The 71,479-nt window shown below is 36.7% G+C and overlaps 5 protein-coding genes and 3 long non-coding RNA genes across 8 annotated transcripts; 7 read left to right on the top strand and 1 right to left on the bottom strand.

The window, feature by feature from the left end:
- Positions 1 to 14,539: 14,539 nt before the first annotated feature.
- Positions 14,540 to 16,902, top strand: LOC110710588. Its single transcript, XR_002509176.1, has 2 exons — positions 14,540 to 14,905; positions 16,184 to 16,902. It is a non-coding gene; the product is annotated as an uncharacterized LOC110710588 (long non-coding RNA).
- Positions 16,903 to 18,016: 1,114 nt separating this feature from the next.
- LOC110710550 lies at positions 18,017 to 21,225 on the top strand. The gene is made up of 2 exons (XR_002509174.1): positions 18,017 to 19,930; positions 20,034 to 21,225. It is a non-coding gene; the product is annotated as an uncharacterized LOC110710550 (long non-coding RNA).
- Positions 21,226 to 22,428: 1,203 nt separating this feature from the next.
- LOC110710545 (uncharacterized protein At5g39865-like) lies at positions 22,429 to 24,488 on the top strand. Its single transcript, XM_021888867.1, has one exon. It carries the CDS (start codon positions 22,830 to 22,832, stop codon positions 24,132 to 24,134), a length of 1,305 nt encoding a protein of 434 aa, XP_021744559.1. The 5' UTR covers positions 22,429 to 22,829; the 3' UTR covers positions 24,135 to 24,488.
- Positions 24,489 to 31,225: 6,737 nt separating this feature from the next.
- On the top strand, positions 31,226 to 34,856 carry LOC110710562 (DNA-directed RNA polymerase V subunit 5A-like). Its single transcript, XM_021888890.1, has 4 exons — positions 31,226 to 31,612; positions 33,219 to 33,395; positions 33,538 to 33,651; positions 34,417 to 34,856. Exons 1-4 carry the CDS (start codon positions 31,355 to 31,357, stop codon positions 34,540 to 34,542), a joined length of 675 nt encoding a protein of 224 aa, XP_021744582.1. The 5' UTR covers positions 31,226 to 31,354; the 3' UTR covers positions 34,543 to 34,856.
- Positions 34,857 to 35,377: 521 nt separating this feature from the next.
- On the bottom strand, positions 35,378 to 39,578 carry LOC110710595 (proteasome assembly chaperone 3-like). The gene is made up of 7 exons (XM_021888922.1): positions 39,417 to 39,578; positions 38,312 to 38,392; positions 37,312 to 37,359; positions 37,088 to 37,201; positions 36,950 to 36,993; positions 35,905 to 35,962; positions 35,378 to 35,823 (listed from the first exon to the last, which is right to left on the bottom strand). Exons 2-7 carry the CDS (start codon positions 38,369 to 38,371, stop codon positions 35,773 to 35,775), a joined length of 375 nt encoding a protein of 124 aa, XP_021744614.1. The 5' UTR covers positions 38,372 to 38,392; positions 39,417 to 39,578; the 3' UTR covers positions 35,378 to 35,772.
- A 1,168-nt stretch (positions 39,579 to 40,746) lies between these two features.
- LOC110710567 (AUGMIN subunit 1-like) lies at positions 40,747 to 44,073 on the top strand. Its single transcript, XM_021888893.1, has 6 exons — positions 40,747 to 41,467; positions 41,816 to 41,948; positions 42,046 to 42,180; positions 42,363 to 42,486; positions 43,277 to 43,414; positions 43,515 to 44,073. The coding sequence occupies exons 1-6, from the start codon at positions 41,203 to 41,205 to the stop codon at positions 43,620 to 43,622; spliced, it is 903 nt and encodes a 300-aa protein (XP_021744585.1). The 5' UTR covers positions 40,747 to 41,202; the 3' UTR covers positions 43,623 to 44,073.
- A 1,087-nt stretch (positions 44,074 to 45,160) lies between these two features.
- Positions 45,161 to 49,101, top strand: LOC110710631 (26S proteasome regulatory subunit 7-like). The gene is made up of 10 exons (XM_021888957.1): positions 45,161 to 45,244; positions 45,381 to 45,462; positions 45,900 to 45,923; positions 46,051 to 46,142; positions 46,235 to 46,312; positions 47,155 to 47,370; positions 47,480 to 47,698; positions 47,796 to 47,977; positions 48,066 to 48,241; positions 48,572 to 49,101. The coding sequence occupies exons 1-10, from the start codon at positions 45,161 to 45,163 to the stop codon at positions 48,727 to 48,729; spliced, it is 1,311 nt and encodes a 436-aa protein (XP_021744649.1). The 3' UTR covers positions 48,730 to 49,101.
- A 743-nt stretch (positions 49,102 to 49,844) lies between these two features.
- On the top strand, positions 49,845 to 54,334 carry LOC110710604. The gene is made up of 4 exons (XR_002509184.1): positions 49,845 to 50,058; positions 53,172 to 53,280; positions 53,776 to 53,910; positions 54,022 to 54,334. It is a non-coding gene; the product is annotated as an uncharacterized LOC110710604 (long non-coding RNA).
- Positions 54,335 to 71,479: the final 17,145 nt, after the last annotated feature.

Raw genomic sequence — 71,479 nt, 5'->3', positions numbered from 1 at the left:
TAATTTAACAATTGTGCAAAATACAATAGATCTATATATAGGCAAACAGTTCCAAATCTTCAGAAGCTCATCGGACTAAATCAACAATTGTCGCCAACAACATTTACGCACTATTTGTTGGATGCCTAGTCAATGTACTTCATCTCCATCTAGCTCGTCATGCACCTACACGTTAAAAGAAATAAAATTAAAAAAAAATAGAAATTTTGATTAGTATAGGTTATAACCACCTCCTCGCACTTAATATATGGTTATATTATAATTACACTAAGAATTTAGTAATCATTAAATCAAAAAAAAAAAATAACACATGTAAATTTTTTGACATGTACATGGCCATCATTCAAGTTTGGCTAATTCTTTAAGGTAGGCAGTGAAGGTGACATGGCCAAAATTCCTTTAGAGTTCGTGGCCAAAATTCTATCAAATTTCATATTTTTGATCCATAATAATGCCATATACTCAGCCATGGTCAGTGGGCAAAACTTGCTTTAGATACTCTCCCTAGAGAAAAAACTGACCAGATTTGTGTTCACTAATCAGTTATGCTCACTACCACAAGTGTCTTAAATCAACAACACAAGGAACATAAGCAGCATACACAAGCATGAGAAAGTAAAAGTTGTTACCTGATTAACTGTTGCACCAGATTTGGATTGTCCATTCTGGTTAGTCTGGTTAGTGAGCTGATGTGGTGCACCAGATGCATCATTTCGAACTAATGGCATCACAAAATCAGGAACTACAAGATTTTAATCTCCGGGTTAGCTTCCTAAAGTTGAGTCAAAACTGCAACTGTAATGCTTGGTGCAAGTTGTTGTACTAATTGTGCTTGCATACTTGCTAAGAATTCCTCTGGGAATATAAAATCTGACTTTTTAGCTTTTTCCTTCAAATCTGCCTTTTTCACACCTTTTCCATGAAGGCGCACACGGCTTTTGCGCTTAGGATCTGGAATCACTTCGGAGTAAGGGTCCTTAGAGTTGTTACCATCTTCATGTTGGGAAGACTCTAAAGCTTCCATTTTGGCCTATATGGGAAAATAAAGTAATATGTACCATTTATGAAAAGTAAAGAAAATATAAATTATATCTAAGATGTTAACTCACGATATTCTCTTTTGCTTTTTCATAGTTGGTAAGGTATGTCCTTCCGGCAACTCTCTTTCTTGATTCCTTATAAACCTTTGCTTGGGAAGGTTCTTGCTTATCCGGATCTTGTTGTTGCTATAAAACATGATATATTGAAATGATTATATATTATTAAAATAAAGAAAAGGGTAAAAGCCTCATGTACAACAAGTAATGATTATAAAATTGATCATGGAATAGCTTAAAATTAGATAAAGTATTTACCAACTCATGGCGTAAAATGACAAATGACTTACGACCCAAATTGTGCATATCATCTAACATTAGACGATTGTCTTTGTTGGTTTTACTAATTTCCTATGGAATAAAACAATCCAATAAGAATTCAGAATTTAAGGGCATATTTGATAAAATAAACAAGAATAATAAACTCGAATCATGTGTGTTATTGTTAAAACAGTTAGCGAAAGAAATTCTGAATTAAGGTTTTGAAATTTTTTCACAAGTAAGACGATCAAATTCGTATGTATAATACCTCAGCCTCTTTGGTATGCCAATATTGCAAAAGATCTCTAAATTGAGGTTCTGAAATTGTGTCTGGTTTATGTTCCCATCTTAAATCATCAGTTGGATATGCATAGAAGTACAACTTCTTAGTTTTGCATTTATGAGCTTTCCAACATGCATTGATAGCACCCATCACCCAATTAAATCCATCTTGAGGAACCATATACTTGTCCTGCACAATTATGAAAATAATACAACAGTAACATATGTAGGTTTAAGTATGAGTAAAATTGAATAGATTAATGCAAAAGAGTAATATCACTACATACTAGGACATATTCCCATATCTTATCAAGTGTGGGTAGACTTGGAAATTTGATATAATTAAGAGGTGCAAGTTGCCACAGTTCCCAAAAAAAACTTAAACTCCGTGACGATCTCCTTTGTAGGTCCAACTGGCTGACCAAATTTGTTTAAAACAATGGCTGGACGCTCCTCTCTTGTACGTGCATGAACCTTTGGTAGCATTGTCGGACCTCGAAGCTTTTTCGTTTTTGAAGCTAATTCAGTTTCTGTTTTCAATAATAAAATCAGTTTTATGACAAACCAGATTAGTATGTATCAGAAACAATGCCCACATATTACAATTATATTTTTCATGTTCAAATTAATACCATACCTTCCCAGGCAAATTGTGCTATAACCTCGTCTTCCAATTCTTGATCGCTCTCAAAATCAGTCCCAACAGCATTAGCATTCTCATTTAGTCCATTATCATCATCACTCGCATTTAGTACATCATTACTGTTATTCTCATTCAATGCATCATCGTCATTTTGTATTAGTGCTGTAGTAGAATTGTACAAAGAGTGATTACTTTCTACAAGCACTTCATTGTTTTCTTTTTGCCTTTTTCGAAACTCGAGGAATGCTGACATGGAACCAGGAGTACAGAATGATCTTTTTTTCCCCTTCTTTTGTACCATAACTTGCTGGTCTTGTTGCTTCCCTTGGATGCACGAATGCTTTTTCTGGTTATTCATCTCCACAACACCCATATTTTGTGGGCAAACTGATGAATAATATAGTTTCTTTGAGACCTATAAACATAAGGCTTTTGCTAATTAATTACAAGCCAAAAACACCGTGTTCAGCCAGTCTCTAGTATAGCTACTTTTGATGTTCAATCAGTCTCCAAATATAAGCTACTATTGTTCTAGTAGTACAACTCAATGAAAATCACAAATTTATGCCATCATTGGTGATAATAACATGAATGATAAATTAAAGAAATAAAGGGTAAAAGATACTAGCCTAACAATTATAGAGAGTGAAACAGCAACATAATTACAGTAGATATGTTTCGGTTGAAAACAATGGGACCTTGCCGAAGGTCCACTAAAATGGAGAAGACTGGATTCGATCCAAGCTGTGTTGGGCCGAAGGTTTCCTGCACAGTTAACACACGTAAACTAGCCTCGGGGGTGTTTCCGAGGAAGGCCCCTCCGATGCTAAAGTCAGTACAATGTGTAAAAAGGAAGACACTATGCAAGAGAGTTTGTAGCTTGAGGCTTTTGTGGAGTATTTCTCAATGCAAGAATGAGCATATGAATTGCAATAATCGGTGTATGAGATAATGCAAGTGACAATGTGTCTGATCTCGTATGCGATGTTATGAGATGTCTTATGTAAGAATATGACTCTCTCCTTGAATGTGTTAATATGAGGGCTTTTATACCTCATCATATTTGGAGAGGTTGGGCTTTAGCCCAATTGGCTTACTTTGTGGGCTGACTTTTGACTTTTGAGCAATTGGAGAGTTGAACCTTGACCTTGGGCTTTTAATTGGATCATTTAGTGCTCAGGCCCAATTTTGACTAAATTGGACCCAAACAACTTGCCCCCCAGACCCGATTCGGAAGAATGACGGGTCGGGTTTGATTTAACTCAGAAAAGGAGGGAAGTAAATGATTTAATTGATCCAAAAATTTGAATTTAAACCGTAATTAATGAGATAACAACGGTTAATGATTTGCGGAAGTTGGACGGATAATGGGCGGTTTAATCACAAGACATGTGTTTAATGGTTACTTAGTGGGTACTTAAGAGAAATTAAAGCACAGACTCTTCGTATCCCGTACCTGGAGATATAAACAGAGGCGCGTCATTCTCCTCACTGATTCACCAACACAAACCCAGAATTCTTCGAGAGAGAATCCAAGAATCCGTATCAAAACTTCGCAAATTCCCCCGAGCATTGAGCTTAGAAGCTGAGACTTGCCACTACGAACTCGTAAATCGGCAACTTTCGCTTCAGATTAGGTAAATTCCTTTGATTTCAGTTTATTTTTCTTCGAATTCGAACTCCTTCCCCTCTTCTTTCGACTTTTCTCTTCGAAATAGTCCATGGCAAGAGGAGTTAGAGGTAGAGCCCGTGCTCCAAGAAGAGCAAGGCCGATTCCCGATCCTAGGAATAGGATTGGGACCTGGAATGGTCGAAGGCCGGAGTCTGACCCTGCTGATGGGATTAGGGCGACTCCCCTTTCCTCGGCTCCTCCTCAAAGAACGGATGAGCCGAGTGCTTCTGGACGGGACGATGAAATTCCCGCTGTCCTTTGGGATATCCTCCCTGGGTTTTCAGAGTGGGAGAATGCCGAAGTCGCTTCGGCCATGATAAAGAACCGCCCCTACTCATGGTGGGTAGAGAACGCCGATCAATATCGATTTGCCGAGCAAATTGAGTTGCACTACGGCATTTTTGAAGCTGATGGATATTGGTGCCGAATGCCCTCAGCATCCGATAGAATCCATCGTCCACCCCCGGGGTATGTGGGGGTGTACACGAGACAGCTTCAGTATGGGCTGAGGTTCCCTTTGGACGTTTTCGTCCGAGACTTGCTGATCCATTACAACATTTCCCTATGTCAGCTAACCCCCACCAGCATCCGAAGGGTGATGACATACTTATGGGTCTGCAAGTTCTTCAGATACGTGCCGAACCTGCACTGCTTCAGAAAGCTCCATCGGCTAGTGCCAAATATTCAGAGTGGGCACGGAAGCCATGGTTCTGGGTGGTATCGGATTGAGTCCCGGCCCCAATACTTGACCATGTGGCCAAATGACTCTTCAGACAAGGACTGGAGAGGTCAATGGATTTGGGTTAGGGCACCCATAGATCCGGGCCACCCTTGCGTCTTCAGCGCTCCCCGGTACTTAGCTGAGCCTGATCCCGAAATGGGAAGTTTAGGTCCCCCCGCAGATAACGGGGCGGATCCGAACCTGGATCAGCAACATATCTTCGGCAAGCTGCCGAACCCGGGGGGGAGTGGTCGAATGCAGCATATCCCGGAGACTTGGCTCCCCGATACGCATTACGTTTTCCAAGAGAATATGCTAGCAGCTGTTGGCCTCAGCCGAAAGTTTAAGGATGGTAAGCTTCTTCGGCTGGGGCCGAGGCTTTTTAACTACCTCTTTTTCTTCTCTCGCTTTGCTTTTTTATGCTGTGCCAACATATCTGAGCTAAACTTTTTCCCTTTCCTTTTTTCAGAGCGAGACGAGACCAACGTTGGTATTAACTACGCTCGTCTTGGTGTTAACCGAGAGCGAGTTGTAACTGAACGGGCCCCGTCTATCACTGAGCCGAGGCATAGGGAAGTTCATCTGGACTCTTCCCACTTCCAAATTGAGGCTGTCGCTCTGTATCAGAGGCAGAAGCCTTGGTGGAAGAAGAGAGACCCTTGGTTTCAGCTGCTGAACGAAGAAGCTGAAGCTGCCCGCACAGCCGAAGAGGTTGCACGGGTACTTGAGGCTTGTGAAGGAGGAGAAGGGTCCTCCAGAGCTGCTGAAGCCGAAGCTGCAGCTAGAGCAGCTGAAGAAGACGAGGCTTTGCTGAAGACCTCGGTGAGCTTTCAGACAACTTTTTTCTTTTCTTCTTCTTTTTTTTTTTTTTTTTTTACTCACACTCTTCTTCCCCCCTGTCTGTTACAGTCTGAAGAGAGTAACAGACACAGAGAAGGCAAAGCTCCTGTTCGTCCCGAAGATCAAATACAAGAGTCTTCAGACTCAGATATGGACGAGCAGCCCCTTCTGAAAAGGCGCCGAAGGATGGCCATCATCGGCCCTCATGACTTTCAGCAGAGGCCGATGACCATCGGCGTCGCAATAAGGGAACCTGAGGAAGGCAATGGATCGCCGAGGGTTCCCCAGCCAACACCCCAATCTCCTCAAAAGACCCCTCCGCCACCTCCTGAGATGGAGGTGGATCAGAGGACTCCCGAACCTAAGGGAGGGGTCCAAGAAGAAATCAAGGAGAGTGCTGCTGAGCACGGAAATAAAGATGCCGTGATGTCAAGTGCTGAAGGCTTCACGGCAGATATCGCAAGAGAGGTTGAGGCTTTCGTCCTCACCCCTGAAGAAGAGGAGGTCATAGTACTTGACTCCTCTGAGAAGGACGATGCTGAGACAACCAAAGCTAATCAAGCTCCATCGTCGTCCTTCCCTTCTTTCCAGACTCTGCATTCTGGAGAAATGGGTTTCTCGGCCCCCCGAATTCCAATCCCAGATCACATCTGGGACCTCATATGGGGTCAAAACCGAGAAGGAGCTGAAGCCTACTTCGGCAGTTTTGCTGGCATGTCCGAAGTAGACAGGGCAAGGATCTGGTCGCTGAAGGCCACTGCTGGGATGGGCGAATCCAGTAGATCAGTTCCTGACCCAGCCAGGTCTAACCAACTGCTGATGATGCAGGTAATTTTCCTTCATTCCCTCCGAAATTCAGCTCTATTTTTTTTTATTACTTATTTTTATATTTTTTTTTTTTTTTTTTTTTTTTGTCTTCCTGTTTTCAGTTCGTGCACAATCAGACTCTCACTGTAGAGCTGATTGATACCCTACAAGATAGGGTAGACGCTGCTGTGCACGAAAGGAAGGTGGCTGAAGAGGAAGTTAAGCTTGCTAAGCTGAAGCAAGCAGCAGCTGAAGAGAAGCAGCAGGAGGTTGAGGAGTACGGTAAAAAAGCTGCCGAAGCTCTGAAAACCTTCTGCGATGCTATGGAGATGGAGGTTTTTCCCCCACTGATGGAAGGGGAAAAATTCCTCCAGGAGCATATGGGAGTGGACGTCTCCAAATTCAAGGCTGCTATTGAGAGCCGAATTCAAGAAGGAACTGCTGCACAAGCTGAAGTGCAGCAGCGTCTAGAGGCTCTTGAAGCCAGCCGAATGGCTGCTGAAGAGTTGCTCTTGGCCAAAGACGTCCAACTCTCAGAGGCTGCTGCTGCTGCTGAAGCTCAAAGAGCTAAATTCCAAGAGGCTGAGGATCAACTGCTGATCCAGAAAGTTGAAGTGGCCCAAGCTCAGACAAAGGCTTTCCAAATTCAGCAAGAGCTGAATGAGCTGAAGGGTTCCTCCTCCAAAGTCGCTGAACAGCTGAAGAAATCCAAGGAAGACTTGGAGGAGACCCAGAAGAAGCTGGCTGATGCTGAGGCTTCACTCAAGGTCCGTGTTTATACCCAAGAGGAATATGAGATGGGTTTCAGAAACGGATTCCGAGTATGCCGAAGACTCTGCCTTCATGCTGAGCCGAAGCTGGACTGGTCTAAATGTGCTGAGTGGGTCCAGAATCCCGAAGACCCTCACATGAAGTATGCAACTCCAGCTGAAGCTGAAATTCTTAAGGCTGAGGAAGCCGAAGAGGAAGCTGAAAGACTGGAGTTGGAAGCTGAGCAGAGGGAAAGGGAGGCTCGGCAAAATGCAAAGCCCGCCTCTTCGGCTGCTGGGGCTGAGGCCACCATGGGACTCAACGCTGATCAGTCTGATCCCCCGGCTGAAGCATAGGAACTCGGGCAGTCGTCTTCAGAATCTTGCGGTTCATCATGTGCTTAACTTTAGACTTGCCGCTTTCTGAGTTTTTTGCCTTGTTTTTTGCTTCAGCTTGCCTTGTCGTACAGCAGTTTTATTTTTTTGCTTATGTACGTATTTCGGCAGCTGTTATTTTCCGCTTGTGGGCGGCTGCCGATACTGAATTATTGAACTTGTAGCTCAAAAATTTTTTTTTTCTTCAGCTGCTTTATTTTTGAATGCTTTACTGTTTCTTTTCTTCAACTCTGCCGAACATAGCTGCACTGCGTGCTTCTTGCCCCCACAGAAATTGAAGTATGACTTTAGTTGAATAAGCAATTTCTGAACTTCTTCAAAATAGATATCCGAAACACAGGGCCAACTTAAGGCAATGCTTCTGGGATACAAGTCTTACTGAAGATTGACTGTCTGAAAGTTGGATATCCGAAACACAGGGCCAACTGAAGGCAATGCTTCTGGGATACAAGTCTTACTGAAGATTGTCTGAAAGTTGGATATCCGAAACACAGGGCCAACTGAAGGCAATGCTTGGGATATTAGCTTTCTGGGACTAACCTCTTTAGAACAAGTCTTACTGAAATTTGACTTCAGCTGAAAGACCAGCGTTCTTAAAGAAGACGTATATCCGAAACACAGGGCCAACTTAAGGCAATGTTTCGGATAATGGCTCTCTGGGATACAAGGCTCAGTTAAGGCAATATCCCAGGATTGTCCATGGACTCATGTCTTTGGAGAACAGGTCTTACTGATGTTTGATTTCAGCTGAAAGACCAGTGTTCTTTAAAAAGACTGAGTTTTGTAAGCCATCTGAAACCCAGTTACCCGAAGGCGAAGGTTTCAGACGAGGCTGATTTAAAAAGGCTGTTATCCTTGATTTTCTGTCTATCTTTGAAAAATGGATACCCGAAACACAGGGCCAACTTAAGGCAATGTTTCGGATAATGGCTCTCTGGGATACAAGGCTCAGTTAAGGCAATATCCCAGAATTGTCCATGGACTCATGTCTTTGGAGAACAAGTCTTACTGAAGTTTGACTTCAGCTGAAAGACCAGTGTTCTTTAAAAAGACTGAGTTTTGTAAGCCATCTGAAACCCAGTTACCCGAAGGCGAAGGTTTCAGACGAGGCTGATTTAAAAATTTTCAACTGTTGCTGTTATCCTTGATTTTCTGGCTATCTTTGAAAAATGGATACCCGAAACACAGGGCCAACTTAAGGCAATGTTTCGGATAATGGCTCTCTGGGATACAAGGCTCAGTTAAGGCAATATCCCAGAATTGTCCATGGACTCATGTCTTTGGAGAACAAGTCTTACTGAAGTTTGACTTCAGCTGAAAGACCGGTGTTCTTTAAAAAGACAGGTTTTGTCAGCAATCTGAAACCCAGTTACCCGAAGGCGAAGGCTTCAGACGAGGCTGAATAAAAAACCCTCAAAGAGTAGATAGAACAAAGAAAATTTTGAAAGGATAAACAGTTGTAAATTTTATATAAATGGCGGCTCCAAGGCCTGTCATTAGTTCAAAATGTACTTACAAAGATTGTTCTGCCCCGAAGGGTTTACACATGGTATTTTTTCAGTACATCAGCATTCCAGTGATTCTTCAACTCAGTTCCATCCAACTGCCGAAGTCGGTATGTCCCTGGCTGAAGCTCATCATAAATTTCATAAGGTCCCTCCCATGTAGCTGAGAGCTTCCCATGGATTCGGCCTTTCTGAACTGCAGCAGCATTCCGAAGGACAAGATCCCCAATTTTGAGAGGCCTTGCATGGACCCTTCAGTTATGGGAGATGAGGTCTGAACTTATCCCGGGCATATCAGCTGCCGAGAAAGCAAACACATCTCTGTTATCCCGCAGGAGCTGAATAAGTTCACAACGGGTGTTAGGATCAAGGTCCATCCCGATTGTTACACATTTCTCAGCATCTCCTTCGGCCAACTCTGCTGTTTCAGTCTGTTGGTCCATGTCCATTGCTGATGGACTGGACTCTTCAGAATCTGGTCTGCTGCCAATGTCAGCAGGTGTCCCAGTCTTTGTGTTCTTCGGCTGGCTCTCTGAGTCTTTCGGCTCAGATGAAGAGTCAACCTTTTCCCTTTCGGGACCTTTTTCTCTGGGCACTGATCCTTGGGCCGAAGCACTTAGGCCTTTCGGCTTTTTTGTGCTTGGCTCTCTTTCTTTTTCTTTCTCCTCCTCATCCTTGTCGTTATCTGGGCGACTACTGGATGGCTTGAGGTAGTTGCACCTTCGGGCGTCCTTCTGGTTGCCCTGTATCCTTTCGGGGAAGCCGGCGTCTGAGACATAAATCATCAGCTGATGATAAGTTGAGACGACCCCTTGGATCTCGTGAATTATGGGTCTCCCCAAAATCACGTTGTACACTGAAGGAGCGTCGATGACCAAAAACTCAATCATGACGTTCCGGGCTGCCTCATCGCAACCGATGGTGACAGGAAGTGTCACCTTCCCATCTGGATAAGTTGAAGCCCCATTGAACCCGGATACCGGATAGGGTACCGGCGTAAGGTGCTTGGGCTTCAGCTTAATTTGGTTGTAGGCCTTTCGGAACAGAATGTTTGCTCCGCTGCCACCGTCAACAAGGACCTTACTGACGTCGTGGTTGGCCACCGTGGCGATGATCACCAACGGATCCTCGTGAGGGAACGTAATCCCCCGGCAGTCGGCGGCTGTGAACGTCATGTTCGGCACCGGCGACTGGGGAGATTGAATGTCAGCGTTGTTCACCTGGTGAGTCAAAGCTCTAAGGTGACGCTTGTGCTCCCTCCGAGAGTATATTCCTCCCGAGATAACATTGATCGGAGGGAATTTCCCCTCCGGTTTTTTACTGTTTTTCCGGGGGAAATCAAGGTCCTGCCGAGGGTCCTTTGCTAACCTTTCGGATTCTTTTTTCTCGCGGTGATCCGCGATGTATTTTTTCAAGTATCCCTTCCGGACCATGTCTTCTATCTGGTCCTTCAGCTGGATACACTCTTCAGTGTTGTGGCCCGAAGACTCGTGGAACTCACACCACTGATTTTTATTTTTTCGCTGATACCACTCTGGGAGTGGTCTCGGCTTTCGGTAACTCTGCTCCTCCTTCGTCACACTGTAAATTTTGGCGCGTGGAAGAGAGAGCGGAGTGTAGGACTCGTATCTGCCTGTGTATGAGGCAAACCTGTCCTTCTTTAGGTCGCTGGCCGAAGATGGCTCCGAGGCCTTTGATTTTCCCTTTGCCTTATGGCCTTGGCCTTCAGACAAGGGTATTTGCCTCTGTTTCCCTCCCCCGGATTGAGGTTGGGTTTTTGCTTTATTCCATTCTTCGGCTCGGATGAACTTATCCGAAGCACTAAGAGCTTCCTCCAAGGTCTGCGGGGTATGCATGACCATGAAGTCTAGGAATTTTCCTGGCTGAAGGCCATTCTGCATTGCAAAAACAGCTAGCCCCTGGTCCAGCTGAGAGACGCTTGATGACTCGTTACTGAAACGGGTCAGGTAGTCTCGGAGGCTTTCGGTTTCCCCCTGTTGCAGACCCATGAGCTCTGCGGTAGTCTTTTCTCGGCGGTTTGCCGTGGAAAACTTGCTCCTGAACTTGGAGGACAGATCATCCCAACCTGTTATGGAGCCTTGCCTTACTCCCTTGGAGATCCACGCTTGCGCGACCCCCTTGAGAGTGGTTGGGAAATATTTGCACCAAGTTGCCTCGGATCTGGGGCAAAGATGCATATGAGCCTCATACGAGGCCACGTGGTCCTTCGGATCCGTGGTCCCGTCATATGTGATATGCGACGGTATTTTAACCGTGGGTACGCGCTCTTCTAGTATCCATTGCTCGAATGGTGAACTAGCGGGAAGCATAATGGCCTTGCCCTTGTTCCTGGCCGAAGGGACCGCGCTCCGCCCTCTCAGAGAGGTAGGAGTGGTTTTCGTCCCTGGCTGGGAAGTCTGGGCCTCGGCTGCAGGGAACGTGAGGCGACTACGCACGCTCGGTTCCTGGCCGCCGAGTCGGTCAAGGACGCTTCTGCGAGCAGTCTCAGGTTCCCGGCGAGCAGATTCTGGCCGAGAAGCTGAGCTGCTGCTCTTATGCGCTGCTGGTCTTGAGGATGAGGATCCTTTAAATAATTGAGAGTTCTTCTTCCTCTGTTTTTCATTTTTCCAAGAATCCTCCTCCCACTCTTCCAGTTCCCGGAAGGAAGGAAGCTTCCCACCGTCATGGTCTAACTTCCTCCGCTGATGCCGGGTATGCGGAGGAGTTCGATCACGAGGCGGTGGCATATTCTGTGCCCTCATTGCCTCCATGAGTACTGCCAGCGCTCTTGCCACCTCTTCCGAACTGGGCCCCGTCAAAGGGGTCTCCGGCCGAGTGTGGGCATGAGGCCGTGCAGCCGATGGTTGGCTTCGGGAAACTGAATATGTCCTATGATCAGACTGACCCCTGCTAGACCGAGAGTGGTCCGGCCTATATTGAGAGTCATGCATTATAGGAGATAGGGAATCCTCCTTGTGTGATCCTCCCCCCGAGCCGGCACCCTTGGGAGAGTTCCGGTCCGGCGAGGGCGATGGTGTAGGGGTTTTAGGCTTTTCGCCCGCTCCTTGACGGAGGCTTTTGCTCTTGCGGTTCTTAGCCATGGCTGCTAAGACAATTGCAAGATGATCTTGGTTAGGAATTTGGCTTAAAGATTTTTGAAAGTCTTCCCCACAGACGGCGCCAAATTGTTTCGGTTGAAAACAATGGGACCTTGCCGAAGGTCCACTAAAATGGAGAAGACTGGATTCGATCCAAGCTGTGTTGGGCCGAAGGTTTCCTGCACAGTTAACACACGTAAACTAGCCTCGGGGGTGTTTCCGAGGAAGGCCCCTCCGATGCTAAAGTCAGTACAATGTGTAAAAAGGAAGACACTATGCAAGAGAGTTTGTAGCTTGAGGCTTTTGTGGAGTATTTCTCAATGCAAGAATGAGCATATGAATTGCAATAATCGGTGTATGAGATAATGCAAGTGACAATGTGTCTGATCTCGTATGCGATGTTATGAGATGTCTTATGTAAGAATATGACTCTCTCCTTGAATGTGTTAATATGAGGGCTTTTATACCTCATCATATTTGGAGAGGTTGGGCTTTAGCCCAATTGGCTTACTTTGTGGGCTGACTTTTGACTTTTGAGCAATTGGAGAGTTGAACCTTGACCTTGGGCTTTTAATTGGATCATTTAGTGCTCAGGCCCAATTTTGACTAAATTGGACCCAAACAAGATATATAACTAGATTTATCAAAGGAAAAAAAGTGACAAAAGAACAAACCTGTTTACAAACTTTTCTTTTTCCAGAAACGAGATTGCCAACTTCCATAGTTTCGACTTCATTTTCACCATCATAATCTGATGTGGATTCATCATCTCTATCTTCTGACATATTATTATGCCTTGCACTTGGAGTAAATAAGGCTTTCGTTTTTTCTTCAAGTATCTTATTTGCTATCGATCTGGATCCTTGGGCTTTCATCCTTTCTGCATTCGACTTTAATTTTTGAATCCTTTGTAGTTCATAATCTGTAAGCTGACTTTGGGAAGCAGAAACTTTGGGTTTATTCCCTTTCATCTGTAGAAACAATAAATGAAAACGCGTTTAGTTGCCAGAAAAAAAAAAAGATTAATAATATGAAACAAATTGCAATGAAATATAAGCTAGTTATAAAATGTAGTGAATATTTAAAAATGTGGATCAATACCATCCGAAAGCTCTCTAGGAGGGAGTTCCATAGCATAATGCCAACCCTCTCTATTCAAATCTTCTACATAAAACACTTGATGTGCTTGAGATGCCAAGATAAATGGCTCTTCTTTAAAAATGGTCTTATTCATGTTAATCGTAATCAGCCCATCATCATCATCCTTTTCCGAATGAAACCAGACACACTTAAATAAGACAACATTGAAATTACCATGATAAGATATGTCAATGATTTCTGTTATTGCACCATAATAATAAACAATTCCCTCCATAGGATTTTGATCTTTGGAACTCGCAAAGCTATGTGTCATGGCTTTTAGAGTTACTCCGCTGTTTTGAGTGACGCAATTTGCATCACCCAACTAGAGTTTGTTTATCTTTCGAGTTGTAATTTGGGGAATGGCCGGGAAAGTTTGAGTGAATTTTTGTGTATGAGAAAGAGAAGTGAGAAAGAGAAGAGAGAACAGAGAAGTGAGAAGAGAGAAAGAGAAGAGAAGAGTAACATGTTGGGTGACTTGTTCCTCGGGGTTTCAGGTTCGTAGAGGAACTTGAGTTTGAGTCTTTAGTTTGTAATAGGACCATTTGCCCTATTATAGTGAAGATTCTTTTCCTAAAATCCCAAGTGGTCGTGGTTTTTCTCCTTGTTAGGGCCAAGGAGTTTTCCACGTAAAAATCTCTCTTGCATTCTTTAGTTCCTTTAGTTAATCTTTCTGTTCCTTTAGCTTACTTAATCTTAATTCCGCAAAAAGTTTGGCTAAAGTCTCATACTACAATTCAACCCCCTCTTCTTGTAGTATTCATTGAAACAACAATCACAAATATCAATTCCACAATATTTTTCTCTAGATCATTTGATAGTTTAAAAAGTCAATAATTAAGTCATTAAATATTTAATAGTTATAATATGAGGCAATTCAACATGACAGATTGACACTCTTTACCTTCGAGTTTTAATAATAATATCTATATCTATATACTATATATCTATATACTATATATTAAAAGGCAATTGAACTCGGGTCATTAGAGAATAAATAAGAAGGCATACCATCGTTGCTATTTAACACTTTTGTTTATTTATTCTTCTTCAATATACTTAATGTATGGCACGAGTTTTTTTTGTTGCTCAAATTATTTTCTTCAATTAAATAGTAAACCTATAATAAAAGTATTTAAGATTATTTTTTCAAAAAAAAGTATTTAATATTAGTATAATACATAAAAATTATAATATTATGTACAAAGCAGAGAATATTTAACGTATAGACCCGGGGCATCACCCGAGCTATACACTACACTACTATAGTTGATAATTGATATTGATGGAATACAAGATATAGTCAAGAATAGCACGGAGTACCAAAGTTTGCCATTATCCTGAATTCCGATTAGTAAGAATAAAAGTGACGTTATTGGTTAGAGTATCCTTAAATCAACTACTCCAAAGTCAACTACCCCGACAATCCAACTCAGAAGCTAACTATTCTGTCTTTCAAATCAACCACCCTTCATTCTTAAACTACTCCTTCAAATTCCATCAAAATCAAATACTCAAATATGGCGATGCCTTGGAGTATGACGTTCTGGATATCAAAGATGATATGGTTGGCACTTGCTGGTTGGATTTCTTCTTGTTTAATCGTTGCCGATGAAATTGCCAGCTCTATTCGTACTGGTGATATTGGTGCCTTTCATGTCGGTTGATTTCTTCCCTTTTTATAATAATTTTTGGTGAGTTTTTCAATCATACTAAATATTTTCTTCATCAATTTTATGTGTTTTGACTTTTTAAATTTTGGATTTTGATAGTTATGTATTAGCAAAAATTGATTTTTTCTATTTGGGTTTATTTCAATTTGTTTGATTCAATTTGTATTGTTCAATTTGATTGGAGTATTTTGTTCTATGCCGGTTAGAGTAGAGGGCACTTAGGGTTTAAATTTGAAAGTTTGGTAAAAAAAAGAACTTGGAGATGCTATGGAAAGAATTTGTAACTTAGAGGGTGATGTCCATCATGCTCCCGAGTGTAGGATCTAAGCGTTACTTTTCGAATCGGTTATTTGTTTCTTGTTTCGTAGGAGTAACACATAGACAAGGGAATTTTTTTTTTGGTCAAACTATGGTGAGATTGGAGACATGTGATGAGAAGCTAGTTGTATAAGATATAATTAGTGATTTATGCATGAGATTATGGGATTTGTATGAGGATTGTACCTATACTCATAATTGGGAGATCATTTACATTGCTTAAATTATAGGTGTGGATATGTTAGGCTAGAAGAGGCATGTTGTTGCGTTGGTTGGAGTTGGCGTGGTTGGACTAAAGATGAAGTTTCATTGTTTGGTGTAAGAGCTAGCTACAAGTTAGGTCACACTTTGCAAAACCCTGGCCTATGTAGTGAAGGAATTGCCAAGTTGGCAAGTTATGTACCATTAGGCCTTGATCGTATTGGTATGTTGGGATTTCTTCTTTCTCGACTTTTCTGTGTTTTCTATCTATCGGGTTTGAGATTTCAATGGGATTAGCCCGTCAACTGTCAATGAATGGAGCTGTAGAAATTACAGTATAAACTGTGGCTTTTGTAGAGAACTTGTCTAGCCTGGTAAAGGGGAACTTGGGATGTAAACCTCTATTTAGGAGTATTGGAGTACTTTATTTATGATGACAGGGTTTTCATTTTTTAATCAATTATGCAGGTAATATGCTCTATTCTCAGGTAAATAGGGTGTTGGAGTTTGTTTTTTTCTTTAGTATCATGTTCTATTTAGATGAATACATTTTTTTTCATTGTAGAGTCGATGGTCTTTGTTTGAGTTGGATAATATATCGTACCTTCTGTCAAACCTTGTGAGAAACTGAGAGGTCGATACTTGATTATGATAATAATTTCTGTAGGGGGTATATTCATGCTTATTATTCTGGCTATATGGTTGATACTCTGAACCTTGGACTTGCTATACAAGTATGTAAGTATTACATCTCAGCTGATGAGCTATCTTATTTGACAGAATGAAAGAGCATCGTAAGCTGCCAGAATCTGTCTTGGATTCTTGGGTGCTTGGAGGTGATCTCGTGTTATTCTGTATATTCTGTTCCTAGAACTTTGGTCCATAGCAGCAAGAATTGTTTTGAGTACTTCTTGAGCATTAGGATTATCTGGTACTGAGGCCATGTATCGGTGATTCCAGTGGCAGTGACATGCTTCTGCTATCCTTATGTCAGATTGCTAGGATAAAGTAGCATTCCCAACTCCCAAGCCCCCAATGCCCAGGCCAAGTCAAAGGCGAGCCCTGAGGTTGCTGTGGTTTAGGCCAAGCAGCTCATTCTCACTGCTTCCATTTTCAGAGATGCACGTGAGCATATAGGCCTATGAAGCAATTTAGGTTAATTTTTTTTTTTAACTGATACACGAGGTTTCTTATGAGAAGTTCAATGGGCTGCTCAGTCAACTCCGACGTTCTCAAGGCATGGTGCTGCCCTTACTTTGGATGAGATCGTTTCTCTGATATTGTTGTATGGATCATTGTGCAAATATTAGGAAAATATGGAATTAGATGTGGCTATGTTTCATGAAATTTTTGAATGAACATGTAATTTCTGTGTGATCAATGTGTCTAACTTTGTATCTGATTGAGGCATCCTGTAATGTTTTCAGAACATTTTTGCAGGAAGCATTAGTCTTCCACCACATTTGTAATCCCTACAAAGAAAATGAGGATTTTGTATATATATCCGTATTAGAAACGGAGAGGATGCATTTTAAACCACATAAAATCACAATACACCACAAATTCAAAATGCATCGAGGGAGGGAATTTTATTTGAAGTGGTAAGCCTCAAATCGTTGCTCACTTGTAGAAGCTGGTAATACAGGTTTCTGTCAAATACATGATACATTGCATACATACAGTTTACTTGTGTAAATGTAACATCATCTCAATCTTGCTTCTAAATGCTGTCAAGTAAAGATCAAATTACAACACCATGTGTAGTTTAAAGACAAAGTCAACTAAATTTTTATAAGATCAAGCTTCCTTTTCTGATGTGTTTAGCATTCTTAAAGGAGTTAAGCAGGCAACAGAACATGGCATTTGCGCTTATAATTCGGATGGTCCTGCTACATGTTTAGAGCCAAAGTCAGCTAAGTTTTTGTAAGATCAAGCTTCTTTTTGTGCCCTATAATTTTCATAAAACTTTGTGCCCTCCCTACTGTAGCAATTATTACAAAATGGAGGGAGTATCAAACAAGACTGTAGTAAGGTCCCGTTCACTTCACCTTTTTTTTATGAAGTGAAATTATTTTTATTGAAACAAAATTATATTTGCTGAATTTAAATTATTTTTATTGAACTTAAATTAATTTTACTGAACTGAAATTATTTTTGCTGAACTGGAATTATTTTTACTGATTTTCTATTATAATTCTTCTTCAAGATAACTAAATTTTACCGAACTGAACTTATTTTTATCGAACAGAAATTAATTATATTAAACCGAACTTATTTTTACTGAACTGATATTATTTTTACTTAATACTCCCTTCGTTTTTAAATACTTGCTCCATTTCTCCTTGCGCGGAGTTTTAGGAGAAATTGGAGAAAGTAATAAAATATGAAGGTAATGGGGTAGGTGAAAGAATAAAAAAAATGTAAAAAACAGTAGTGGAGAGAATTAGAAGAGAGAGAATATGAAATTAATAAAATATGGTTTATGGTAGGTCCACTAGATAAGAGAAACTAATTAAATATTATTAAAGCTTTTCAAATAAGAAAATGAAACAAGTATTTAAAAACGGCCGAAAAAAAAAGTGGAGCAAGTTTTTTTTTTTTTTTTTTTTTTCTTTTTTTTAAGACAAGTGGAGCAAGTATTTAAAAACAAAGAGAGTATTATTTTTTTAAAGTGAAGTAAACATGGCCTAAAACAGATTTTTGTAGGGGAGTGATATTGGACCCAAAATTTAACCAACCAAGGTGGCTGACAGTCTGCATCAACAAGCATGATGCAATGAAAAGGAGGAGAGCACAATGTTGAATTTGCAAGGGTATGATAGTATGAGTGTATGACAAATGTAGCAATTTAGTCCATATCGTCCACCCCATTTTGTCAAAGTGTTCAGACTAGTCTTTTTTATATGGTTGATTACTTGATTTAATGTCAAAAATACTCCCAATTTATCAGAATTATGTAACTAATCAATCAAATACTCGGGATAGTAATGTCGTAATCTGAGGGGTTCGTTTCATAAAATGTGTCCATATGGAGAACAAAGTTCTTTTGATAACACAAATTGCATAAAGGGCATATTTGTCCATTCAGATCAAAGTAGGAGCGTTAGTATGTAAAATGGGAGCGACAAATAGCAGTTCCTTTATGATAAATAAAGATGGTTTTATACTCCACATAACTAAACTTGTTAAGATTTGAACCACAAAATTTTTGGGGTACGGAAATGTGAGGATTGTTACCATTTAAAAAAAACTAAACTTCAAGCACAACCACCGCCCATCTTCTTCTTCCCCACAACCAACCCAAAACTCAAAACCCCAATGATTGTAATACCAAAGAAACCCAAACCTTCATAATTTTTCTCGATCTCCTCATTTAGAAATGATGATGTTATTGATTTGATTTTGGTCATGGAAAAAAAAAAAACTTGCAAGACTTGGGTGTTTAGTTATATGTGTTTTACATTTATTTGTTCAGTTCCATCTCAAGTACTAGAACTTGACGATCAATTTGTAAGTTAAGTAGAACAAATAAGAAGAATTTCAACCATCCTTAAGCCTTTGTTGTAATGGCAGAAGCAATTCTCATGGCAGTCACAAAGTCTGTTATTGAAAAGCTTGCTTCCTTCACAGCTGATCTTGCATTGACCTCAGCTACAGAAGAGATCAGAAGATCTCAAGACGATGGCGAGTAAACTTTCTGCCATTTGAAGATGCAGAACGGAGGCAGTACACGCTAATGAGTCCATTAAAATTTGGCTAAGGGATCTAAAGGATGTTGTTTATGACATTAATCATCTTATCGATGAAGTTTCGACTTATGCTTTGCAGCGTACTGCCAATGAAGGTAATTTGCTAATTCAGCTGAGGTACTATTTTTCCACTAATCCTGTTATTTTTCGTTTTGAGTTGAGCAACAAAGTAAAAGGACTCCGTAAAAAATTGGATGATATAGTGGCTAAGAAAAATGATTTCGGATTGACTGAGCATCCAGTTGAAATCACACCTGTAGAGCGGAACCCTTTAGAATGTGAATATGTCAGACATTATTGGAAGAGATGAGGCTGGACAGGATGTTGTAAATATATTGTCAGCTATTGGTGGTGCTCGTAATCATCCGTCCGTGCTTCCTATAGTAGGGGAGGGCCTGAATGGTCTTAAAAACCTTCAAATATTAGAGATAGTAGGGGTTCCAAAATTGGTTTCTTTGCCGGATGGTCTCCAATCTGCTGCGACCTCTCTTCTAAGTCTCTCAATCGGATGCTGCATAAGTAGTACTCAGCTTCCTAATTGGCTGCAGGATTTCATACATCTTCGAAGACTTCACATTTACGATTGCCCAAATTTGCTGGCTTTGCCCAAGGGATTTCGACATCTCCATTCTTTAGAGACTTTGAGGATCCGAAATTGCTCCCATCTGACAACTAGATGCGCTAAACCTTATGGAGAAGACTTCTCTAACATACAGCATATCCGCGAATTTTTTCTTGACCATCAACTAGTCACATGACTCCAAACTCTATCTAGCAGGTTTAAATTTCTAACCTTATTTGACTTTAAATACATGCTAAGTGAATTTTTTTTTATTTTCATTGTTTGGGGCTTTCAACTGATTAATTTAGTCTTTTTGCAGATCAGCCTTGGCAGAACTTGAGCTGGAGCTGGATACTGAAATAAGAGTTGAGCTAGTCATAGCTAGTTGCTTGGCCGTGGTATGGTAAATTGCTGAGTCTCATACCATAAGTAGTTGCTTGGTTGTAATTTCTTTTTGCAAGCTCTGTTGTATTTAACGCGAAGTATAGCCAAAAGGCCCTAAACTAACAGAGATAAAATTATGTGGGGTGGTTTGAGATTGTCCAATATGCAGTACCTACTCTTTGCTGAACTAAAATCAGACAATTTTGTACTAACTCAGCTCCTTGGCTTGCTATTGTGAAGTGAAATCTAGTCTTTCTTGCTTGTGCCATTGATGCATCTTTTGGATGCATTTAAAGATTCATTTGTTTCTGTCCGATAACTTTTTGTACATAGGCCTGATAACTTTTTGTAAGTATTACATCTCAGCTGTTGAGATATCATATTTGACAGAATGAAAGAGCATAGTTAGCTGCCAGAATTTGTCTTGGACTCTTGGGTGCTTGGAGGTGATTGTGTGTTACTCTATATTTTGTTCCTAGCACTTCGGTCCGTAGCACAAGAATTGTTTTGAGTACTTCTTGAGCAGTAGGAACTTTGGTACTGGGGCCATGGATCGGTGATTCCAGTGGCAGTGACATGCATCTGCTATCCCTATGTCAGATTGCTAGGTAAAGTAGCATTCCCAACTCCCAAGCCCCCAATGCCCAGGCCAGATCAAAGGCGAGCCCTGAGGTCGCTGTAGCTTAGGTCAAGCAGCTTATTCACAGTGCTTCCAATTTCAGAGATGCACGTGATCATATAGGCCTATGTTATGCACTTTGGGTTAGTTTTGAACTGATACATGAGGTTTCTTATGAGAAATTCAGTATAGTGGGCTACTAAGTTTACTCTGATGTTCTCAAGGCACGGTGCTGCTCTTACTTTCGACGAGAATGTTTCTCTAATATAGTTTTATGGATCATTCTGCATGTATTAGGAAAACATGGAACATAATGTGGCTTGTGTTTCATGAATTTTTTTTAATGAACATGTATTTCTGTGTGATCAATGTGTCTAACTTTGTATCTGATTGAGGCAACCTGCAATATTTTCAGAACATTTTTGCAGGAAGCATCAGTCTTTCCACCTCATTTGTATTTCATACAAAGAAAATGAGGTTTATTTTGTATATATATTCATATTAGAAATGGAGAGGATGCATATTAAACCACATAAATTCACCATACACCACAATGCATCAAGGGAGAGAATTTTCATTTGAAGTTCCTCGAATCATTGCTCACTCGTAGGAGCTGGTAATACAGATTCTGTCACATACATTATACATTGCCATGATTGCATATACATACAGTTTACTTGTAAATTTAACATCAACTCTCCCTTTGCTGCAAAATGCTGTCAAGTAAAGATCAAATTACAATACGATTTGTAGTTTAGAGACAGTCAACTAAGTTTTTGTAAGATCAAGCTTCTTTTTCTGATGTATTCTGTATTAAAGGAGTTCAACAGGCAACAGAACATGGCATTTGCCTTATCATTCGGATGGTCCAGCTACATGTCAGGAAACTTCGGTATCTTGGTTCTCGTCACCCAAGAGGCTGTGTAGAAATGTAAACCACCTTAAGTCCTTAATTATTCTTCAATGACTATTAAATGAACTTATAAATAGTGTATTGTATATGTAAGATCTAGTTTGATTTATCTCAACAAGTATTTCAATAAAATTAAATTTTAAATGACTGGTAATAACTACTCATTGATTGATTGATTGATCGGTAATTACCATTCATTAATGGTTGAATTACTTAGATCTGTGAATTGAAGAGTGCGAAAAAGTAAGTACTATGTATAAATCTATGACCATTTTAGTGAAACGAAAAACTAGTTAAAGTGAAATACTCCATATATGAATAGTGTAAAAATCAAACTGTTGTAACTTGTAAGTATATAAGAGCAAAGCGCTTAAACTTTTCTGAATAATGTAAAAGTCAAACTATGTTGCAAGTATAGTTACAATACTTGTTATCTACTTGAAAAAATTCAATATTTTGAATTGCATAAAACGTCATATGCTAATCCAAAAAAAACCAATTGATAATAATTAATCAATAGAGTACATTACATGTGTTTTTCAAACTTGAAACAGTCAATTTCAAAATGAGGAAAAACTGTAGTATTCAAATCCATATCTCACTTATCTAAATCACCATAAAAAGTCAATAATGTCGTTAATCATGTAAAAGAAGCACGGCAGTTAGTGCAATTTGTACTTTAATTAATTAACTTGTCTTGTTAGAAAACACAACCAAACTTCGAAAACAAGGAATAATTACTTAATTAGATACCTTCAATTATTACTCAATTTAATTTGACACAAGTTTCCGTTTATTTGAAGCAAAATTCCAAATTTCTATATTCATTAATTACTCCAAACTTCCATAATAATCTCATTCATTGTATATTTCCTTTTCAAACTCTCTTTATCTTTCTCTGATACTCCCTTCTCACCTTCCTGACTAATACAAGCAATCCACCTGCCAAAATCCTCTGTCGGCCCTGACTCAAGGTTAAATTAGTCGGAGTCTAATAAAGTCTAAAATCCCGACTCATATAAGAACCTGTTGAAATTCCTTCTCGGGTCCTATCTTGACTCAAATTCAGATTAGTAATACAGAGTAATCCTTGAAACGAAATCCACCCAAAATACTCATAATAATCTATCAAAAGTAACAACTTTTTTTATAAGATACCCAGAAATCTGAAAAACTGAGAGTCAATTCAATCAATTTCAATGGGGTGTTCAGCTTCAAGACTTGATACCCTTCTAGCAAAAGCCATTGAAGATCCTTCATTTTCTCTCTCCTCTCATCACTCGTCGTTTTCTTCTTCTTCAGCAACTGCTGCTACTTCTTCTTCAGCAACTGCTGCTACTTCTTCTTCATCATCATCTTCTTCTTCTACTTCTTCTGTAATTCCAAAACCTCGTTCTCTTTCAACCCCTTTAGTTCATCATCCTGCGATTCGAAAAGGCGATACTCATCACCTTGTTTCTCTCACCTCTACTACTTATGGGTCTCTTATTGTCGTCGACAACAACGCTTCCGCCGTTGACGGCGGCGATTTCTCCGGCCAATCATCGCCGGATTCTGTGATCAACACATGGGAGCTTATGGAAGGGCTTGAGGAAGAGGCGGAAGAAGAGTCTAATCATGAATTTGGTAACGACTTTAAGCTTAAATCTTTGAATTCATGTGATTTTGATGATACCCAGAAAAAACCCACCTTGAGATTAAGCTTAAATTTTACTGATTCTGTGAAAAAATTGAGTGACTCCTATGTGTTTGTTGAAATGCCTCAACCAAAAGTTGAGGAAGGGAAGTTGGATTCTAACCTAAATTCGAAACCCTTGTGGCAACTTTTGTCTGAGGAGTCATTGTTATCTAAAATGGACCCTAATGTTGCTTCTAGCTATCAAAAGGCGCTATCAGCTAAAAATTTGGGGTGTAATACATCTATGAGGATGAATAATCCAGTGGGTTCGAGTCCATTTGCCCCTAAATTTACCAAGAGTGTGGATTCCGGTGCTGTGGTCTCGAATTTATGTGGTGATGATAATGATGTTGGTAAGGTTAAGGTGGGTGGTTTTAAGGACAAGATTGTGCTATATTTTACTAGTGTGAGAGGGATTAGGAAGACTTATGAGGATTGTAGCGCGGTTCGATTGATACTCAGAGGGTGTAGGGTGATGGTGGATGAGAAAGATATTTCTATGGATTTAACTTATAAGAAGGAATTGCAAAGTGCACTTGGTGGAAAAGCATTCAGTTTGCCCCAACTGTTTATTGGAGGGAAGCATATAGGAGGTGCTGATGAGATCAAACAGTTGCATGAAAATGGAGAGTTGGAGAGGCTGTTGGATGGATTTCCTATTCAGGATTGCGGGTTTGCATGTGAGAATTGTGGTGATGCGAGGTTTGTTCCTTGCTCGAATTGTTACGGAAGCCGGAAGGTTTTCCTAGAAGAGGAAGGACGAACAAGTAGGTGCCCTGAATGCAATGAGAACGGGTTAGTTCGTTGTCCAGGCTGTTGCTCATGAATGTACTTTTGTTTCATTCATTCATTTTACTACGAAACTTCATCGGTTTCTTGGTAATAATTAATTCTTCCTGTATGTTTATGCCTAGGTCTGGATCAGTTTAATGTGTCCTTTATTCTTATATATCAATATCTTTTGCCATTGGATGCATCGCCAAATTGTTCATTTTTCTCTTAGGATCTTGGACAAATAAATACTGAACTTGATTGCGTGTATCCAAAATTGGTATAATGTAAAGTTGTAGTGAAGGTTGATGAATTCTCTAAGATGCTCTAATCTTTTATCTGGATCTGTCTGTTTCAATAAGTTTAAAGGCCAAATTTCCATATATTTAAGTGCTTGCTGTTGACTATATGATACCCTGAACCTCCTTGTTCTTAATTTCTTAAATACTTGTTTAAGATTTGCACACAAATAAGGAGTATGCTAGCTGCTGCGCCAACATTATGAAACATCACATTAAGTATGTGAAATAGTAAGTATTTGGTAATGGAGACTGAGGGATTAAGTTAGTTTACCTGGTAAAAGGTTACTTAATTTTTTCTCCGTAATAGGCAGGGAGAGAATAGTTTCTTCTCGTATTAATTTTGTGGTCCTAATCCTGCCTAGAGAGTAGAGATTAATGCTTGATGGGTCACTTCATGCCTGCCTGTTACTCATGATTTCTTACTGTGGACTTTGGTGGTGCATACTAGCATGGCCCGTGGCCCTTGCATTAGTTTTGGTGGTACAGCATATTTGTCAAGCTGAGCATGTAAATTGGGTCATTAATTTTATTTACTACTATTCCTTAACTATACTTGTGCATACTTGGCTGGCTCACTGCTATTCCCCTTTTATTTGGTTTCTACTTTCTATTCTGGTTATTTGAAATGACAAGCGCCAGGCTTGATTTTTAACTGGAAGTCTTATCACAACTGCCTGAAGGCCCTGAACTGCATAATGTGCACATTGCAACAGCAAACTCCATAGATTTGAAAGGCTGGCAACTCATCCCTGATAACACGGGTTGAATTAGCCTTTATACTTTGTATTTTCTAGCATGAAGTGCACTACTATTAGTGCTTGTTAGAAATGATTCCATCTCAGAGATGGCTTAGGAAGATCTGAATCCTGGAAATCTCTTTTATTTTTCTGGTATATACAAAATATTTGGGGGTGTGTGACTAAATAGAGGTAGTTTTAGAAGAAAATACTCTCGGATTGGATGATTTTGCCTGTATATGATATGGGGTCATTGTGACAACAGTGCTTATCATTATTAGCATTTTTTCTCTTTGGTATCAAGTTGTTGAAGCTAATTAAGTTATATCTATTGCATTTGTAAGTTGTAACTATATTTGAAAACCCGCACTTGAAGATCTAGATATCACAATGATGTTGTGATTAAGTTTGAAAGGGTCTGAGATTTTGCCATGAGGGTAGCTGGTAATTATTATGTCTTGCATAGTCATAAGCAAAGGTAGGGTATTTTTCTTGGAAAAAAGGGGCTTATTGTCTAGTTGTCTACTCTTTATTTGATGGGAAGTCAGCCTTATAGTGTGCTTAGAGGCATAACCTTCTCCATTTTGAATTGTGTGGTCCTATTTTTGCCTAAAGATAGATCGCTTTTGCTGATGCATTATCTCATCCGCCTCGTTGAATAGTCGGACAATTAACACGAGATGAAATGTCGGTAGTTCTCATAATGGCATAATCAAAGTCTAACTGCACTTTCTCATTAAGAGAATTTATGACATTTCGCTCCTTGTTAGTTCCATAGCTTTCAAGGAAAATAGAGATTTGCTCTATGCTACAGTTGCGTAGGCCATTATGTTATAGCAACCGTGATACCTGCCTGAGAGCCTGCCTGCCTGGGATGGATTATATTACCATAGCCCTTGGATAAGTCTTGGAGAAGTTTACACTGTGCAATAAGGAATTTTTTCTGTTGATGCAAATAAGAATGTAAATTTTGTATTTACTATTCCTCAACTAGATTTGCTGCATATTTAAGTGCTTTTGTCCTACATTCATCATTTTCGGTGGTTTAAATGAACTTGCTAAAGCTGTAATGCTAGGTATATACTACTATAATATGGAGTAAGAGTTAAAGCGCAAAGTTAGTTTGTAACAACTCTGAACAGCACGCTTGCAGAGCAGGCTGCAAAGGCTTGTGAGGCTAGCAGTTAAAATCCTAATTTGCTGCAAGATTCAAATGGGTTGGGTCTATTTTATCCTGAATATTGTCAGATTGGCATATAATAATTACTTTCTCAGGGCCATATTGGACTGGTGTCACTGGACCAAATGAATGGATGAACCCTACTAGGGAGGGCACTCAAAAGTAAAATATTTGGTGTGACGCGACTACAAAGCTCGTACAGTTCTATTGTACACCCGAGTGTAATTTTTACCCTGATGCGCTCAGCTGCTCATGGGCAAAGAATATAAGAGGGTGTAATATTACATCTCGGTATAGGATAGACATCATGCAACACCCACGCTTCTCGGAATAGCTGTAAGTTGTTTGTAGAAGCAGGTTATTGGTTAGCTTGAAAAGGTTAATAACTTTGCTCACGGGAAGAATAAAAATGGTCCCTAGTTTTTTCATGCGCATGGACACTTGAGTAGTTCTTGGTGATTGTATAGATAGATGGGTGGTGGGGGCAGTAAAATTTTACACTACGACAATACCATCATCCAATTTACAGTGATTTAGATACCTCATACGTGCAAATTTAAGGACAAGGTCAAAACTCAAAAAAGCCGCATAATCAACCTATTCACCACTAAAAAGAAGGGGGAATTTCAAACCATGAAAAGATTATGAAAAGCACAAAACAATCATTATATGACTTCAAACTTTCATAGCTATTCAAACTCATCAATACTTCATAGATTGCAAATTGGGATAATTTACAAACCTCTTTTAAAAAGTAGCATTTACCTGCTCACTTTTTTTTGTGCTTAAGAGGGGAAAGTCTTGAAAATAAAACTAAAATAATCGAGCAGCTAAACATGGTGATATTTATGATGTCCTCTTGGTATAAACTAGAAATTTTCTGTATGAAAAAGTGGAGAAATACGAGCCTTTCCTCTTAAAAAACACCTAAATAAACGGGATAATTTGTGTAAAAAGAGGAGAAGAAAAGTAGAGAATTGGTGTGAATAAGTGGGAAGAATTAAGGGTCTATTTAGAGTGTTGAGGGTGTACAAAGGATAGAGTTTAAGGTGTGATATGATTACTAGAAAATGTGATAAGTTTTTGGGGTTGTTAAGGTACTTGAATCAAATTAAGTCTAGATTAATAGTTGGGTTAAAAGATAAGAAAATTTAAATAGATATACATATGGTTGGGAGAAGAAAAATAGGAACAAAATGAGATAATGAAGAAGGAAATTAGAGGTTAATTTAAAATATAATAATTAACAAACTAAAGTGATAACAATCAATAATAATAAAATAATTGAATAAATTAAATAAATATTTTAGATAATATCAAAATTAATTAAATACATAATGTATATTAAATATTTCTCTTGAAATAGTTAGTAAAGTAAAATATGGACAGACCTTAAAAAGATAATTAAACCTATATTATTAATTTAGAAATTCGAAAATAATTAATTATTCAAATGATTAAATACTTATATTTGGCACCAAAATTCAAATATTATTTTGGACCTAAATAATTAATTTACTAAAATACCCTTTTTATAAAATAATTCTTAATTAATTAATTATAAAATACGTATGAAAATATGGGGTATTACAGGGCCATAGTACTAGTTTAAAAATAAAATCGACATCAAGCTAAGTGGAACATAAATTAAGTTTGCCATTGGAAAAAGGCATGTGTGTATCTCAGTATCTCACTACTCTGATTCTGCAATTGACATTGCCTAGTCCTTACTTATTTTTTGTCAACCAATATTTTCACATTTGATCTAAACATAAATTACACACAAATAAAAAGAATACACAACCACTTTTTTCTTCCTTTTCTCCCTTAAACCTTTTATCTACAACAAAACATGCCAAATACTACGTTAAATTTTCTTACAACTCTCTCTCATTCAATTTAGTCTGCCCGAAAAATTAGAATTGCTAACATTGATTCACTTACCCTCTTTATACTTCAACTTTAAAGATACGACTAGTAGATACAAACAAAACAGTGAAGTACACGCGTGTCTTCTTACGATCTCAAGCCTAATTTATGGACCACTTGATGCCGGTTATAGTAGTACAGTATAGAGTATTTTTTATTACCAACAAGTTGTCTTCGAGCATCATTTTTTTTAGTAACATTAAGGTCAATTGTGCCATGAAGTTTAGATGATTACACAAAGCATAAAATTAATTAAAACCTAAATCAAAGTATACCATTCGATTTTCGTCACTTGACTTTCGCTTCAAACCTTGACTTCCATCCATAGCTACAGTAACTAAACAGTCTAATATCCTACAGTACAGTTCAACACATCAAATTCTCAATGCACCTACTTTCTCAAATACCAAACCAAATTTATCACAAACAGATAAAAACCAACTATAATTTTAACAACATAATTGGAATTATAACAAAAAATAGTTCTAAACAATTGAAATAGTAATAGACATTTAATAAGTACATAAATTATAAACTAGAGCATGAATGAAATGCAATAGGGTAGGCATTCAACATAAATTATGATTCAAAATAATTGAAATAAGTATGAATTCAGGTTAAATTAGGGCAATTATCATCTCAAATTTTTTTTTCAACTTAAGTTGCTTCCTCGCTTTGCATCAACGGTCAAAACGCTAATTTGAGTGATTTCCTTGTTTGATGTGGATTTGGGGCGAGGGGGGGGGGGGGGTACTTCCAAGTCTCTCCCTCACCTTAACAAGCTTTGAGTTAGCCAAACAAGCTCCTAGGGTTAGAGTGTTGGACAAACAAGCTTTGTGTGAGCCAGAAAATGGAAATAAGCTCTTATCGTGGAAATGACAATAATGTCGCCCATATAAGAAACTGAAAAAGACCATCATGCCCTATTGCCCTTTATATATGTGCAAACTTATAAACCAATACTCCGTATTAAAGTAATCACTGGATAAGAGATTTGACATAATTTTGTGAAATATATTTCCTTCAAAATGCTACTTGTAAGTTCTAAGTGCCTATTGATTCGTGTAAGCGCCTCGTTCTGCGTACCATAAAATGTATTGATATGTGCAACTATTTCTTTTGATTTGCCGTGAAAACGAGACACTTACAATAATTTTTTATTAATTCCGTGCTCAATTTGGATTCTTAAGGAATAAATGACCCGTAAAACATTTATGTAACATTTATTGGCACGTAAATCAAAGAAAAAAATTAGACTGGATGACAATCAACAATTTATTAGTACTTTTAAGCTGCAATTTGCAATTTTTTTTAAAGGACTGCAATTGACAAAACTATTATGTAGAGTTGGTTTTCTAACTTCATTCACAACGCTCTAAATCCCTTGCAATTCTAAACTTTTTTTTTAGGATAACCAATAACCACTCCTTTTTACTCATAAGTCATAACTACCCATATTACTCAATTAAAATATATCCCTCTTATTTTTCACCCTTTTTAATGATCATAACTACTCATATCACTCAATTAAAAAAAGTACTCCATCCGTTCCACAATGATATTCCCATTTGAAATCTTTGACTTTTAAAATATCGAGAGAGAATATTCAAAATTTCTCTCAATCTATAAAAACAAATATGGTCACGTGAGATTTAGTTTGATTCGTGTAGGTGAGTACATTATTAATACATGCAGTATCTAAATTTTATAATTTTTGAAATTAAAGATATTTGTGGTTTAAGATAGGTAAAACTTGCATGGAAAACTAAGGGAGTAGCCAAAAAGGCAATAACCTCTCATTAATAACTTTTTTTTTTTTTTACATACATATTACATATATCCCATGCTTGAGCGCGGGCCACGGGCACACGGTAGTTATCCTAATTTAAGGGTAAAGATGCAACTTGATGTACTAATAGTGGTTTTACGGCTTTTACCAGTGTTATCGTTTGTAACCTTTTGATTAACAACATACGAAGTAGGGGTGATCATGGAACGGGTATCTGTTGTTTTGGGTACTTTTTACCCAAGCCACGTGGGCCAACCAGGTAGTAACATGTTTCAGACCTTGATTAGTCCAAATTGGACCAATCTCCATTTGACACGTGTCATCTCCAGAATTTGGGAAAAAGGTGGCCTTCAGGGCCCAAATCTCGAGAAAGTCGTAATTCGACGCAGTCCATCAGAATTAGGTCAGAGTGACCTAATCGGAGGTACATTTACCGATGACCCTATAAATAAGGAGATTCCCCCCATTTCGAGGATATCTACAATTTATTGCATCATACCCTATATTCTCTCACATTAGAGAAAACACCTGATCTCGGAATCCGAGAAGATCTTACCTTTACCTTTCCGCACTTTTTACTTTCTCCAACGCGTTCTAACTTGTTCATCGGAGGCGGAACCCCAATCAACCGGAGTCTTCGTGTTTTGTAGGTAGAGACTGCGCCAGACAGTCTTCAAGCTGTAACTCTCCCGAGGGACAAAAACACCCAAAACACTCATACCGTTAGTACTAATGGTTCTGATGCCTAATAACCAAAGTCCCTTAAAGTGATATCCATAACTTGAACCAATAAATTCGGGTACCCGAATTTCAGGTATTCGGATTTTCGGATCGGTTATCGGGTACCCAATAAGATATTCAATAATGATAATTAACCTGAATTATGTAGTTATTATGATATAGTTTACCACTAAATAACAACAATATCATATGATTTTGACCAAATTATTCATAATATTACAAATCATTTATAGTATAAAGTAATTATGGAGCAAAGTAAGAGTTTAGATTTTAAAAAAATATAGATTTAAGTAGGGGAAAAAAAGGCAAAAAAATGCTTATCAGATCGAATGACTGTTAATTTTAAAACGGTGCTCAATAACCATACCCGATAACAAATTATCGGAACGGATACTCGAACGGTTACGGATCGGTTTTCCGACTAGTTTTGCACAGCCGTTATTACGAAGTACGTAGTACTTTGTTTCTCAAACTGGGGCAGCCTTTCCCTCTTAATCTCAGAGAGTTTTTAATTGCTCATTACTTTCCAGAGTGCTCTCTCTCTCTCTTTCTCTCTCCTAAAACCCCAACTCTCCCACAAAAATTCCCTGTCGACAAATGGAGATCGACGGCGAAATCAACGGCGAGGCAGTAGGACGATGCCTAAGTAGCTTCGTAGACGACGGCACCACCGAAAGCCACCGCTACTACCTTGCTCGAAGAACCACTCTCGAGATGCTCAAAGACAGGGGTTATGCAATCCCCAGTTCCGAAATTGATCAATCTCTTCATGAATTTCGCACTATTTTTGGCCCTATTCCCGACCCTGATCGTCTCCGTATCACCTCCTTTCTCGCCTCCGACCCCTCTAAAACGGTATAACAATATATTCCCTTTTATTCAAAAACCCTTTGGTTTTATTGATTTAAATTTGTCTTTTTTTATGTGTATTTTTGAGTAATTGGGTTTTCAGGTTTCTGGGTTTTGTTTGATCTCTCTTAAAGTTTGTAACTTTGTGTTTGATTATGGATGATATAATAGTATGCGTTCTTTTTCTTGTGATTTTTTGAGTAATTGGGTTTAATGGGGTCTGGGTTTTGTTTGTTTTATCTTAAATTTTGTAACTTTATGAAATGATAGTATGTGTTCTTTTTCTTGTGATTTTTTTTGAGTAATTGGGTTTAATGGGGTCTGGGTTTTGTTCAATTTCTCTTGAATTTGCTAACTTTTTGTTTAATTATGTATGATATTTGTGGCATGACAATTGATTCATGTTGCATTGCTTGCATGTGCCATTTACTGTACTTGGTTAAGCTTGGTGAACAACTTCCTGCTTTATGCCACAATGGATTCCCTCTTTCCCCAAAAACCTTATGATTTTTTGGTGTTATTTTTGAGTAATTGGGTTTAATGGGGTCTGGGTTTTATTGAATTGCAGTTAAATTTGATAAATTTGTGTTTGATTATGTATGAAACTACCTATTTGTGTTTGATTGTTTACTATCTAGTACTTGCTTGACTATTGATTCATGTTGCATTGCTTGCATAGTTGCATGTGTCAAGTATCGTTCTTGGTTGAGGTTGGTGAACCTTCTACTTCGTTTATCTATTTATTTTTAGGAACTTGTGAGGAGATCATAAAGACGTAAAGGGCAGTGATTTAGATGCGAAGGTTCCAAGATTTTTCTTCTTTTTATTGTGTACTTAGGTAATCTGTGAAGTCTGAACTGGGTAGCTTTGTGATTTATTAGCTAAGATTGGTGGTTAATGAATTCAGCTTACTATCTGGTGAAGTTTATTAAAGGTTGTTACCATATCTTTACCTTTTACATTAATTGCCCATGTTAATTAGCACACGTGTATGGATACCGGTGCATATGTGTAGAATGTATGGATGATCGTATGTTGCCTTATACAAAATTTATGTACCAATCTTGTTTAGAAATCGTCTTTGGCTATATGGCTTGAATTATATGGAAAAACTCAACTAATGATCACTAATTCACCATGGATCATTCTTTTTATTGTGTTATTGAAATTGGACGACATAAAATTTGACTTTTGGAACTGTTGAGTCATATCTGGTATTGTAACCTCTGTTGTGAAATCATTTATGACAAATGTTACCTCATCTGTCATTGTATCGCTAATTATGTGCTGTAACAAATAGCTCTACTTTTCCAACCATAATATTTAAGCTCCGATCTTTGAAGATGCTTTGCCAAAATGTCTTGCTGTCTCTGTGCTGATGTGCTCTGAAATGAATTGGCCATTATTAGGTGGAAACACATATACTTCGTATTATGTAGTTATATACCCTTTAGTATCATCAATTATTGATGCGTTTGTTACTGTTGTAATGAATCAAATTGGCGAAGCCCTCACTCTCTGCTATCAGCATTTGTCTGCCTCTGTTAAATAATAACCTGCTTTAATTCCATACAATCTATTTCTAATTTGGTTTTCTTGACTTTGAATGCAGATCATGGTGATTTTCTGTGGGCCTCAGCTGGTCAAAGTGAACTCAATACGTGGCATTGGAGCTCAGATTGTTAACAAAGAAGGTTTGAATGGCTTGATACTGATATTACAAAGTAAAATAACAAGCCAAGCTCAGAAAGCCGTGGATGAATACCCGTTTAAAGTTGAGATATTTCAAGTAAGTTTATTGAGAATCAAAATACTAACTGCTAGATTTCACCTTTTGAGTTTCTTAATGATTCTGGGAGCTCTACATCCTGTTTCGTTGTATATATGTCATAAATGGAAATAGTAATCTAAATCTTTACAATTGTTTTCAGATAACTGATTTGCTCGTGAATATCACAAAGCATGTTTTGAAGCCAAAGCATCAAGTGCTGACTCCTAGAGAGAAAGAGAAGCTCTTGAAGAAATACAATTTGGAAGAAAAGCAGGTAGGTAGCTTATCTATAGTGGATATACTGTGGATCATTACAGTTTGTCATATGCAAGTGCAACAGAACATTTAAGAATATGGATCTTCATGCCATGCCACTATTTGTTTTTTGGACCAAGGATCGTTATAGCCTTTATTACTCTTATCTGTATGTCTGTGCCTAGGATGTTTGGGGCAACTTTGTATGGAATACCAGTGGTATCATAAGGCATGAGAGTTTGGAAAGTTGGAATAGGATAACGGCCCGGCAATATGTTAGTCAACATCTGTATTGAACTCCTTAAAAGTACCTAGAAGCTTCTTTTTGGAAAATTGTTTTTCTTTTGTGTGAAATGATAGGTAGAGGAGGATGGGAAGGGGGTACAAAAGAAAAGAATGGAACTAGAGGAGGTTAAGAGGGAGAGAGAACATGGTATAGAGTAATAGGAATGTTATGTTAATGTACCTAATTTAATGGAGAATTCAGAATAATTCTATAGTATACTTTGGTACGAGTACTTCTAAGGCCACGTAAGGATGTTCGAGGAAGCTGTTGTTTCTAGAAGATTTTGGCTTGACCTCTTAGTTTATCTGTGTTTTTCTTCACCTTTTGATGAAAGTCTTGTCCTGCATCACTTGAGTGATTGATTGCCTGTAATCTTAGTCTCGTGTGTTTTTTGTAATTTAATTTTTTTGTGATCACAAAGCAACTCATTGCATGTTCTTCTACTTGATCCTATGTTTTTTTTTTAATAACATGGAATTTGTCTCCCTTATGTTCCAGCTTCCTCGAATCTCGGCTAAGGATGCAATTGTAAGACATTATGGATATGAGAAGGGGCAGGTACTCAAAGTGACGTACAGTGGAGAGATCACACAATCTCATGTCACTTACCGCTGTGTATCATAAATTCATTTGGTGCAGAGCCAAATCTACTTTCTCTAGTGCTTCTGTTTTTAGGCCTAGTTAGTTTAGCCTTGTAATTTTATGGAACAAATAATGTTCAATGTCGTGGAATATTGTAGACATGAAATTCTTTTCCTGTCGTATTCCTCTTCCTGTTGTGTAACATATGGAATTGATATTTGGTTCTCTGGCCTTACTGTTTTTCAGCCTAATTGGCTTATTAGTTTAGCCTTGTAATTTTATTGAACTATATTGTTCGACGCTCTGGAGTATTATAACATGAATGATTCCATAAATTGAATGCTATTTCTTGCCCCTTATATTTTGCAGTCTACCAATTTTTGTGGAATTGCTTTAAAAATTATGCATCCTACTTAGATTATTGTTACCAACTTAAGTAGTCAAGAACTGAGGTACCTTGCTGATGTAATGACTCAAATGGGCACCTATTGAGTATTCATCTTTGCATGATCTATTTAAGAAAATCAAACCTAAATACTTTCTAAGACACTTGGGTATTTCCGGATTAAGGATATAATTTGTGCATAATTAACCCTCAACATTCATGAGTATGCATTTCTTCTTCTGCTCATTTCCCATTTGTGTGCCCTTCATTTTTGATAATATAAATCTCCTCTCTTTGACCTATAGATATCCAAACACAGCTTCAACTTAAATAGACTTGTGAAGAGGACAGGAAGCAAACCAATATTATAAGACAGGAAGGAGACTAGTATTATAAAGCACATTGTTGTGAGAATAAGAAGAATCCTTGATTATTGATTACAGATTCATATTAATGAAAGATTATGATAATGTGACACTTATCTCCGATGGATATACATCGGTAAAAAAGTTAGGGCCTACTATTTCACATTTATTATAAAAATATCCCACTATCTTCTATCACATCTACTTTTTCAATAAAATAATACCCCACTATCTCTTATCGGATCTACTTTTCTAATAAAAACAATTGAGAATCAAACAACTACTTTTGACCTAAAACTATGCGCCATAATAAGTGTAAAACGGTTTAATACGAGCAAATAGAATATATATCTCTAAAAATCTTGAGCATATTAGAAAATACATAATCTTAGGAAAGATTGACATAGAGAAAGCAGTGCATATGTCTGCTCTGCTGCTTGAGTGCATCCAGCTATGCTGTACCACAGTTCAATGAAAAGTGATGAAACTGCTGTAAGTAGGATGTTCCATCGATCAAGAAGATCACCACATTCGATTTTCTATCACTACAGAGACTATGGCCTTGATTGTATCCTGCCATGAAGCAAAAACCATCATAAAAAATCCTGGTAAATTGATAAAAAAAAAATGCCAAGGGATGACTTGGGATCATACCACAGAATGGTCCTTCAGACCAAGAGAAAGCACCAGTGACATAGACGAGCCAGCAGCACTGAAGAAATCATCGAAGAAAATTGTCAATGCTTACGGGATAAAGTAACCAAAAAAATGAAAAACAGAACAGACAACAGAAAGCTATCAAATGCAATAGCCATCCTTTTTAGATAATTTCACGAGTTTAAATCAAAAGACACATTCACTGTAAGAGTATCAACCCTCTTTAACCTCTCTGCTCAAGCAATTCATTCTTTAGCAGCAACAATGTTCTACTAGACCACTACAATTGAATTCACTTGGAGAAGCCTTATACTTTTCTGTAGCCCTCAAGATTGTTGAAGGGCCTTCTCCTAACTGTAGTAGTTCAGGGACGCCATATCAAAGATTGAGCTTTCCCCTTGCAGCATTAGGGCAGAACTGCAAGAGACAGGTCCTACACAATAGATTTAGCTCTTTAACCTCTGCTCAAGCAAATGTAACATTCTTTATTATTTTCTTTTTTATTGTTGTGCCTAATTTAATCCTCCATACACAATTCTAACTTCACGCAGATTTCATGCCCAGACTATAGTCTGCATAACTTCAATTGTTTATGAGGAACCTTTTTGCCTCTGCAGCAAGTTCTGCATAACCACCAAAGGACTTTTATTTAGCCCAAGTTGGTGGAAATTGGTTCTTCCAAGATGTCTCCACAACCAATTACAACTATTCATGCAAACCAAGGAGCTAAATTGTATCTATTTCCTATCACTTTGCTCCACTCCCCTAACTGGGTAGACAATAAACATTGGAGGAAGGTAGGATCGGACATCACTCTATTGTTATGCTTTGTCCATAGATATTACTTGAAGTTTTCAGGCATAAGGCATAAAGCAGGCCCATGCTTCAATGGATTATTGGAAATTCATCTATGAGGCTAGCTTCTGCTTAGGGAGATTGAACACCGAGAAAATGCACACCAAGTATTCAAAATTTCTAACATATGAAAACAAAGCATCAGTTCAAAGGCTTTTTTCTAAAGATTGAGCAAAGAAAAGTTCACCTTATATTTTCAATCAGCTGGCGAGCACAAGCCGAAAGCAATGGCTGCATAGACAGCATGTTCATTCAATAAATTTACTTACCCATGACAGCTTTTTTCAATTAAGTAAGAAGTTAACAAACCAGTTTAGTAGTTTACCTCATCTCGTTTACCAAATATCACAGACACATTGAATGTAGGTTGAACTGATACACCTTCCTCCTTTCTGGCTTGCAGTAACGTTCCCATACTTCCAAGCTGAGTCACAATTACCTGTTTTCACAGTCTTATTTAAATTACAATTACCTGGTAGATAGAAAATAATACTGAGATGCTTTAAAGATGAAAGTCACTAGATGGAGCGAGATGAGTCCAATACTCACAAGGAAATGATCTTCATAACGACAAATGACCAGATCTGTTTTGATTTTCTGTCAACCAAAATGCAAGCACCCAATCAATAAAAAAAAGTGCCAAAAAAGATTTCAGAATCACTCCAAAAGACCTTTATTTTTCTTTTCCCTTTTTCTTTTTTCTTTTTTTTTTTTTTGGAAAATGACTCAAATTGCATTGCAGTATTGCACAATAACTAAGCATATCATCACGTAACTTAAGCAAGAATAAACATTAATTTCTTATCAAAGAAAATAAAAATAAAAATTGAATGTGTTTCAATATCTCTTTCAGACTATGTTAAGGTGCAAGCAAGTTAAGAACCATGTATGAGCTACAATTAATGTCTCAATGTTTCAAGTTTCCTACAGGTTCGGTTAATTTCATAACAAATGGATGCATTTATAATAAAAAGTACAAAGATATCATATAAATCTCTTTCAAGCACCAGTTAAACATTTTTGAAAACTATAACAGCAAAAGAGAAAACATTTGGTAAGAAAAATAAATGTAACCTATTCACAATTACGGATAGTGTACTGTGAATAAAATAATTATTGATATGAGAGTAAGAAACATGACTCATGCCTTTACGACATTTCTGTAACAAGAATTAAACTGTAGCACAAATCCAAGACAATATCACCTGAACAAAAACACAGCATAGACAACGACGCAAGCATTACATGGCATGAACTTTACAATAATATGGTTCACAATATTTTGGTCATGACCAATACTTTAATAGCTCATTCGATTTTCTTTTTAAATTTTGACAATATAGATTATTCTTGCTGTTGATTTGAGAAAAAGGATTTCTCAAAAGATGCAACTTTATGATGTTTAGCATTGGCATGGGAAGCTTGATTCTTAAATGAACCAGTGGCATCTCATATCTAATTAAGCAACTGAGCACACCACATTATATTCAACCCAACACCTAGCAAAAGCAACACTTTTTGACTAAGAAAGGGAGGGAGAGAGCGAAACCTTGATATCAGTAGTGAGCTTCTTATGGGGTACAGGAAACCCAGCAGGAGAAGTGTCCATAATGAATGCAAGAACGTGTTACTGCAAGAAGGACCTCATTATTCAGAATAGCAAGTAATATAACGAAGGGACAAGTTTCCATCCTGTACTAACCTAAGTACATATCAATTGCACATAATTGAGCAATAGAAAAAATAAATAAAGAAAAAATAAAATCTGCGATACAAGTGGAAGAAAGTACAGGGATAACCAAATTCCAAAAACATAAAGTTAAAGCTATGGAATTAAGTTCCAACTTCATAATCTGTAATGCTTGAAAACCACACTGCATCCCATGATCACTTGACGTTACCTTATGACGAAATCCAATCTTTGAAGGCATTCAAAAGTCACCACAGCATTCGTGTGGTTTTTCCGTAGTATTGATAGTTGGGTATAGCATTGACATATGAAGACATTCATTCTCTCATAACACTATAAACAAATGTTCTCAAAATGGTTCCACTACTACTTCTAATGAAAAAACCGCTCAAGCTTTTCATAACACACGCTCAAATACTCCGTAAGAAACACAACAATCCTTCATAAAAATCTACCGAGCATGATTCCATAATCGGAGGTAAAAAAAACAGGATGCCACACGATTTCGAAAATTAAAACGAAAGCACACAAACAATTACCAATGACTTGAAAGTTGACACAATAACGATCATAGCAAAATTCCACAATTGCAATAAAGTATGCAAAACATTCATAGTGCTCATTCAACAATGACACAATAACATTACTGAATCACCGTGAAAAGGGTTGCAAGATCATCCTTATTAAGTGAATAATTAGTCTGATTACATACTAAGCTTAACAATGGAAACTATCAAGTTCATAATCAAATTGATAATTCATATGATTATTTTGCTAATTCATTCAACTAATTACCAATAAAAAGAAAAACATGAACCCTAATTGAAGCTTAATTAGCAAGTTAAAACTTGAAATTCAATGACAAATCAACCCAGTAGTATTGCAAATTAAATAGTTGAATTAGTTAACTCATTCAAAGAACTCAATTAAACAATTTAATTAAAAAAATGGGAAAGAGAATTACTGTGGCTTAGCAGAAATGGTGGTCAGCTCGTCGACGGTCGACGGGTAGAGGTGGTGCAGAGGACTAGAGGAGAGGCAGCTTTGAACTGTGATTCACGCCTTTTGTTGGGACTTCTTGACAAGCTAAACGACACCCTATTTTACTAGATAACGCTCGTATTTAAACGTAAATAGACAAATATACCCTTATGTGTATTCCATATTTTTCTTCCCTCCAACTCAACCTAACATTTTCTCCTCCCAATAAACCACCACCGATTACCACCAACAGAAGGCAAGGTCATTGATCACCGAAGTTAAAGTCATTTTTTTAAGGATGCCAAATGCTCGATTTTTTCAAAATTCTATAGGAGAAACGCCATAGGAATCTCAAAATTCCGTACAAAATTCAAAATTCCATATCTAGGTGTTTCCCCCTAGTATTTTCCATTTTTTTGCGTTATTTTTGTTTTTATCTTAACTTTGATCCCGAACTCAGATTAAGATAAATAATACTTCATCTGTCTCAATGCGGTGTATATTGTTGGAAAGCTCTGAAAGTCTACTTTTCAACCAAATTAGAATTAGATTAATATCATTTCTAAATCTTAAATAGTACCTTAAGTACTCTCACTTAGCAGGTTTCGAACTTAATAAAGGTCAAAACTGACTATGTGCTTATACAGATTTAGAAATAAATCACTTAAAAATGAATACAAATTTTATACTTAATATATTAATAGCATTATTGACTCGACCAACCAACTCGTAATAGAAAATTATGGACCAAGATCAAGTTGAGCTAAAATTAACCTAACCCCCGACTATATTGACTAGAACTGTCAAATGTGTCATGTCATTCTCGTGCTTGTGTTCAAAGTTAAACGGGTGGGAGGATCTCAACATTAACCTCACCCATCTAATAAAGATATCGTATTATCGTCTGTGTCATAAGTAAAAATGTTTAGTCCCATACTCCCATTCAAAATTTAACAGAGGTAGTAGTTATTCTTAAGTGGGTTAATTTATGTTAATTAAAAATGTCGTGTGACCCATCTCTAATATTGGACATTCATGATTTGTGAGTAGGGGTGTTCATAAATCAATCCGGACCGAAAAAATGGACCGGACCACCTCGGACCGAATTAATCGGTCCAATCTTCGGGTCTTGAAATTCATTTTTCCAATCTTCGGTCTAGTCCGAATTTTAGACCGATTCGGTCCGAATTTGATTTTGGTTATTAAAATTCTAATTTTCGGTCTTCAGTCCAATCTGGATTGGTCCGGTCCGGTCCGGTCTTGGACCAATGAGCAACCCTTTATTGTGAGGCAAAACGATGCATTTTTATGACTCAAAATTCAAATTTCAATCCATTTCCTTTCATCCCACCCAACAACCGTTTTCCGTCTCTCACTTAACATCCCCGCAAACCTCACCGGAAAATCATTCCGGAAAACCGACACACGCAGCATTTATCAACGAATTTTCCCACACTTTCGACTATAATAATCGAAATAATTCAACCCTTTTCCTTGTTTAATTCAGGTATATATTCTTCATTTCATTTAATTACTTAACCCTAAGCTCCAATTTTTCTCAATTAAACTCGATTCACTCCATTTCAAACTCCAATTCTATCAATTGGGCAGCTGAATTGAAACTTTGTTGAATCAGATTTCAACTTAAACCCCAGAAAAATTTCAAAAAAGAAGGAATCAATTTGTACTCCAGTGTGTGATCGTGGGTACTTTCAATTTCCGGTAAAAAAGTTATATTTCTTATATTTTTGGTGAATTTGTGAAGAAAAATGAGTGATTTGGTTTCTGGGTCCGATCCATCGGGCAGCAATGAATCAAAGGGTAGTGGGTTTGATGCTGCACGAATTCAGGAGGTTAAAGCATGGCTTGTTTCTCAATTTGATGCTGTTGGAAAAGATGTGCCCGAATTCGAATACACCCCTCGAAGTATTGCACATTTGCATAATATTGCATCTGTTTCTCAGGCTAAGACTCAGGCTGCTGGCATTGTTGCCAATGATTTGCGACAAAAGGCGGCCGAGTACCGATCTCAAGGTTTTGGCCTTGACCCTTTAACTTGTTTATGATATCTATAAATGGGCATTGTGTTGTAGATTGTATGTTTTGTTTGCAATGTTGAATTTCTTGTTGCTTAGTTTATGTTGGCCTATATTGTATAATGGATACATTGGATTGGTTTTTGTGATTGGTTTCTTGTGCTTGAATGTTGAATTGTTTAGTGGTGATGTTTGCGGGAGTTTAGATTTTCGAGTATGTGGTTTTGAGTGTGTAGTTGGAAAACTGAGACAGTGGCTAGCCAAAGTAAGTTAGAATAAGAAAATTGCCTAAGTTGGTTTTGATTTCTTTTTCTGATGATTATGATGGGTGTTTTGGATTGCTTAGCTGCAAGGATTAGGGAGTTATTGGAGAATGTGGGTTTGGCTCAAGAGAGTTTGCCATCCAGCATAGTGGGCTCGGCGCAAGTTTTGGCGAGTGTTGCCAACTTGTTGAACATAAGAGACACCGAGTTGAGCAGGTGAGTGTTGCTTGACACAATGTTTATGTTTTTTTACTACGGTTTGGTTTTTTGTACTTGATTTCTAGAGAATTTACAAGAATGAATATGCTTCTAGTTTCCTTGTGTCGATGGGGGATCTTTCGCTCAGAAAGTGTGGTGTAGAGGAGAAGAGGGCAAAGGTACAAAAGGAATCTAAGGTGCTCCTTGATTATACACGAAAGGCTATAGCAAGGCTAACTTACTTGAAAAGGTATGCTGTCAGTGAGATTCGTCAAAAACGTTTGTCCTTTGTAGAGCAGTTGTTTATGTTATGTTTGGTAAATCCCTGGTGGTTACCTTGATAGCTTTTTGAGGACATTTTTGTTTAGAAGTTTGACTAGTTTCGTTTTTTCGGCTTGAACTAATGGCTGTAGCTGCTTTGCATATTTTAAGAATACTTGCTCAATTGGAAGATGAAGTAGCTCCTTGTGAGGCTCAAATTGAAAACTGGAAGACAAACTTGCCACTCCTGGTTTCAAAAGAGCGTGAATACAATCAGAGATATTCCAACTACAAGGTAGTGTACATTACTTGCTGACTTTGAAATTTAAAACTATTGCTTACTATCATTTGATTGGGAAATAGAATGGTATTGCTGGTCTTTCTTAAAGCTTCTTTTTATATTTGCATACTCGTGATTGAGAAATAGGAATGCTTCATTTATCTTCATATGTGACATCCATTCAAATATTATGGATTGCTGGTTCAATATACAGTGCTGTGTGAGTCTTTGAGGCTACTTTGTAATTTGTGATCTTTGTGATGTTTTTGCTTCTTTTTCTCTGTGAAATCTGTAGCAGGAGGCTTAAGCTGTATACTGCTTGTATGTGTTGATCATTTTGGCTTTACACACTTATGTTGGAATCTCCATGTTTCCTAGGAGAAGATACATATGATATTTGTTGTTTTTATGCTAAAACTTGACAATTCACAGCGGGTCTTAATCACTAGGCTATATTAGCTGTTTGAGCAACTGATCATGTAATAGTATTGAAATTATGGATCAGATGAGTGTTCAGATCAGAAAATAGGATGAACATTATGGATTGATTTCTCCATCTTGTTACAGTATACTGTACTTATCTTGAACCAGCAAAATCTTGACACTTTATTTGCTTGCTAGATTGTTTTCCCATTTACTCTATAAATAAGACAATAGAATGATGAAAATTTTGTTTTGGAATATTTAAAAATTACGGCGCCTTTTCTTTTATGAAAAACTTTTAAGAGTATCAAAGAAAGATTTTGCTGCCTTTCCTTCATTTCACTGGGCTGATTAAGGTGTTTTTCTCCCCTTGTATGAGCAGGCACTTCTGAATCGCGTGGGTTATGCCCCTGAAATCAGCCATGGGGTATTGGTAGAAATGGCGGAACACAGGAAAGAGATGGAGAAGAAAACTAAACCTATTCTCGATACTTTGAGAAGTTACCAAGATTTGCCTCCTGTAATAAATCTGAATTCTTTTACTTGCCACCACAGTTGATTTTTCATTTTTGATGTTCTCAGCTTGTTTTTCTCATTATTTTTCCCCTTTACCTTTCTAGGACAAAGCATTGGCTTCACTGGCAATTGAAGACAAGAGAAGACAGTTTGCGGCCGCAGAGAAGTACCTTGAGGAGGTGTTGCAGTCTGCGCTTTCAACAACAGATTAGCTTCATATCTAACATTTTATCGTGTTTAGAGTGAGATCAAGTTTGTCACTTTGAGAAGATGTCAACGCCTAGCTTGTCGATTGGCACTGTACTTGAAGCCACAACACCTGGTGCACCCACTCAAATCTCAACCAATAGTTTTGAAAATCAATCTTGTTCACACATTTCTGTATAGTGCTCTTAATATTTAGGGGTGGTGTAAGCGTCGTTGTGTACTCTATGCCGCTGTGTTTTGGCGGTTGTGATGAGTTATTTAGATGTTACGTGACTAGCCTGACCGCTATATGTCATAGTAGTGAGTAATTAGCCTTGAAAATATCATGCCTAAGTATTATAATTGTAGTAACTTCATGGACCAATGTGCAAATTGAAGGTTTGTTGATCGCTAATTGCTTACTTTATGTATGATGATCGATTATGGTGACACTCTAAGTATTATCTGTCCAACTAATTTTTTTTTTTTTTTTTTGAAAGATTCTATCAAACTAAATAAAGCAAAGGTTTTACTAAAAAAAAAAATTAACAAAAAAATAAAAAATAAAAAATAAAATTAGTACTTATCTCTTCTCTCATTCATTGTTCTCTATTTCCCACTCCTTAAACAATCTTGTTATAAGTTTACTTCAAAAATTTTAAACAATTTATTCTAACATCGGAAATAAGTTTGGTTTGAAACCTAATTTCAAATGGGGGAGGGGATTTGAACTTATAACCTATTGTACTCAAACTCTCAATCTTTGCCACTAAGTTAAGATTTCATCGGTTATTGTGGTATGTGAGAACTTTTTAGTTTGTCATAGCTCGCTAACTATTATCAAATAACATTCATTAGTTTTTAGTACAACCGATGAAACTCTTCACAAAAGTTAGTTAAGATTATTTCAGTACAACCGTTTCCTAACAGAATCAGCTTATATTAACATCACCCATTTCAGTTTAGTTTGTTTTAACACTGTTAATTTCTTCATTTTCAAGAAACCTGAGTTTATTGAGAGACTTCAAACTTCAGAGTTTCTACTAATTCTGTTTTCATTCATCGGTTAGTCTTTTCATTTTGTAACTTCAACTTCAATCATATAATAAAATTTAAACCCATAATTCGATTGAATTATTCTGTTTGCATGCAAGATTGTTCTACTTCTTGTATTATTTCATTACAAACATTATATTGTGGTAATTTCCTGATTATTTCGTACTATATTCCATGCTTCGTTTCTTTTACTGATTTCATGCATCATTTCTGGTATATAAACTATGGATGATGAACTTGGTTTTTTTTAGTGTAATTTTCTTGGAGAAAAACTTGCATTTTGTGGGATTTCTGCTGAATGTGTGATAATCACGTACTAAACTGAAATACATTTTAAATTCCTCTGTTTTAATCAGGTTTATGAGTCGAAATTCGCGGTAATTGAGATACCCAGTTTTGGATAATCCTAGATAGTTGTTTCATTCGAGGGCAGAAATCATTACCATACTTTTTTTTTGGCAGGAATTTAGATTACTTGCTTCTGGAAATATTCAGTTTAGGTACAAAAATGGGAACAGAGGATGAGAATAATCACAAGAAGGAGACAGCTCAGCCACTAGACGAAATCGACATCGATTTCTTGAAAAAATATGTAAGACAGTTTAACCCTTCTCATTCTTGATTATATAAGGATTGATTGATTAAAATGGTTGACGAAATAAAATATTATGCTTGTTTAAATGATAATTTTTTTTTTTCTGAAACTTAAAGTTTGATAATATATGCAGGGAAATGGACCTTACTCTTCCGACATTGATGAATTGGAAAAGGATATAAAGAAATATGCTAGGAGGGTTAAGAAATTATGTGGTACGGAAAAAATGCGACTTAATATTATGCTTCGTATGATTTAATAAGTTAGTATGTGGTACTTGATAATGTGTCTTGTTCTTTGCATGATTTGCTTATCTCTAATGGTTCTATGAATATAATTAAGTTGCCTTTCAGCAATTAACTTTAGCTCGATCTGTTGTTATTGACATGATCATGTATTATGTTTGGGGACAAGCACGCAATGATATACATGTACACACGATTGGTATATATATAATCAAGTATCAATTGTCGATGCTCAAATGGCATGTCGGAGTGTTGAGGATCTTGACACAGATAAATGAGTCTTGAAGAGAAGGGAAGGGTCCGAGTTTGATGAGAAGGGAAGAGTTCAAGTATGATAAGGAAAAAGGTGTTAGAAATATGAGATTCTGATTTTGTTCTGTATTTGATGTTCCTGTTTCATTTGTCAGGGTTACATCTTACAAGTGATGTAGGTCATTTATTTGGCATAAACTCTAAACATTTTTTTTTGCTTTTTTAGTGAAATATTGCATATTATTTGTAGATATTGAATTATGATTTAAGTTTTGGATTGAGCTAATTAATCTTCTTATATGACAGGAGTCGAGGATTCTGACACAGGACTATCAGCTCGTAGCAAATGGAATCTCAAATCGGATATACTAATGATGAAGACAGAAGAAACTCTCCGTGTAATAATTTTACCTTAATTCTCTTCTGTCCTGAATAATAGTCTCCAAATTTCTTAATAGTTGTGGACTTATGGTGACTGATGTACGTTCAGGTTGCGTACTGCACCAGCATAATGAACCCTAACACCGAACAAGCTAAATATGTGGTTAGACTGTCAGGAAAATTAAGGGTAATTGATGCTTCCTTTTTCCTCATGTTTCCCACAAACTCCTCTTTTTACTGATTTCTCAGCTCCCTAGCAGGCTTCTTTGGTGAATATTAGAGCATTTGGCTTCTATGTTACATGTAACAGTAGGTAGTAGACTAGCATCAAGGCTTAGCTGTTTTACTTGTGGCACTGTAGGATTGACTATGTGGTTAAGACTCACTAACGGTTTTTGTTTTTGCATAATCGTATGTTTATAAATTATAAATAGAGAAGAAAAGTGGGAATACATCTGCCTTCGACTTTTCTTACACCATTTTCATATAATAAATTATCACAGGCTATGATTATTGTTGGGCTTGATGATGGAGTTTCTCCAACTGATATAGAACAAGGCACGCGTGTTGGGTATGTTGTTGATGCTCTTTGATATTTTTGTGTGTTCATTTCCTTGATGTAACTTACTGTCACTAATGTGAACGTATTACTTTGATTTGGTGCTAGTGCAAGCTAGTACACCATAACTCAGCTAACAATTCCATGTTGGCTATATAGCTAACATATGTGTCTGTAGTCTGAACTATATTACTCGCTTTCTGATCGTTATTGCAGAATTCTGCACTGTCACATGGATAAACTAAGGCTTGTTTGGCTGTAGGTTGAGTGTTTTCAAACTATGAGTTTAAGCTCTTTGTCTCAAACTATAATTCCTATTAACTTTCTACTGATTTTTGAATTTTGGAATAAATTGAGAGTTACTACTTATATATATATGGATAGTACTGTCTGTTAAATAGTTACAAGTTCACCTTCTACTCTCGCCTTACTACAATGCATCCTTCACTCTGTGTCTGACATGATCACAGAAACTATACCAACTAAAAATCCATCTTAGACACATAAACTCACTGGTAAGTTGGTGTGCTTATTTTAACAGGATTACTCTCAAGAAGCCCAAGATACAGATATCCTTACCTCCTAAAATTCATCCCGATGCATCTTTGTTGACAGTGAAGGAGAAGCCTGATGTAACATACAATGATATTGGTGGCTACAAAGAACAGATACGAATGGTCCGAGAAGTAAGTTTTTTTCAATAAAAGTTTGCTCAAATTTTCTAAATGAAAATGATGTAAGAAAATCTACTCGCTTTCTCTTTTAGTAATTCTTAAGCTATGTGTCTGTTTGCAGGTTGTTGAATTACCCATGATTCACCCAGAAAAATTTGTCGCTCTAGGGGTTGATCCTCCTAAAGGAATCTTGTTTTATGGTCCTCCTGGGACAGGGAAAACACTGATAGCCAGAGCTGTGGCTAACAGAACTGATGCTTGCTTCATTCGTGTTAATGGAACTCAGCTTCTCTACAGGACAATGGGTAAGGGTGCTGCAATGGTTCGTCATATATTTAAGGTATGCACTATGCTAAGAACAAAAAAAATTTAATACCACTGTGTTCTCTTCTTGTTCAGTTGCTTTATTGCTAAATTATACACATGCATTGTTACAGATGGCTAAGTCAAAATTGGCCTGCATACTTTTCTTTGATGAAATTGATGCCGTAGGAGGTGCACGTTCTTTTGATGTTGCTCGTGGTGACAATGAGGTACAACATACCATGATGGAAATAGCAAATCAGCTTGATGGATTTGATTCTCGTGGAAACATCAAAGTTGTTATGGCCACAAACAGGTTAATATGCTCCTAATGAGTAATTTTAGGACTTAGGCTTTATTGTTGTTGAGTACGTATCTCACCATGCTCTTTCGATATTTTCCAGACCTGATACTCTTGACCCTGCCCTCCTGCGCCCTGGAAGAATAGATCGGAAGGTTGAGTTTGGTCTTCCTGATTTAGAGGGTAGGACTCAAATATTCAAGATTCAAGCCAAGAACATGAGTTGTGAAAGGGGCATTCGTTTTGAACTTCTTGCTCGCTTGTGTCCCAACTGCACAGGTGACTTAGTTTGCCCCCCTATTCTTAAGTGTATGTAAAACAACATGGAAAGATATATCACACACATGAAATTATAGTTATTGTGACTGTTTAATTCATAGACCCGGAGAGGACAGAAGTAGGTCTGTAGGTTTGCTCGCTTTCTCCTTAACAGAACATAATTTATACTGTATGCAATTTCTTCACTTCCTGAAGGTGGCCTAAATTGTTGAGAGAACGAGTTTAAAGCTAATTATTTCACTTCAGAAAATAAAACTTCAAAAGATTTTTCTCTTTATTTTTGAACATTACATGAATACATATTTGATTAAATGCAACCTGTTGTTACAGGTGCTGACATAAGAAGTGTGTGCACTGAAGCTGGAGTATTTGCCATCCGGGCTCGAAGGAAGTTTGTGAAAGAGAAAGATTTCCTTGATGCAATTAACAAAGTCATCAACGAATACCAGAAGTTTAGTGCAACCCCAAAGTATATGATATACAACTGAAACAGTTGATTTTTTTCAAGAAACCAAATAGCAAACCCCTGAAAACCAGTAAACCGAAACTGACTATTTTAACTGTGAGTTGTGACATGTTTGGCAATGTTAATTGTAGAGATTTGTATTTTGAATTAAGCATTTAGGCTTTATCTTCTGTTTAGGCAATCATAAGCTAGTGAGTTTGGATATGAAAACAGCTTGAATTTTATATCATTCATTGTGCTTCAGCTCTTAATATACACATTAGATTTAGTATGAAAACCTGATGGAAAACTGTCACTGGCTGTGGAGGGCTTAAGGATTCCGAATCACTTGAAAAAATCAGTTCTGATTGCCATCCGCAGACATGCTGAGACAGGATCTGTAGCAACTGCACTGCAAGGTCTGCAACGATAAATGAGAGGGATTTAAGGACTACTAAACACATTAGGCCCTAAATAGGCGCAAAACTATACATATATTCTACTCCGTAAGAGAAAAATGAGCATTACTCAAAGAATTGATGTATAACCTCTCCTAAATACGAATGCATAAGTGATCTGGAAGTTGTAATAGGGACGGATGGAGTATTTATTAGTTGTTTACAAGCTTATTGTTTCAGCTTATTCAATTAGTTGATTGCATTACTATTTTGCATAAAGGAAGTTTAGTAAATAAGTTTATACACCATTACCAGTTTCCTCATACCCAAAGAAGAACTGGAGGAAGGAAGAGAGGAATGTAGGAGGATAATTGTTTTCATTTCGATATTAGCCTGAATTTTGTACATGCAATCAAGAAATTTTGATATTAGTCTCCTATATATGATATGATACTTCCTTCTTGCGTAAAAAAAAAGCAATCAAGATGATGCCATTTTCTTATTTGTCTAGCCATTTTACATGAGCTACTTGACTAGCTGTATACGAGCAAATCGACAAATTTACACCAAAAGTATCTACTAGGGTCACAATAAATAGATACGATTTCATATGTTTTTTTTTATAGGTATGACCGTATGATGAAGGGTCTTAACAGGCTGAAACTCCTCATAAGTCAACCCGGCCTGAGTAAGTTTTATTTTTTTACTCGCAAAACAACAGTATGGTTAATCAACCTCTATTGCGGTTCCAAACCATTTTTAATTTAGGCCCGCTAAAATATAGCCTAACGGCAAAGCAGGCGGTTGGCTGCTTTGTTAACCACCGTTGTGATTTCTTCTCCACTCTACTGATCATTTGTCTTCTATTTTTCAGCAAAACCCTAGAAAAATTTCTAATTTTTGCAAAGTTAATCTATTAATCAACACTCAAGTTCTAGGAGCTTTGGTTTACTGCACCATTCGCAAAAATAAAGGTCCTTTTTTTTTTTTCTCTTTCTTTGTCATTTTCTTATTTTTGTGAAATTAATTTCATATATATCCGAATATATAGTCTAATTTTTTTTTTTTACAAATGCAATTGGGGTTTATAAATGGAGAAATACCCACAAAGTATTATAGCCAATAATTTTAAAAATGGTGGTATTTGGTTATTATTATTGCTAATTTGCTATTAACAATTGAAGGAAGAAACTTCTAGGAGGGGTCATTGCAAAGTCCTGCTTGATTCATGTTTTGAAGGCTGCCTTGTTATCTTTGTAATTGAAATTATGATTAGAATTCTCGTGATCGAGTGTATTATTGTTAGCATTCATAGCTGTTAGGCTGTTAGCTACTGTTTGTCCCTTAATTTTGTACAATGAACCCACTTTTTGTGAGTGTTTTTGGGTCAAATGGTGCAAAAAATAAGGGACGGAGGGATTATGTTGCTGCTTGGGAGTAGGATTTAGAAGAATGCATCATGCTTTTTTGATTTCTTAGCTATATGTTGCTTCGGGGTAGGGTTTAGTAGATTTCATCTCACAAGGGTGCTGAATTATTCAGTGATTTTCAACTTAGGCCATGGGAAAATATGAATGTCTTAGTGCTAAAATTTGTGAGAAATTGGAAGAGTTAAGTGAACAGGAGAATAGTAGGGATGAATTTTCATCTTACTCTATGCGAGTGGCCTAGAGGTGTACCAAGGTGCATTCCTATAGTAGTAGGCTAGTAGCACACGGTTGATTATTCCCATAGATACAGATATTGCATAGGTGCTTGATAGGAGTGAGCTAGAGATATAGCATCTAAGCAATGATTTTACTGGCAAATATTAGTGACTAATACCCTACTAAACTATGTAATGATGTCTAGGAGGCCGATAAATCTCTTGCTGTCATTTTCTGTTCTTTGTTTTTTGCTGAAAGGGATAAAATAAATTTCGCTAAATGTTTACAGTTTGGACCATGTAATTGCTTTGATAATTTTTTTGTATTTGACAAATGTTCTTTCAAGTGATGATCCCATATTAAGGAAGTGGAGTGTTACTAAGATGAGAATAGAAGGTTTTACTTGATTAACTTCCATCTTTCTAAGAGTCCAAATCACATTAGGCTTATAAGATATCTTAGAAGTTCCAGGAAAGAGAAGTAATGCACATAAGTGATACTTCTCATTTGTTTCTTTGAGAATGAGAAAGTTTGTGTCAAGTCTGACCATTATACGATCTGAATATCTACCCCTTTGCCTAGACATGCTCAAGAAGTGAATAAATATGTTAGTTTGGAAAATTAAAATTAGTATACCTGGCAAATATATCCAAAGGATTACATTGACCTTTCTGTTTGAGGGCTACTAGTGACTAGTACAAAACTACAGATAGAACACTCACATATATTCTAAGGTATAGGTTAAAGTCTTTCCCCTTTTTCATACGAGTAGGAACATGAAACTGGGGATGAGACCTGTTGTATAATGTTGATATCTAAAGATTTTCCGATCATCATCTTGGTGCGGCATATTGAAAAGCATTCATGACTTGCATTGTCTTTAATGCCACTTGAGCACTAGTTTTAGTTTCCACATGACCCTAGTTGCATTAAAAAAAAGTTAAAAAGTTTGTTGTCATGGTAATAAAATTACTTGAATGATTAGATGTTTCAAAGCAAGTTATATCTTACGTTGATATTTCTGTGTCAAGTGTAAATGTTGTTTTGAAAACAAATGTAGGGACTTGGGGGGTAAGATTTTTCTATTGCGATTGAGTTACACCAAGTATCAATATTAAGTCTTTTTCTCTTTGCAGCAAAATTAGAAATTTTCATGGTGTATTCAAGATATGTGGCGTATGGTTTATGTGGATAGTATTTTGGTAGATGGATGACACTTGAGCTTTGGTGCATAGAACATTGGTGTTAAAAGTCAAGAGTATTATCAATTTCATGGAGTGCTAATCTAGCACTAAGGAGTCAAATGAGAATGTAGTAACATTAGATAGTTAAGAGCTGCACAAAAGTGAGTATTTTAAGTCCCTTGATGTCACTTAAATTTGTTGGCTCAAATGGAGAGCATAAAAATTTTATTGGTTGTTACCTACAAATCTACAATTAAGGTTAAAGGAGAAATCATATTGGACTGAACATATTAGAAAGTGGTGTTGCTTACCAGCAAACTTTGTATTTTGAGGTGGATGTGCAGGAGCAATTTAGGGGTTGAATTTAGAATAAATATATTTGATATATGGTTTGATTTGCATTGAAGATAGTATAGGAGAGAATTGGTTTGATTTGAATATATTTGGGCATATGAGATGTTGATCAATAGATGCACCATTAAGAATTTTGAAGAATTGTAAGTATAAGGATCTTTGAAAAGCTAATGGCATTGGGAATGACATGAATATATTGGGGTTGCAGAAGCATATATCACTCAATAGAATTGAATGAAGGGAGAAGATCTTTGTTGTCTACTATTGGAGATAAAATCTTTGTTTCATTTAGTCGACCCTATCCTATTGAGGTCAGAGCTTTGACATTGTAGTTGGAAGTGTACATACAGTTCCGTTATTGTGCTAATGGAACAATTTCTGATTTTTTGAAGTTAAAACATTTTACATGGTGGCTATATAGCTTAATACAGGTTTAGTTATATATGGAAGGTGGGGCAAGTTGTCCTATAGTTTTTGCAATTGCCCAACTTACTAGCTAGAATCATGCTTCTAGACAAGGAAAGATTTTCAAGGAGATGCAGCTCCTCTGACATTGTGACTGTTGCGCGATCACTTATATTCTCCATGTTTGGAAGTGTAATGCAGATCCTTAGTGTGCTACTGGAACAATCTTAGTGATCCTTAGTTTGTCATCGTGGTTGTAATCTGTGGATGTATCATGCTTTTTAACCATCATGGCTTTTACTGCTTGATTTTATTGGTGACGTTTACGTTTTAACTAAAGCATGAATGCTTCATCTCAACATCTGATTCCATACCTCAGACACTGGCCTTGTTGACATCAGGATAGTGGAATGGGTTAGTGTTGGCTGTAGTATGAATTTTGGATATTCCTTGTTATATGGACATTTGAATGGAAAGATAATTTAGTACTAATTGTAGGAGAAGATAATAGCAGATCAGGCCATTTGCATATGATGCCTACATTGTGTATCCGAAGAAGAAGCTGGAGTAGATGCATCATTGCATAATGAACTCACGAGTTATGATGGTAAGTTTTGTCATTCAAAATAAAGTTGCAAAATCTTATTGGCTTGGGAGGTTCACATCTATGTTTTAAGCCCATTTTTTGGTGTTATGTGATTTACGAAGTGCTAAGTCTTATTATTTCTGTTTGTTCGTCAAAATTGAGGAACTGAGATGACTATTTGTTGTCAATTACCTTTTCTCAAATGACTGTTCAGGCTGTAGTAGCAATATTGACATTGATTCTGGACTGTTCTTTATTGCCTACTTGCCTAGATTAGGGTGACGGGGTGACGGTATTGTTGCCAGTTTCACAGCCTTTTTTTTTTGTTTTTTGCAAACAATGAATAAGCTGAATGAGTAATAGTCTTTCAACTCTTCTAGATGTTCTGTTCTGAACAAATTTACTCCACAGTATGTCAGTATTACATGACAAAATTATTTTCTCTTGTCAAATTTCTCTGTCAAGGAATTTAAGATAGATGAGAAAGTCTGAGATGGCCAGTTATCTTTTGCTCAGTTGTTAAGTTAGAAGCAGACTGCTTTGACGGAGGAGCACTTTGAGCCTATCAGGGATGATAGATGAGTTTGAGCGATGGTGCTACACCCTCAGATTCTGAGGATGAAAGCAGACTGGTTTTGATATTGCAGGCTGGTGAGTTAATACTTAATGTATGTTATCATTACAGTAAACATAATCTAAGAACTAAATAGCTTCAAAACTTTTATGCATTTATTAGTTCTGCCATTTGTCAAATTATTTTAGGTTGTATGAAGGATGAAAAGTTAGCAAAGGCGTTTCTTTTGCAGCTTCTCACTTGTCAATGAGGACACTTCTCCTTTAGGAGAGAGATCGAGTGGCTGCTTTGCTGGCCGAGCTAATATCATCATGTCTGCTTAATTAAGGCTAAACCGGGAGGGTTGATAACACAGAGTCGTCTATCTATATATTATATTAAAAGACAAGCGCCTCAATGTGAGGATGGCAAATGTCACTCTCTCATTGACTTATCTTAAGTATAAAATATATCTATATAATTACTGTTTACATATTCAAGCATAGTTATTTTTGTTAAACTTCAAACAATAAAAGCAAGTTTCTATACATGTATAACATTTTCATGATTTCCTAACATAAATATTGATTTAATTTTTTTATGATAAATATATACTTTCCAATACTACAAATAATCCATAAAGTCTTTCCAATCTTTATTTATAGTCAAGTTAAAGAATAATATTGTAACTAATTTGAAGCAATATTAAAGTGACATAATTAAGGAAACAAATATTTCGTATTTTAAAAGGCTAATATTGTTTTTTTTTATATGAAAATTAAATAAAATCTATAGAATTTAATTTGACGTCAATTATGAAATCAATACAAACATTTAAAAAAAAATCAGATGTACAATAAAATATTGTGCACCTATTATAAAAGCTACCCTGTAATGAATGAATGTCATTTATACTTTATTGATAAAAGTTACCCAAAATAGTCTACAAGTTATCCTAAATTCAATTCAAGTAATCGGTTGAATACAAAAGTTTTTGATAAAGATACAAAATAGTGTAAAAATTACTTTTATCGTTTGTTGTACTTCTTGACAAATACTGAATGCTGAGCCGAAATGTTGTCATGGAAAAAAATACATAATCTTGAACAAAAATTTAATTTTAAACGGCCTTTCATTTTCTATACAATGTCTTTTACAATGACCTTTTGTTTTTCTTGCATTAAAAATAATAATAATAATAAATAAATAAATAAAAAATGAACCAATAGCCAATCTAAAGAAGAATAAAAGTTAAATTGAATTAGACATTTGACGGAAAAAAGGATAGATATAAAATGTATTATAACTATTACTCGTGTTTTAAATTGTAATATTCGTATTAACAATGCTATTCTAGATATACAACAATCATGTGCAATAATTTATGTTGTTTTATATATAATAATACTTTTAATAACTATAATAGTATGTGTATATAATATAATATTTTTTATAATATAAAAAAGTATATGTATATAATATAATATTTTATAACACGTGTCCTCCATACCAAGTGTTTGGTTGTTGGTGTAGTGGTGATTGAGACTACACTTGGTAGGGAGGACCTGTGTTCGCTCCCCTGCAACAACAATCGGAAGGGGAGTGGAACCTAATAGCCTAAAAAAGATCCTCAAATCTGGATTAGCCCAAAGGGTGAACCGGATAGAACACCCCAAACTCAATGCATATATGACGGGAATTAACTTATCCTTTATCTATCTTATGCAAAACTCCAAAGTCTAATTTTTTTTTTTCAAAATATAATAATAACATTTGTAAATTTTTGTTAATATGAAAGATATAAACCTATGCTATTCAAAAAAAAAAAAAAAAGATATAAACCTATCAAAATGTATATATAGTTAAATTGTTTAATAATTTATATCGAATGCGTAATTTTATTAAAATTATTTACATGCAATTATTAATTGTGTTGGATGTGTGTGTAGCTATGCAATGTCCAAAACTTTAGTTGAGCGACTTTGATTTAGTGATTGTACGGTAAAAAGATATTGACTTCAATCTTGAAACCTAATAGTATAATAAATTCTAAATAGAAAAATTAAAACAAAAGGAAATGAAAATAGTAAATGGCTTTAAATATTGAAATAAACATAACCTTTTAAATCAATTTAGCGAATTCAAGAGACAATTTTAAGGCTTTTAAAATTAAATGGGGGGAAATATATAAATGTCCATGCACTATTATAAGAGTTTTGTTAACCATTTTATAATTAAGATAGGGATAAATCTTAGTAATATATACTCCGTATATTTTATTTATATAAAATTATCAGTATCCATACTTATATACGAAGTATTTGTATTGTATACTATATTTAATCAGCTGTTGGTTATATATATGACTATTATATAATATATAGTTTTTAGCACAATGCTTAACTTAGGAAAATATATGTTTTGGTAGGTCATATATAAGGTTATTATTGTGTCTATAGATTTAATGAGTGCGACGGATAAATAAAACATGTATATATTAGATTGATTGTAGCTATTGATGCGGATGGTATGATAAGAAAATTTTAGTTTTTCTCAACGGGAGATATAAATAAATTAGCCCACTTCTTATATAGCTATGTGGAGTATTATTCAATTATTTTTCAATTAATAAAATAACATTATAAAAAATTAAAAGAAATTCAAATAACATAAAATACTATTTAAATAACGTTCATTTAATATTTATTTTTTTTATTGACCATTAGTAACCAAGTCCTTTAATAGTAAATGAATTATCTTTATTTTTATTTTTATTTTTCCTACGGGTTTTATAATTTGATTTATAAACCGTGCATCGCACGAGCACTATGCTAGTGGTTTAATAAGAGAGGTGTCCACTGTCCAGTCACTAGGTTTTTCGCCTTCAAATTATGAATGAAGGAGCCATAGAGGGAAAAGGAGACGAGCAAGTGGTCGACATTGAGATAATAGCAGAGTTCACTTAAGGATTAAGGTAGATTTTTTAATGCTTTTCTCAGCCTGTGATTTCTGATGGTAATTTGTCATTATTCTCTATTACAATATTATAGAAACTGTAAGCGGAACGTTTCCTTAAATCCTAATATTATGATTAACTAACGCAATACTTTGTCGAAGGTAGTTTGTCTTGTCACTGTCATTGATATGCTCACGGATGATGGCAGTATAGTGCTGAGACTGATAACATTTCAACGTATTAGCGTGTTAAAGGGTGCTGTTAGTGTTGGCTGCTTTGATTATTAGCATTTTCAAGAGGGTGATGTAAATATTTCCGCCATTGTCGCCCGCTTTTGTTAATTAATACTTGTATGTGTTGTATAGTTTTTGGTACATGGCATATAAGATTGATCAAGTCTACAAGTTGCATTTCACAATTTTTTTGCGTTACTTTCTTTTTCATTAAAGAGACCAGTTATATTTAATAACTGGTCTTTTAAGTTATCTCACTTTTTTTTGTATAATTTTTTAATAATTTTTTTTCCCTTTTTATATCTTATATTTGTACAACCAATTTTAATATTTCCCCATAAAGCTTATCAATTAACTAAAAAATCATAAAGTTAATTCAATATAATAATTTTATTGTACCATTGGTTTATAACATGTTATTTGTAGTATTTTCGACTTGTAAAATTGAATTCTTAAGTATTGTATTTGGTTGTGATATGAATTTTTGTGTCCTATTTTTGGATTGAAATCAATTTGGTATATGTATATATACATACATATGTATGTATATATACATATATATGTATGTATATATACATATATATATATTTTATATATATAAGTTTTGGATTGAAATTAATTATGAACAAGACATGGAAAAAAAAATTGTACTTTCACAAATGATCAATAATTGATGGTGACACACTATCTCGGAAATCCTGGATCCGCCACTGTCCACAGTAAAGACAGAATTGAATTAATTTTTGGCTATGTTGTTGCTTCATTTGTTTATCTGTTTTTTTTAAGAAGGTATCTATGACTTATTCATTAGTCTAATTGTAAAGTATTGATTTTGACATTGGTTTGAAATATGAAATTGACCATAATATTGCATATCATTTCAGGTGACTTTGTGCTTCCAACATTATTGAAGTTTTTTAAGTGACGTAGTTGTTTGAATTTACAAGTCTTCCAAATTACTTGTGATTAATTTATAGGTTTTCTTAAATGGACTGCGCTATGATTTTATATTATGCTTCTGCCGTCTATGGTATGTTGCTCATCCTCTTAGTTGTAAGCTTCTAACATAATGTCATACTTCCGCCGTCTATGGCTATGATGTTCTTCCTTGTGTTAGTTGTTACGGAATATATATTGTCAAATTTCCCTCCGTTATTTAAAGTTCTTCCCACTTTTATGAACTCGGAGCAAGTTGAAAACTTAAAATGAATGATGACTCATCACTTCAATATGAAAAGCTTTTTGTTTTTTTAACGATTACTATGAACTATGGCACATTAGCACAATGATGTCGAAATGTTTTATTTCTCCCAGTTGTTGAAGAGTGTTCTCGTGAAGAAAAAAAAAACTATCATAGTCTAATTGCACTAGATTTTTTTTATTTTTTGTTTTGTTATTATTATTATCATCTTTATTTGGTATATAAGTCTTTAAGATGAAGGTGCTCTACCGGACCCTTAAAACATACATATTGAGAGACCATCTTGCTCAATACTTTCTTGAACAATTATTAGTTTGTTCAACTCAAAAATTAGTTGGAGTTGATTAATATGCTTGGCTTGTAGGATAGATGAGAAAAAAGTACTGAGTTTGTACAAATTTTGTTGGCCTACTTTTTGGATTGGACCTGACTCAAAAATTAGATGATTCGTATAGACTTTGTGCATTTTTTAGACCTGAAAATTAATTTTCGACCTAACCCGACTCAATCCCCTAACCCTGATCACTCATAAACAAATTTGACCAAAATATTGTGAAGCTTCATTTTGAAGGCTACAAAATTAAGATTTGATACTCTTTTTTTCTATTACTTGTGTAATGACCAAGTCAAAACGCTAATCACTATTTCAAACGCCACTACCAAATTAAGCCTTAGCATCCTCACTCTTAGAGGCTTAGGTCTATGTCCAACCTCTTTTTTTTTTTTTAAAAAAAAATTATTTATTTATATGTCCACGTAGTATAATAATAACAATAATAATAATAATAAAGATTACAGGTAACAACAATAATAAAGTTTGATTGTATTGAGGTTTAACTGGTGCAGACGCCTTATGGAAGCACATTTCCTAATCAACTTGGACATGTTGCCTAAATTCTATTTTATAAACTGCATGAACGAAGTTTATAATTTTTTTTTTTTGAAGACAAGTTTAATAATATTTAATAGTATGTATACGTTAAATAAAGTATAATTTCTCAATATTATTTTTTATTTTTGTGAGAAATATCACTAATTAATTGTTATTACATTGTAGTATGACATCATACAAACAACTTTTGTACCCTCCTAGGCAACAGGAAGAATAATGTGACATCATTTTTTTTAGTGCAATGTTGATCAAGATCATAAATTTATGGGTGTTAAAATAGTTAAAAGTTACTTGTAATCCTGAAATATGCCTTAATTTAAAATAAAGCATAAATAAAATTGAACTTATCAATAGATAACGAAATATAATTTAGAAAAAATACATTGGTCTACTCTACACAAATGTATATTCTATGTTTTTAACTGCTCCATAAACCTATAATAATATGTACCATTTTCATTCTTTTTTGAGAAAATTTATTATTATTATTTTTATTGAATTGAGAATTTTTATATAACTTGTTTGTTGTTTCCAACTAAGGGTCTTGTCTCTTCAGCTTATTTTCAGTTCAGTTCAGACTTTTCAGTTCAGCTCCAATAAGTCCAATTCAATTCATATTTTAATTTCCTTTTCTCATAAAATATTCAATTCAATTTAGTTCAGATCTACGCAGTCAATCAGAACAAGCTCTTACTCCTCCATTTCTTTTTTCTTTTCTATAGAGTAAATTTCTTATTCTTGTTATTAAACATATATGGCAAATCGACTATAGTAGAAGTAAAATGAGCTGAGACAAAGGGACCAAATCTAACTTTTAAAACCACAAATTCTTCTTAATCAAATAATAGAGTAGTCAATTTATTAGGTAAGCCAATATCGAAGCTTTTTCTTGATTATTTAGCATAAGGGACAATATCTCAATATGACAATAGGTGAATGTCCCCTCTAATCAAATACACCTGACCTTCCAAAATGTCTACATGTTTAAACGTTAAAATAGGTGACGTATTAATCTTATAATTTTCAATTTTTGGTGATAAATCCATTTGGTAGAACGTGTGTATAATACTTAATATGATCTTGCTTGTAATGTTTTCCATTTTACAATTTTTATTTGGATAATATTATATGTAGCCCTTAAAATTACAAATAAGTATTTATTATCTTTTTTGATTGAAATTAGTTTAGTAATGCACGAAAAAATCACGCGCAAAATTGTGTAATTAATGAATTTATAGCGATAAACATTTTAATTTCCTTTTATTTATGACACCATAAATTACACAAACAAAATACGGAGTATGAAGTATATTATACAGAGTGATTTATATTTCAACAAAATTCCATTATTGATAATAATTCAAAAAGATAAAATAAATGTTGTCCTTCCACTTAAATTCTCAACAATCAACTATGGTAAATTTACGTACTTAACTTGTGATAATTATGCTCGTATATGTTTATTAGGCTAGACCTATAGATACGTTTTTTTGTGATGAAAATTAAAAACGGGGGATACATTATTAGTAATTTAGTATTAGTCATTTCTCATTTGTACTATACAGATGTCAGCATTTCACTTTGTTTTAATTTGTAATCAACTAATTAATGGAAAAATTGATCCAGTAGCTAATGTTATAATGCACCAATAACTAATCATATACTCTAGCTTAGCTAGAAGTGTAAACAAATATATGATCCAGTAGCTAATGTAATTAAAAAACAAAAAAAAATAAAACAAGTAACATCTGATTTTTTTTTTGTTTAAAAACATATTAACATAGTGCATCTCAACAAAATATAGGGCTTTTACAAGTATTTGATTACTTACGGTCCTTGTATAGTCTTATACTTCTTTCGTTCTAATAATATTGCAACAATTGGACTTTTGCACTATTCGTTACTCTTATTTGACTACATTATATGATTTATATGATAAAAAATATAGTCATATGAGATATTATTAGATTCGTTTCATAAAATATTTTCACAATATTACCTTTTTATAATTTTAATTCTTATACAATTATAGATATTTAACACACCTTCAAATAAAAAAAAAGATATTAAACATATAAAATGTGCTTTGGGATGCGTAATTTCATTCTTCTTGTAATATTATTGGAACAGCGGAAGTATATTACAATAAGTAAATATGTATGTTTTATATGAGCCTCATCATTCACAGACTCAACACTTAATACTTTTACTTTGAAATGAGGAGTGTTTGAGATTCGAATTTGTGACTTTTAACAGTTTGTTTGGGTACTGTTAAGGGAAGAAAAAGAAGGTGATCGAAGGGGAGGGAAGGAAAAGAAAGGGGAAAGAAGAATGATGAATTTTCTTTTCAAATCTCTCCATTGTTAGAGGGATTATTTTCTTAGAATTTAATCTCTCCATTTCCCCATCCCCCTTCAAATCCCTTCATCCCTAATTTGCTATCCAAATGAAAGATAATCTCTCCCTCCTTCCCTTCTTTTCCCTCCATTTCCTTCAATCCAAACACACTCTTATGCAATGTTAACTATGATATCATGTTAGAATACCAATTCAATCAGAATTTTAAGTTTATAGTTGAAGCCTAAAAATTTGTTTATACTCCTATCAATGAGGAGCTAAACCAATCAAGAGAAATACTTTAACTTTCCAAATATTACCCCATTCCCCCCTTAAAAATGCGTTTAACTTTTTCTACAATTACGAATTTAAAAAGTCATTGTTATATTTACTATTCATCATATAACTTTTGAAATTTTTTTAGGTTGTAATAAAATATTCTAAGAGGAATATCCCATATTCTTGAAACAATTCCTCCATAGATCCTTTTCCATTGATGCTGACATACACCTTCGTGTATTATTCCATAACGATGTCTTTTCTTAACCTTATTTTTCTATATCATTACATTTATTAGGTGATTATATTATCTTTATGAACTAATATTTTAATTTCAATATATAGTTGGAGTACTTTTTAAAAATATATGCATGCAAGTATATTTTTGACGGGCTAGAAGAATACTTGAATATGTGATAAAGACATAATATGTTACTTTAGGGAAGGCAAGTTATTCCCTAATGTAGAGAGAATTATGTAATGTAATAAAATGGGTACTTGTAAACTGTGATTAAATTACGCGTGACTTAAAAAACTTTAGATGATTAGTATTATAGATAATATAAAAATAAATAAAAGATAATTAATTCAAATAAAATAAAAGTAAATTAAGTTCAAATCAAATAATTTCAAAGAATTCAAATACAAAATTTCACAAAATTTTTGGACGTAATAAAATAAAATAAATTCAGATGAACCAAACATAGCATAATGCATTGTAGTTAGCAATCCAATTAGCATCTCAAAATATATATATATATATATATATATATATATATATATATATATATATATATATATATATATATATATATATATACTCCATCCGTCCCTTAGTCCATTTCTTTTTTCCAATTATCAATAATATTGATTTTTGTACTAAAATTCCCTCCATTTTACAACAATTCTTATGCAAATTTAGCTTCCGTACGTAAATTTTGCATAGCATCCACCTCACTAATGTCAATGAACAACTTTCGAATGTCATCCCTAAATCCTTACATAGTGGTTTCCAAGGGTTGTGGGTCTAATCCTGCCAAAATGTTATATCCGACAAAAGGTGTTGCCTCGCAACCAAATTACGTATTAAGGTTTCAAAAATTATAAAGCATACCTCAACAACTCTAGCAATTTATGATGCCTACATTCTTGTATTCATAAATAAACCAAACAACCTGTAAAATATATACTATAGTATAAATTTAAAAATAATAATAAAAAAAACAGAGGTTTTTCAGTGCGGCAAGCCACATGGTGCCAGATGGTGCGACACGATTACTTGTATTTTAGGGTTACTTGTATTCTGGGGTTACTTACTTACTTGTATGGGTTACTTGTATTACGAGGTTACTTGTATGGGTTACTTATATCGTGGGGTTACTTGTATGTGTTACTTGTATTCTGAGTAACTCCAGACCAAAATCCCATACCAAACCAGTAACACCCTACAAGTAACCCCTGATCAAAACCAATAACATCCATACAAGTAACCCTAGAATACAAGTAACACCCTACAAGTAACCCCGACCAAAACCAGTAACACCCATACAAGTAACCCCAGAATACAAGTAACACCTACAAGTAACCCTTGACAAAACCAGTAACACCCTATAAGTAACCCCGACCAAAACCAGTAACACCCATACAAGTAACCCCAGAATACAAGTAACACCTACAAGTAACCCCTGACAAAACTAGTAACACCATACAAGTAACCCTTGCCGCACCATGGGGTCAGCCACATACAAAAATTTGTAATAAAAAAATACTAAAGCTATGATTCCAATTTACATAGAAGTATCACAAAATTTTAAAATTAAAAAAATTTATAACGCAAAATAAAATATAAATCAAGAAGATGGAAGAGATAAGAAGAAGCCATATAAGAGGAGAATTTTTTTAACGTATTTAACAAACAAATTATATTGGCATTATCCAAGGTATACTTATAAAGCCATTATCTTCATCCTCCTTCCTCATACATAATTCACTTTCATTATTTCTTTAGTTTAACGACTTTTATCATCACCCTAAAGTTCCTAATATGCCACTTTCAATCTAAGCATGTAAAGCCTAAATTATAATAAACAAAGCTAATAATGGACTTAGTTAGATTTCGGGATAACTCCTCAACCTCGGAGTGTGTAATATTGATCAATGTAAAAGCTTCATATGTGGCTGGCCACACGGCCACAATTTTTTTTTTTTTTTATAATTCTTTTTCTCTCTCTTCTCTCTCCTCTTTTCTTCTTCTTCAAGCCAAACCTTCATCTCATTTTCTCAGAGAATGTAACACAAATTTCGCAACCGGCGTCAATAGTTGTCTTCATGGTTCGTTCGTCGGTGCTTCGTTCGTCGGAGGTAATGTTTTCACTGGGAGGGTAGTGGTGGTTTGGTGACTCCGTCGCCGGAAAACAAGTGCAAGGTTTTTAAGGCCAAATTCAGCCATGAAAACTCTAGATCTAGAATTTTCATGGTCGAATTTGACCTTTTTAGCCATATTTGAAGTGATATTCAAAACCATTGTTAACATTTTAAGGTATTTGTTCGATTTGATTTTTTTTTTTTAAGGTTTGGTTGGATCGGGGTTTGTTTGTGGGTTAAGGGCTAGTGGCAAGGCGTTTAGGTTGGAAGTGGTTCGTTGGTGGTGGTTGTTGGTGGTGGGTTAGGGATTACTAGATCCGGTCAGGGGTTACTAGGTGGTCCGATCAGGGGTTACTAGGTCGGCTGTCAGGGGTTACTAGGTCGGTTAGGATTACTTGGGGTTACTAGGTAGGGATGGCAATTCTAAATGGATATCCGTAAATCCGATCCACCCGAAATAAATAAATGGACAAAAATCCGCATTAAATGGATGAAGGGCGGGTGACGGATGAAGCGGGTGACGAATCGGGTCGGATTCGAGTGGGGCTCCGTTTCATCCGTCACCCGATCCGTCATCCGTTTATCACCCGATCCGCAATCCATCCGTATATATATAAAAAAAATTTCCCTACTGTCTTATATACTAGTATACTACACTATGTATGTACTGTATATTTCTAAAAAAATAAATCTTTCTAAAAATTCTTTAATTTTATTTAAAAAAATATAAAACCTCCCTCAATTCCCAATTATGTAGTACCGAAATAAGTTCATGATTCCGTTAAAAAAAAACAAGTAAGTTCATGATTATTATTTTATTATTATTATTGCTATAGTTTGGAATAAAAATTTAATCAATGGTTTACTTTTTAAGTTTAAAATTGGCTAACATTTTTTTTATATATATAATAACGTATTAGATTTTATAATTAGAGTAGGATTATAATCATCACCCGCTAAGCATCCGATCCACCCGTTTCATCCGCGGATGACGGATGGATCGGATGTGGGTGATGGGTTTTGCGGGTGACGGGTGGATCAGGTGGAGCGGATGGTTAATTCGGGTGGATGCGGGTGGAGCTCCATCCGACCCGAATCCCATCCGTTGCCATTCCTATTACTAGGTCGATTAGGGGTTACTTGGGGTTACTAAGTTAGGGGTTACTAGGTCAGTCAGGGGTTACTTAGTCAAGGGTTACTAAGTCAGTTAGGGGTTACTTTTGTCTTGGGGTTACTTTTTCATTTGCTGATTTAGCACCCTGCCGCATGGTGCGGCCAGCCGCACCAGAAACGCACTGTTGATCAATATATATAGAGTTTATAATACTAGTCCTAATCATGTTAGGACACCTAATACGATAAGATCTATCCTAATATCCGACAAATATTATCATAAATATAATATCTATCACACCCCCGTAGTCGTAGCGGGAGGAGGTCGTACGCTAAGACTGGACCTAAATTCCAGAAATAATTCTCGTGGTAGGCCTTTAATTAGTGAAAATGTTCGCGAATTGACATCTAGAAGGAACATGCAGAACATGAACTTGCCCCAAAGCAACCTTTTCTCGAACAAAGTGAATATCCATCTCCACATGTTTGGTGCGTTTGGTGTTGTACCGGGTTGCCAGAAAGGTAGATAGCACTGACATTATCACAATAAACAATAGTAGCCTACGGTAGAGGATAATGTAACTCGAGTAAAAGATTACGAAGCCAACATGCCTCAGAGACAACATTTGTGACGCCTCGATATTCTGCTTCTGCACTCGAATTAGACAAAGTATGTTGACGCTTAGATGACCAAGACACGAGGTTGTCCCCAAGGAAACAACAATAGCCCAAAGTGGATCGTCGGGTATCGGGACAACCTCCCTAGTCAGCGTCAGTGTATGTAATTAGTCGATGAAAAGCAGATGGATCGGATATAAATGTAAGCCATGATCAATAGCACCCTAAACATAACGCATAATGCGTTTATGCCTCATAATGAGGTTCTCGGGGATCATGCATAATAAGACACACCTGTTGTACCGCATAGGTAGTATGTGGCTTGGTGAAAGTGAGATACTGAATAGCACCTGCTAAACTGCGATACAAAGTAGGATCTCGAAAAGGTGAACCTGAATCCGCACTAAGTTTAGACTTAGAGTCAACTAGAGTAGTTGTAGGTTTACAAGAACCCATACCTGCAAGCTTTAAAATCTCCTGAGCATACTTTTCATGTGAAAGTAGCAAATAAGAGGGAGTACGGGTCACCGCAATCCCTAAAAAATGGCTTAAAGGACCCAAATCAGTCATATGGAACTCAGTTTGTAATTGAGATATAATCCCTGCACGCAACCTGTCAAAAGAGGTAGCTAATATAATATCATCAACATATAGGAGCAAATATGTCATATCATCACCCTGCCATCCAGAGAGTAAAAATGAGAGTTGTCGTCACTTTTAGCAATGGAAAAATCCAATCTGACTAAGAAATTCGCAAAGCGCTGGTACCAAGCTCGAGGAGCTTGCTTCAACCCATTGAGAGCCTTACGAAGTCGACAAACATAGGAGGGTGCTCTCTGATCAACAAATCTCGGAGGTTGATGCATATATACAGTTTCCTGCAAATTACCATGTAGAAAGACATTTTGACATCTAACTGATGAATCGACCACTTTTTAGCCAAAGCTAAACTGAGAACAGTACGAATAGTGGCCGGATTAACTACCGGACTGAACGTCTCATCACAATCTACACCAATTTCTTGCGACCTGCCATCACAGACAAGACGAGCTTTGTGCCTTTCAAGGTCACCATTAGACTTTAATTTGTGTTTAAACAACCGCATAAAATTAACAATATTCACCCCCGTACGCCTAGGCACCAAATCCCAAGTCCATTATATTCATCATGCATCGCGGCATTCCAATTAAGATCATTAAGAGCATTTTATTTGATTTAGGAAGTGGTGATTTGTGAGAAGCAATGGACATGTTAGCATGGTGATACCATGTTAGATTTCGGAAAAACTCCTCAACCTTGGAGTGTGTACCATTGATCAATATATACAGAGTTTACAATACTAGTCCTAATCACGTTAGGAAACCTAGTACGATAAGAATACAAAATATACATAAGATCTATCCTAATCTGCGACAAATATTATCATAAATATAATATCTATCCAGACTGATTAGATGATTAATAGTAGCTACTCTTATACATATTGTGAAATTGTTTATGTACATACATTTGGATGCAAGGTATACCTATCTACGTACCATTATATGTATTAGAAAAATTTTAAAAAAAATCGGGTGTACAATAATTATTGTACATCCATTATAAAGATAGCATAAAATGATTAAAAATTACCCCTGAAATGAATAAAAGTTACCCCAATATGCGTAAAAGTAACTCAATTCAAATAAAAATTATCTACGCATTATTAGTAAAGAATCACATTTTAATTGACTAAAAATCAATTTTAGTGATTGAATGTAATTAAATTACCTCTATAAAACTATTCTTGTTATCTATTTATATAAAAATTGTATTATGTTTAAAGTTACCCAAAGAAAGGCAAAAAGTTACCCTAAAATTAGCTAAAAATTACCCTTATACTGCTCGATGTACACTAATATTAGTGTAAATTGGATGTATACAAAAGTTTTTGTAGACTTTTATATATATAAAAGACTGGTTTTGTACATATCAAATCAAAACCAATTCTAATGAAAACATTAACTTTTTTTTTTTTTTTTTTATTTTTATTTTTATTTTCTTTTTCAAATTAAGTGTTTGAGGATGGAGGGGACCAAGCAAGGAGCGGCTTTAATATGATGCAAAGACTTACGTTTTTATGGAAAATGAATTTATGCAATAATTGCATAACTTTATACTATAAAATTAAAAAAAAAAAATAGAAATACTAAATGATCATTTTCCCTTCTGAAAAGATGGGTGATTATAAATTACACTAAGCTAGTGAAATGGCACACACGTCAGATAATTAGTGCATTGTTTAATTTTTATTTAATAGATCCACGAGCTCCTAAAGACATTGCTCGAGCACAACACACGCATTATTCATATATAAAATGTAATTTTAACTATATATGTTGTTTCGGATGAAAACAATCGAATCTCGGAAGATCCTTTTATCTTGAGGGAACTTGGTCTCGGTCCGAACGACGCAGGAGCCGAGGGTTTCCTGCACAACAAATACACGTAAACTAGCCTCGGGGGGACGCCGAGGAAGGCCCCTCCGATGCTTAAGTCAGTATATTAGAGAGAGAAAGCTGTGCAAGAGTTTAGTTGCTTGAGGCTTTATTGTCTTACCAAGAATTGACCAAATTGTTGGCTTTTATACCTTGGCTAATGAAGGAGGCGGATTGGGCCCGGAAGTCAGTTGGGCTGGGCCAAGCTGATTGGGCCGTTGACTGACCTTGACATGGCTTTGAGGATGTTGATTTTTGACTTTAGCACATTTGGAGAGTTGAACCTTAACCTTGGGCTTTTAATTGGATCATTCAGTGACCAGGCCCAATTGGACTAAATTGGACCCAAACAACTTGCCCCCCAGACCCGATTTGGAAGGATGACGGGTCGGGTTTGATTTAATCAGAAAAGGAGGGAAGTGAATGATTTGTTAATCCAAAAATGTGAATTTAAACCGTAATTAACCCATGATTAATGAGATAACAACAGTTAATGTGGATAATTGCGGAAGTTGGACGGGTAGTGGGCGATTTAACTGCAAGGTCGTGTGTTTAACGGTTACTTAGTGGGGTGCTTGAGAGAAATTGAAACGCAGACTCCTTGAATTCCCATTTCTGGAGATATAAATAGAGGCGCGTCTTCTCTCCCCACTCATTCATCAACACAAACCCAGAATTCTCAAGAACGCTCAAGAGCCCGCATCAAAACTTCGCAAATTCCCCGAGCATTAAGCTTAGAAGCTGAGACTTGTCACTACCAATTCGTAAATCGGCGACTTTTGCTTCAGATCAAGGTAAATTCCTTTGATTTTATTTCATTTTTCTTCGACTTTGCACTCTTTCCCCTTTTTCGACTTTTTCCTTCGAAATTCGTCAATGGTGAGGGGAGTTAGAGGTGGAGCCCGTGCTCCAAGAAGAGCAAGGCTAATCCCCGATCCCAGGGACAGGATTGGGACCTGGAATGGACGAAGGACAGAGTCCGACCCTGCTGAAGGGGTTAGGGCGACTCCCATTTCTTCGGCTCCTCCTCAGAGGGCTGAGGGGGTGAGCGCTTCAGGACGGGATGATGAAATTCCCGCTGTCCTTTGGGATATCCTCCCAGGGTTTTCAGAGTGGGAGGATGCCGAAGTAGCTTCGGCCATGATAAAGAACCGCCCCTACTCATGGTGGGTGGAGAATGCTGATCAGTACCGGTTTGCCGAGCAAATTGAGTTGCATTACGGCATCCTTGAAGCCGATGGGTATTGGTGCCGAATGCCCACGGCCTCCGATAGAATCCACCGTCCACCCCCGGGGTATGTGGGGGTGTACACAAGACAACTCCAGTACGGGCTGAGGTTCCCTTTGGACGTATTCGTCCGAGACTTGCTGATCCATTACAACATTTCCCTGTGCCAGCTGACCCCCACCAGCATCCGAAGGGTAATGACGTACTTATGGGTCTGCAAATTCTTCAGGTACGTGCCGAACCTGCATTGCTTCAAAAGGCTCCATCGGCTAGTGCCAAACATTCAAAGTGGGCACGGATGCCATGGCTCTGGGTGGTATCGGATTGAGTCTCGGCCCCCGTTCCTAACCATGTGGCCGAACGACTCTTCAGACAAGGACTGGAGAGGTCAATGGATTTGGGTTAGGGCACCCACGGAGCCGAGCCACCCTTACGTTTTCAGCGCTCCCCGGTATCTTGCCGAGCCGGATCCTGATATGGGAAGTTTAGGTCCTCCCGAAGATAGCGGGCCAGACCCGAACCTTAATCAGCAGAACATCTTCGGCAAGCTGCCGAACCGGGGAGGCAGCGGCCGAATGCAGCATATCCCGGAGACTTGGCTCCCCGATACGCACTATGTTTTCCAAGAGAATATGCTGGCAGCTGTCGGCCTCAGCCGAAAGTTTAGGGATGGTAATCTTCTTCGGCTGGGGCCGAGGCCTTTTAATTATCTCTTTTCTTCTTTCATTTTGCTTTCTTGTGATGTGCCGAACTAACTGAATTGACTTCTCCCCTTTTCTTTTTCAGAACGGGACGAGACCAACGTCGGCATTGATTACGCTCGCCTTGGCGTCAACCGAGAACGAGTCGTAACTGATCGGGCTCCCCCTATCACTGAACCAAGGCGCCGAGAGGTTCACCTAGACTCTTCCCACTTCCAAATTGAGGCTGTTGCTCTGTATCAGAGGCAGAAGCCTTGGTGGAAGAAGAGAGATCCCTTGTTTCAGCTGCTGGAAGAAGAAGCTGAAGCTGCCCGTACAGCCGAAGAGGTTGCACGGGTTATTGAAGCTTGTGAAGGTGGAGAAGGGTCCTCCAGAGTTGCTGAAGAAGCTGCGGCTAGGGCAGCTGAAGAAGACGAGGCTTTGCTGAAGACCTCGGTGAGCCTTTAGACTTAACTTTGTCTTTCTTCTTTTTTTTTTTTTTACTCACATTCTTCCCCCTGCCTGCCCTTTACAGTCTGAAGAGAGCAGCAGACACAGGGAAGGGAAAGCCCCTGTTCGTCCCGAAGACCAAGTACAAGAAGAGTCTTCAGACTCGGGTATGGACGAGCAGCCGCTTCAGAAGAGGCGCCGAAGAATGGCCATCATCGGCCCGCATGACTTTCAGCGGAGGCCGATGACCATCGGCGTTGAAATAAGGGAACCCGAGGAAGGCAATGGATCGCCGAGGGTTCCCCGGCCACCGCCTCAATCACCCCCAAGGGCCTCTCCGCCACCCCCCGAGATGGAGGTGGATCAGAGAACTCCCAAACCTAAGGGAGAGGTTCTGGAAGAAGCTCGAGAGAGTGCCGCCGAGGACAAGGATGGAGACGCCGTGATGCCCAGTGCTGAGGGTTTCACGGCGGACATTGCCAGAGAGGTTGGGGCCTTCGTCCTCACACCTGAAGAAGAAGAGGTCACAATAATTGACTCTTCTGAGAAGGAGGAGGACGTTGAGCCACCCAAAGCTAAAGAGGCTCCATCGTCATCCTTCCCTTCCTTCCAGACGCTGCAGTCTGGAGAAATGGGTTTCTCGGCCCCCCGAATTCCAGTCCCAGACCACATCTGGGACCTCATATGGGGTCAGAACCGAGAAGGTGCTGCAGCCTACTTCGGCGATTTTGCTGGCCTGTCCGAAGTAGATAGGGCAAGGATTTGGTCGCTGAAGGCCACTGCTGGGATGGGCGAATCCAGCAGATCAGTTCCTGACCCTGCCAGGTCCAACCAACTGC

This window comes from Chenopodium quinoa, unplaced genomic scaffold, assembly GCF_001683475.1.
Source record: "Chenopodium quinoa cultivar QQ74 unplaced genomic scaffold, ASM168347v1, whole genome shotgun sequence".
Taxonomy (NCBI): Eukaryota; Viridiplantae; Streptophyta; class Magnoliopsida; order Caryophyllales; family Amaranthaceae; genus Chenopodium; species Chenopodium quinoa.
Note: the sequence above shows the minus strand (reverse complement) of the source record. Positions and strands in the feature narration are given on the sequence as shown.

Bases quoted from the DNA above. Each gene is read 5' to 3' on its own strand.
- LOC110710562 (XM_021888890.1), top strand. From the start codon at position 31,355: ATGGAGATCGACGGCGAAATCAACGGCGAGGCAGTAGGACGATGCCTA. The intron at 31,613-33,218 runs GTATAACAATAT...CTTTGAATGCAG, and splicing joins CCTCCGACCCCTCTAAAACG to ATCATGGTGATTTTCTGTGG. The intron at 33,396-33,537 runs GTAAGTTTATTG...AATTGTTTTCAG, and splicing joins TTAAAGTTGAGATATTTCAA to ATAACTGATTTGCTCGTGAA.
- LOC110710567 (XM_021888893.1), top strand. From the start codon at position 41,203: ATGAGTGATTTGGTTTCTGGGTCCGATCCATCGGGCAGCAATGAATCA. The intron at 42,181-42,362 runs GTATGCTGTCAG...GCATATTTTAAG, and splicing joins AGGCTAACTTACTTGAAAAG to AATACTTGCTCAATTGGAAG. The intron at 43,415-43,514 runs GTAATAAATCTG...TTACCTTTCTAG, and splicing joins GTTACCAAGATTTGCCTCCT to GACAAAGCATTGGCTTCACT.
- LOC110710545 (XM_021888867.1), top strand. From the start codon at position 22,830: ATGGGGTGTTCAGCTTCAAGACTTGATACCCTTCTAGCAAAAGCCATT.
- LOC110710595 (XM_021888922.1), bottom strand. From the start codon at position 38,371: ATGGACACTTCTCCTGCTGGGTTTCCTGTACCCCATAAGAAGCTCACT. The intron at 36,994-37,087 runs GTAAACTACTAA...CTGTCTATGCAG, and splicing joins TATTTGGTAAACGAGATGAG to CCATTGCTTTCGGCTTGTGC. The intron at 35,963-36,949 runs GTGAACTTTTCT...TGATTTCTTCAG, and splicing joins CAGCTGATTGAAAATATAAG to TGCTGCTGGCTCGTCTATGT.
- LOC110710631 (XM_021888957.1), top strand. From the start codon at position 45,161: ATGGGAACAGAGGATGAGAATAATCACAAGAAGGAGACAGCTCAGCCA. The intron at 46,143-46,234 runs GTAATAATTTTA...ATGTACGTTCAG, and splicing joins AGACAGAAGAAACTCTCCGT to GTTGCGTACTGCACCAGCAT. The intron at 47,978-48,065 runs GTTAATATGCTC...GATATTTTCCAG, and splicing joins GTTGTTATGGCCACAAACAG to ACCTGATACTCTTGACCCTG.